This window comes from Schistocerca piceifrons, chromosome 7 (genome assembly GCF_021461385.2).
Source record: "Schistocerca piceifrons isolate TAMUIC-IGC-003096 chromosome 7, iqSchPice1.1, whole genome shotgun sequence".
NCBI lineage: Eukaryota > Metazoa > Arthropoda > Insecta > Orthoptera > Acrididae > Schistocerca > Schistocerca piceifrons.
In genome coordinates this window covers 274,438,568-274,510,656 of record NC_060144.1, presented here as the reverse complement: position 1 = coordinate 274,510,656, position 72,089 = coordinate 274,438,568, and the positions used below count along the sequence as shown (strand labels likewise).

Sequence of the window (72,089 nt, the reverse complement as noted above, 5' to 3'; positions counted from 1 at the left end):
TATGGAGTAACTTCCAATCTGTTAACAAAATTAGTCTTTCAGTGCACTATTGAGTGTCACACAGTGTGGTCGCTCATTCCGTATTAATTACGTGCTTACATACTGTAAATATATTGCATGCTTGAATGTCCAAAGTCTGGCGTACTTTCTTCTTTCTTTCAAGAGTTTCCTCCTACTCGTATGCTGGGCGTGTAATTCATTTTTATGCGTACTAGTGAACTGAACTCCACGTAAGTATTTTTATAGGCATCGAATGAGGAGGTGTGAAATCTTATGGGACTTAACTGTTAAGATCATCAGTCCCTAAGCTTACACACTACTTAACCTAGATTATCCTAAGGACAAACACACACACCCATACCCGAGGGAGGACTCGAACCTCCGCCGGGACCAGCCTCACAGTCCATGACTGCAACGCCTAGACCGTTCGGCTAATTCCCCGCGGCGGCATCGAATGAGAGCGGCAGTGCCCAAACAATGACACACAATGCAGGTGCACTTCAAAACAATATTCACAGTCAGGTAATGTTTCTGAACGAAAACAGGAAATGTGAGTCGCGCCACAAGCAGCTTTCTCAAACCACCTGGATGTGTTCTGGAGCGTATAGTCTTGCTGAAGGTACGCTTCACTTGAACAGTGCTGGAAACAAAGAGATTCACATGATCCGATCACTGATTACTTTAACATCTGCCACCGATGGGCTACGGCAGAGGTGACGAGACCCTTTATTATCCAATTTTAACATCCGACACAATTAAAGTTCTCTTTACATAATAAAAATATGACTGACGTACTCTGTTTTGAATAACAAGAACTGTGCAGAGCTATTAATAAATCGTAATAGAAAACTGAACTGTTGAAATGAGAAGGCCAGCGTTTAACACCTTGCCGTCCGCACGTCTCGTCCAAATGCATTCGCTTGGCGCCGGCATCGCTAGTTCGGATTACTTGGTTTGTCGCCGGCCGTTCTTGATATTATCGAGAGATTATAAATTATTAAGATTTACTAATCTCGTCGTTAGTTCTCATGAGTTCACAGTCCTGTTCCCCCACTTTCATAAAATGTCGGAGATATACATACGTACATAAAAACAAAATTTGTTTGTTTCATATATTTGCTAATTTGCATTGTCTTTGGTAAAGTACTTCTCTTTCGTATGATTTGCAGCAAAACAGTCTCCAAGACGTAACGCAACTCTACAAGACTTGCAGGTTAAGTTCGTTGTTCTCCTTTTTTTGTTTGTTTTTGGAACATACATGGCAGTTCCTTCGTTTTCGTTTATTCGTCTCGGAAATAAGTATTAGCTGGTGTTGCTTTATGTGACCGGAAAGTCTGTCAACCGGATCATGATGAGACGTACGCGATTTAGTGGCAACCCCAAGGTTTGCTCAGAAGCAGGTACCTGATCTTTTATCCACGAATCAGACACTTTCAATAAAAAATCGTGAAATCGGAGACTCTTGTTGTCTGTACAGAAATATTTCCATGTACGCAACGCATTAAGCAATGGGCAATTCGCCGGCCGCTGTGGCCGAGTAGTTCTACGAGCTTCAGTCCGGAACCGCGCTGCTGCTACGGTCGCAGGTTCGAATCCTGCCTCGGGCATGGATGTGTGTGATTTCCTTAGGTTAGTTAGGTTTAAATAGTTCCAAGTCTAGGGGACTGATGACCTCAGATATTAAGTCCCATAGTGCTTAGAGCCATTTGAACTATTTGAATTTGCAATTAAAGAGGTGCATGCAAACCTTTTTGACCATTTTATAGTTTTTCTGTATATAGGGTAATAACTCAAATAATGGTCTGCCCGATCCACTCCTTTCATGTATTTGTTGTAGTCTAATACACTTTCAGGTTTTTTTATTGTGTAATTGGTTTTCCTACATTTTCTATGAGTGTCAGTAAAAGTGACATTATATATTGTATAATCATTCCTATCGATTTAGTTTTCGAAGTTCTCCTTACCTATGCGAGTACTTCACCTTTCCGTTGATGACGAGCTTCAAACACATTAACTTTTGCGGGCTTTAATTTTTCCGGGAATTACATATTTTGCTGTATCGTTCCACAAACTCGAATTTTCTTTTCAAGTAACTTCTCTCCAAGTTCTACACTGTTATAATAATTATCCACGTAGAGGTGATGCCACTTTCCATAAGAAAGTGTCAATAGTTCCACCACTGTTTTTGCTAAATGCTGTCCAGCGCCGCTATATATCTTTGAATGAGGAAACGTATCCCGTACTCGAATCACACAGCATCCGAGTGAGCATGCCATATTTCGTAATTTTCGAAGGATTGTAAACTTTAAAATTTAACCGTCCACGCCACGCTATCATTCCTTCATCAGTTGATTAAAGGTTTCTTTAAACTTTTTGGAAAAATAATTGCACTTTGAAAAGCCGGTCGGCATTATCTGGTTTATTGTTGTTGTCGGAAAAGTGTAAAGATGATAATAGTTGTCTGAATCGGTTGCGGGACATCGTTTTGCGAAATATCGGTGTGTCTATTAACGGATTCGTTGACCAATAATCATCTATCCTTGTTCTTTTTACAATTTCCATAAGGATAGCAAGCACAAACCATTTTCTCGGGTCCCATAACGTCGACAAATTTGGCAATTTTTTTCATTCAGTTTCCTTCTATTGAAATTTTGACTGTAGTACTTGGTGGTTTCGTTGCTAATATATTCTAATAGATCGTTCCCAATATACAGTTCTACTATATCCTCGAAATTTGTTTGGACCGGGAGATCCTTCAAATTTATTATTGGTCGTCGGTAAATCAAAGTCTGACCACTGTGCACTGTCGTCTTCTTCTGATTCATCCGGATCAGTTGGCAACCGTAACGTTGGCTGAATTCTTCTTGGACGTATTTCAATATCTTCCGACGATTCTGCTTCACTTTCCTTTTTTTGATATTCAATGTCTTCTTGCCACTCGACCAAGTCGTCCGAAACGTCAGACAAGACGACTGAGCATTCATCGTAAATAATCGTATCGTCTGCCATGATGAAATGGCAAGTAATTGTTGAGGTGTGTAACTTATTGTTACCTAAACAAAACACCAACAGAGCGCAAAGGATACTAAAACGCTGTCGCCGGCCGCTTTGTGATACTATCTACACTCACGACACCACTGTGTTGACGTCGGCCACTGAATGATGCTGTGCACACGACACCACTGTAGTATCGCCGGCCTTGACCTAACTTATTGTTACCTAAACAAAACACCAACAGAGCGGACAAGATACTATAACGCTGTCGCCGGCCACTTTGTCATACTGTCTATACTCAAGACACCACTGTGTTGACGTCGGCCACTGAATGATGCTGTGCACACGACACCACTGTCACCACTGTAGTATCGCTGGCCTTAACCGGTAATTCGCGCTATGCTGTCGCCGGACAGCATAGTATTAATACTAGTAAAGTGAATAATCTGACTGCAAGAATTTTGAATAATATAAACTGCCTGAATAATGAACTTTGACATAAAACCTACGATAATTAGTTTGCAAAACTGATCCCAGAACTAAAACTGATACACAACACAGAAAAAAATCCAACTTCCTCTGAATGACATAAGTTGGCCCTAATAGAATAATAAAAAAAAAGAAACATCAAAATATTTAGTCCTTACCTCTATTTTGCGCAAATCTGGATAATGCGTCGGAGTACTGCTCTGTCTTGCGCGTCGCTATGCTAAAGCTGCAAATTACTATATCTACATAGAGACAATCGTGAGGTGCAATGAGTTCTCCGTTAGTTGCAAATCGTAGTATTTTCGGAACACACTTGGTTCCTTTTCTACTTTGGAAAAAACCACGATTAGTTAAGAATTGTAACATAAAGGTAGGTGAAAAATGGTGCTGCAATGATAAAAGAGTGACTTCAAAAAAATTACCTTCTAACTCCTCTTCAAGTAAATAAAAGATTCCATTACACTTCCTTCTTCTCAGATCAGTTACCATTACATAATCATCTTGATTAAACAGATCGATAAATTGAGACCACATTTGAAACATAACATTACAACTGCTTCCTAACTTTAACACAGCTAACTACTATCTGCTATGGCACCTATGCGCACACCAAAGATGATAACCTAACTCTGCGATACAGCATACAACGTCGCTGCTCGCTTACATGTAACAGCTTGAGAACAAAGATATGACATTATTGTACAATCGATTGATACTCGATACACCTGTTACAATGCGTTTAGATGCAGTCATGCCATGCGATCTGCAGGAATGTGGGATCCACACGATGCACATTTCTTTTCCTTCCCTTCATCTTCTGGAGGTACCGAACACTCTTTTGTTGCGAACTACGCAAGCACAATCGCTGCAGATTTAGATTAGAAATTGAAAAACACAGGCTATAATGTATTTCATCTACATCTCCATGTAAATAATCAGCCCTCATGGAACTATACATTGAGATGACAAAAGTCATGATATAGTGATATGCGCATACACAGATGGCGGTAATATCGCGTACACAACGTGTAAAAGGGCAGTGCATTGGCGGAGCTGTTATTTGTACTCAGGTGATCGTGTGAAAAGGAGTCCGACATGATATGGCAACACGACGTGATTTAACAGACTTAGAATGCGGAAGGTAGTTGGAGCTAGAAGTGGGGGCCATTCCATTTGGGAAATCGTTGGCAAATTCAATATTCCGATATCCACAGTGTCAAGAGAGTGCCGAAAATATCAAATTTCAGGCATTACCTTCACCACGAACAGTGTGGTGGCCGACGGCCTTCACTTAACAACCGAGTGCAGCGGCGTTTGCATAGAGTTGTCAGTGCTAACAGACAAGCAACAACGCGTGGAATAACCGCAGAAATCACTGTGGGACGTACGACTAACAACATATCCGTTAAGACAGTGCGGCGAAATTTAGCATTAATGGGTTGTGGCAGCAGATGACCGACGCTATTGCCTTTGCTCACAGTACGATATAGCTTACAGCACGTCTTCTGCGCTCGTGACCATACCGGTTGGACCCCAGATGACTGGAAAACCGTAGCCTGGTCAGATAATGCCCGATTTCAGCTGGTTAGAGCTGATGGTAGTGTTCGAGTATGGCGCAGATCCCACGAAGCCATGTATCCAAATCTTCAACAAGACACTGTGCAAGGTAGTGGTCGCTCCATAATGGTGTGCGCTGTGTTACGCGGAATGGTCTGGGTCCTCTGGTCCAACTGAACTGATCATTGATGGAGATAGTTACGCTCGGCTACTTGGAGTCCATTTGCTATCATTCATGGACTTAATGTTTCCAAACAAAGATGGGGTTTTTGTGGATAACGCAGCGCCATGTCACTGGGCCACAATTGTTCGAGATTGGTTTGAAGAACATTGTGTATAATTCGAGAGAACGATCTGGTCATCCAAGTTGCCTGATATGAATCCCATCCATCGACCGAGGGAAAAACGACTATCTTTATACCTCTGTAAGTGACACAATCTCTCTTATCTCATTCTGACGGCTTCTACGGTAGATATACGATTGCTTCAACCGAACCTCACACAATGCTCCTCGAATGCAAGTTCTGTAAATGTACCCGATAGTCTTTCGTAGGAATCATGTTGTCTTTTTTCCAATGATTGCCATTTAAGTACCCTGAGTATTTCTGCTACACTTTCACATGGGTTGTGCCCGTCTGATACGACCCTACCAAAGTGTCTAGGAATTCATTCGATACCTATTGTACAACTTTCTCTAACTGCATTTTCCCTGAACCCTTGCACCCTGAACACTTCTACTTGATTGTCCCACTTCATATCGCTTCTTTGAACTATCCTTAAATATTTATACGAAGTTCTCAAGAAGGACACCATAGTGTATACCATTGGGGTTCTTTCTCTTTGCTATAAGCATTTTAACCCATTTAACCAAATTTAAATTCACTACATTCAGCGAAAAATTGTGCAAGTCTTTCTACTTTTCCTGAGTATCGCCCAATGACGATAGTTCCCCGTCGACGAAAGCATATTCAGCGAAGAAACTTTTAGCCTATATTAACAACATTAAGAGCCCTTTACCGTTTTCTTGAAGCACACCTGATGTTAAAGCTTTGTCTCTGTCAAACAATCGCCGTCTGGATTTTATCAATGTAATATTCATCGAGCATGTTACATACATATGAAAATAACATGCATTTATTTTATATAAACGTACCCGTTTAAATAACCACCACTCTTGCAACGCTCCATACGTGAATGTAATGAGAAGAAGACCTAATGACTGGTACAACTGGAAATACCCGATGCGACGCACTTCACAGCAGTATGCAGAATATGGCTGTAGATGCAGAAGGTTTGCATCCGTTCATTGACTTTACATATTATAGAAAAAAATCTCTTTTTCCACACTCAATAGCAATATTTCGATAGAATGAGAGCATTAAACTTGTTACACCGATTCATATCCGTACTGGCAATACATTTTCTTAAAATGGCGGTACTGTTATTGAAGCAATAGACACCACATTTCTGGGTCTCTGAGGCTTGCAATATAATTGGGCTTTACGTCGTATGAAAGCTGTGAGTATCCTTGGAAAGGCATTCACCTAGCTGTGTATTAAATGATCAACTTATGAGATGAGACCTAGTCTTTGAAAGACATTTCTTTTATATAATTTACATAACTGCAAAGATACGCCCCTAGCGCGGACGCTAATACATCGATTGCTCAGTCAAAGAAACATTTTAACAGAAGCTGAACTGAGCGTTCCGCTGCGATCTAAATAAAAGATGACAGTAAAAATCTTTGTAGATTTCCAGATTTTATCGTACTTCTGCTTGTAATGTGAAAGTGTAAAGGTCGTTTTTAAGCCACAAAAGTGAGCGGTCTTGCCAGCGTGCAGACAATAGTTATTGAGTAATAAAATTCAAGTAATTTATGTTCGATGCTGTAAATCGCAAGTTATTGTTATGAAGGTGTTGAACGGTGCAAGAATTGTCTCGAAGGAAGGAGAAAAGTAATGACTGTAATTTGTGATAAAAGCGTGAACCAAGAAGCTAGCACAGGACAGGCTGAAATCTGATCGCACCATACAGTTAGAAAATTACTTATGTAAGTTATACTGTTTATAAATAAGCCCTAATTGCTTGTGAGAATTATTTGAATATATTTAGTGTTTACCAGATTTCTTATTCTATTCTTTCCTTTATTTTTTTTACCTCGTTGTCATATTATTTTTATAAATGTCAAACAGGCTTTACTAGAGCAGAGAATACTGCGGCATCCTGGTCGTAGACAGAAGGCCGCTCCTTGTATTCCATACAGCTCATAGCTGCCCCATTTATTAATGATTTCATTTGCAAATTCAATTTTTTTATTGTTCATTGTTAAGGGTTCCTTAGGTAATTATAAAATTCATACTGATTACGCAGAGAAATCCGGGTTGTTCTTTTCCAAATAGTAGAAGCCTTTGCGTAAGCAAAAACTAGCCTCCTTCTGACAACGATCAGGAGCCGACCAGAAGACGGACGTCTTCGACCGCTTTCGTGTTTCCTGTGGCAAAGCTGTGCCAAACTGGGAACACGACATTCTAGTATGAAACACAATATATAAATAATATAGATTTAACTATTTTTTTTTCTTTTATCATACTAGATGTGGCGCCCGAACAGGGACGTGATAAAAAAAATTTAATCTGTTCTGTTATTGTTTCATGACATCATCCGGTGGACATCGGGAAGCCGTAAAGGAAGTACTGAATAAAACCGTGGAAGTATTTTAAAAAATTCGAAAAATAACAGCAGTGCGCAAAACGACGGATGTAAGTAGCCTACGGTTTTCATTACGCATAGAATCTCGCGTCTTATATTAAAAAAAAACTGATTTACGGTATTTCTTTCCTTACTGCTTCATTTTATCCTATCGCTGTTGATTGCCTTGCAGAGTTGCTTATTTACGTAGTTACAATTCAGTTCTGATCATCTCTTAATGCAAACTAGACTTGGCCACTGTTTCTATGTTTCGATACAGTGTATCGATACATGGAACTGTTTCAGTGTTTCGGAACGGCTGTGGTTCACTGTTTCGAAACAGTGGTGTTTCATTCCGCCCCTGTCTCGGATAACCGGACCAGATTCGATCTCGAGCCAGACACAGAAACTGTATCGTTGTTTCAAAATAAGGCTGTTTCAGTCTACGTGTGCTTAGAACGGACTAATTGTATCGAAACAGTGATGTTTCATTCCGCTCTGTGTCGGACGAGATTCGGGCTCGGCACAGGTACTGAAACACAACATACCACTTCATGAAACACTTTCAAGAGTGTCGCAATTTTTTTGACAAGTAATAGCATGAAGCTTAAGATATCCGAAATTAAAGCTTCGTTTCTAGCTAACTGTCCTATTACGAAATGACGTAACACCTGCTTTATGAACACTAACCAAACAATAAAACAACGCATATTATTCACATTCAAAATAATAAATATGTGAAAATCATTCAGTTAAATTACCCTTTTTTTATAACATACGCTTCTCTGTTCATGTACAGTAATCATATTAAGAAACGCAAGTAAGCCTATAACATTTTGAATAAAAAAGGCGTAGAGTGACAATTATTAGACATATACATAAATTTGATGTAGGTATAATTGCAAGCAATCTGTTTGAAATATCACTGATAGAGCAATGGTGAACGGGAAGGGCTGGGAAGCATGGTGAATTTATAGCAACGGTTCGAAACACCTTCCAGGACAAAATTTTTTTCTGTTATATTTTGTTATTTATTCGAATTATTTGGCGTTATTTGTGAGTCTATAGTCACTGTGCCTATTATCCACAATGATTCCCTTTGTGTGCATGGAAATTAGCAGGATGGGTATATTACCCATACTAACGGAATGTGGGAATCCCAGTAGCATATCCGTTGTTTCTGCAGTTTGCTTCCATCTCCAGTTCCGTTCGTGGTGGTTCTTCTGTCTTCAGCTATGGCTGTCCTCAACCAATTGAAAATTCACACGACACGAAAGCAGCGCATTTGCTGCAGGAAATACGAAACTGCCAAGACGCCTAAGTGAGACTTTCATACTTTCTGCGATATGATTAGTGCTCTCGCACCTCATTTGTGTTTATATGGGCATACTTATACAGTAGACATTCAAGATGATAAAATGTGTAGGTTTATTAGATTACAAATCACAAACTGTTTCACTGTTTCGAAACAGCGTATCGAAACATTACATTGTACTGTTTCATTTGTTTCGAAACAGTTACGTGTTTCAGTTTGCCCATCTCTAATGCAAACTTTATTTGTTAGCATTATTAGCATGTTTATTGTTGCTACGGTTAAGAACACAAGATGGAAGCCATAATAGCAGGATTCAGTGTCTAGTAGGTGACTGTCACTTATTTTCAAAGCTAGGTGCCATCTTGTCTTCTACCCGGCATAGCTCTGCAACTGTCAGCCACCGCGGTGTGACGTTTGACTATCAGGAAGCGTCGCAGCGTGCGCATCTGAGAGTTGACGATCGGCGTGCCGCGAAAGATTTCTTTCAGCAGTTACGTCACAAACTTGAAAATAAACATGGCAGATGACAGAGGTAAGCCGACAAACAGTGTGGATGACGGTGATGACACAGTTGTCAAGTCATACCCACTACGTTCGCGAACGGGAACAGGCAGACCCGATTCGGGAATGGAAAGAACAGCAGACGATGATAGTGTGCGTGACGTATCGTCACAGCAATCATCGTCACAGCAAGCGGGAGGAAATTCGATGGTTGAAATGATGAGAATTTTTTTTTTCAAGAAAGAGAACAGGAGAAACTGGAAAGGGGTGCTTATAAATTACAAAAACAACGTGACAGACAAGAAAGGGAAGCGTATAATTTACAAAAACAACGTGATAGACAGGAAAGGGAACAAAAAGAAAGGGAATAGGAACAGGAGACAGAGGGAAAATGGTTTGATCTAACTACCACCATTGGTACAATGAAAACTCGGTTAGATAATATTGATGCCAACTTAGAGGCAAGAATAAGGACAGTCACGGTGGAATATATCGCGGAATTAAGTACTAAAGTTAATGAAAGGGTAGAAGGTATTCTGCAGAAGGTAGATGCATGTGAGAGCACAGCAGGTAACATGTACAAAGACTTCAAAGTACAAGTCGAAAGTTGCCAGGCAGTTACAACGGAAGTCTCAAAGAAGTCTGCTGAGGTCGGAATTAAAGTAAACAAGCTCGCAGACAACGTCATCACTATGCAAGGCCAGGCAATGACCTAACACAGGCGCTCTACGACATTAACATTGAAAAGAGAGTGAATGATGCTGCCGCAAACGTACGTTCCAACATAGTAAAAAAATTTGTAGAATGTGTCGAGACTAAAGAACAGTACGTAGAAAACAAGGTTCAACAGGACTTAAAAGAAGCTGTTAAGTCAGCCGTAGTTGAAGTTTTAGCTGTTCCAGGTACATCAGGAGATACGCTTCTCAGTGAATTAGGAGAGATTCGTAGAGTTTTTCACCGAGATCTTCCCGAGTGGAAATGACACCTCACTGAGGAAATCGAGTAGTTGAAACAACAAGTCAATGATTTTCCTAATGACAATAGAAGTGAGTATTCACACTTTGTTTCTTCAGAACACGAATACAATAATAATCTCGTGTCTCCTGTAAAATTCTCTGCACTTGTTCATGGTCACAGCAGTAAGAACCCGTTAATACGCAACGAGAATGCTCAAGTAACTCTTGTCGAGCTCATGAAAGAAGAAAGCGTTCTCAAGCACCGCGTGTTCCAGCCTTTTCTGCCAGAGAAACGCAACATCCACCCAATGGTTTTTCTGAAGTCATTTAATGGTGTTTTTCCTGAAAGCTGGGATGACAAGCAACTTATGCGCTTTATAGTAGGTTACATTCAAGGAGAGGGTTCTGTCTGGGGAACAGAAGTGATTGACAGATGTAATAATTACGCTGACTTCGGAAAACAGTTTCTGAAACAAATTCTGGAGTTCAGGCATACAACAACGCCTCAGAAAGGAAGTATATAATGCTGAACCGTTTAATACGAGAAGTGCTAGTCGCCATAGGTACTTTGAGAAATACCTGCGAAAAATACAATATTGGGACACGCCCATTTCCACTAAGGACCGGTATGAATTAGGGAGAAGTTAGTAAATGTCAGTGACGACGACACGGAGGCTTTTCTGTCAGTACTTGACAACCTTGACATGATTCAAGAAGACGTGTGTGCAAGTGCGCGGAGTAATTCTAATCTTGGCCCGCACACTACACAGACGAACGGCGTAGGCGCAGACTCAGGTATGTCATACCAACCCAACGACAGTAAAGGACACGACGTGCCGTGCGATAATAACTATTATCGCCGCAACGGGAAGCAGAAACATAAATTCGAGGATCAAAACAGGTACTACACCATATACCAGACAACACAACAGCAATACGGTAATTCATCGGTTAATTACAATGATCGCTATCACTACAATAACAATCGCCAAGGCAATAATAATTTCAGTGGAAAAGGACGTTGGATTAACACCAACAGTCAACAGCGGTATAGTAACCAGCCTAAATTCCAGCACTGTTCTCAAGGGAGAAATGCTCCAGATCCTTCCAAGCAATACAAACAACGGTATGCGCCAAACTTTAGGAATAGTCCGTCACCTTTTACTAACAATCAAGTTCAAAATCATGAACCTCAAAATTCTCGCATCTATTATGCCCGAGCAAACCAGCCAACACACACCATCTCGGCTGAAATTCCGGCAAGTAGCCCGCAACATAGGTGGAAAACGGAAGCAAACTTCGTTCCGAGCGTACCACGCGGTACTTCAAAGGTAATTGGGGGCGAAATTCAAGCTAATGAACATGCGGAAAACTGAAAGCAGCTCCTTTTTCTTACCTCCTTGGGGAAGCTACGGAACATGTTGGGGGCGATTTCATTAAAGGGCAAATCAACCTTATACGATATGACAATGACTGTGATTTACGGGATGACTTGTTGAAGGAGAACGACGTTTTGAATGGTGAGGATTTATGGGAAAACCAGGTTCAGGCATCCACTATGATTCATATTCATGATGTACCACTTGTCGCTATAATAGATACTGGTGCCAATATCAATGTTTTGTCTTTATGTGTATATAAGAAAGTGTGTTCTGTAGCAAAAGTTCTGTTATTGCTAGTACAAGGGTGCACTGTATCCGGAGCTGTAGGCGCTATAGTTCAAAACGTGACGCTACAAATTCATGTACCAGTGAGATTTGCATCGGACACCGTACCATGAACTTTTCTAGTTGTTAAAAATCTGTCAGTACCGTGCCTCCTAGGAATGAAATTTCTACGTAAGAATCGTGTCATCATAGATTTGTATGAAGGTACGTGTACTCTCAGATTCAGTGATAAGAGTATAGTGTTTCGACTTATGAGAACCAAAGTTAAGTTGTCCAGCCAAGAACATAAAGTAAAGCTCACATCTCGACAACAATATTTCGATTATTTAGACGAGTCGGGAGATCCGGACGAAGACTTTGACTTATTACCGACACATGAAGAATTACTGACGAAGGCTAATGAATCTGACGGATTAGGTGACCGACAAAGAAAGGAACTATACGACCTGCTGACACAATTTATCAATGTGTTTTCTAAGGAACCGGGAATCATAGCCAACTATGCATTCGACATGAAGGTTAAGCCCCACAGCACCTACTGTAAAACCACCTATGCAGTTCCGCAATCCCGCAAGGAAGCAGTACGACAGGAAATCCGCAAAATGTTAAACTGGAAAATAATTGAGCCCTCTGACTCTCCATATTCGAGCTCATTATTGTCTATATTTAAACAGGACGGAAGTGTTAGACTTGTTCTAGACGCTAGGAACGTCAACAAAATTATTGTTCCTGTGTGTACCCGACCGGAAGCATTGGAGGAGCAACTGCAAAGGTTTTATGGTATCAAATTTCTAACCTCCATCGACCTTCGAAGTAGCTATTGGCAGGTGAAGTTGTCGCCCTCTTCAAGGAAGTACACGGCGTTTATCTTTGCGGGTCGGTCATACCAATTTCGTGTCGTACCCTTTGGCTTGAATATTAGTTCAGGTGTCTTTATTGCCGCACTTGACCATGTCTTAGGTCATGATTTACTGGACAAAATAACTGTCTATATCGATGATATCTTAGTAGCCTCGACTTTATGGGAGGAACATCTTGACTTGATTCGGAAAATCTTCGAGAGGTTAGCTAACTTTGGCGTTACTGCCAATTTACAGAAATCAAAGTTTGTAAAAAAGGAAGTAAAATTCCTTGGTCATATTATCTCTTCTGAGGGAATCTCTCCCGATCCTAACAAACTGTCTGCAATAAGGAACTTCCCTGTGCCCTGCACCAAAAGACAATTAAAAGGGTTTCTAGGGTTAACGTCTTTCTTTCGTCGCTTTATACCAAATCAATCCATGAACAGTCCAGTGTTCCACAATCTATTAAAGAAAAACGTTCATTGGGTATGGACCTCTGAATGTCAGCAAGCCTTTGACAAAATCAAACAAGCTCTTCTGAATAGCAATATCCTCAGTCATCCGGATATGAACTCCGAATTCTGCATTTCTTGTGACGCCTCATTTCAAGGCTTGGGCGCTTGTTTGTTCCAGCTAAAGAAAACCGGAGATAAAGAAGAGATTAGGATAGTTAGTTTCGCCAGTCGTGGGCTGACGGAGTGCGAGAGATCGTACTCTGTTATAGAGTTAGAAGGATTGGCAGTTGTATGGGCGTTCCGCCGTTTTAACTATTACATTTATGGCCATCCGATCAAAGTGTATTCCGACCATCAAGCTCTTAGCTTTCTCCTTTCGTGTAAGCTCTCTATCATCCGAGGCTTACTCGCTGGTGCCTATTTCTACAGGAGTACAATTTCGAAATTGTTTACGTGAAAGGCAAGAACAACATCGTTGCAGATGCACTGTCACGCATGCCGGAAGGTATGCCGGAGCCTACGGAACTTGTAGAACAGATTTCCAATCACAAGATACTCCTTATGAAAGATCCCTTGAATCGTAGTTATTTTCTACGTCTTTGCCGACAGATGGGTAATCTGCAAGAAAATGACCGTAAATGGAAGAGAGTCAAACAGCTTCTACAAGACAACCCTAATCATCGTTTGTCGAAATTTTATAAATCACACAATGGTGTTTTATTTCATCGTACATCTATGTTGGCGGAGCAATGGCGTGTTTGTATTCCTGAGGAGTACGTTTAATATCTCATATGGTACACTCACCTATCCTCGGGACATTATGGCCCCGAGAAACGTAAAAGAAAGATTTCTGCCTATTGCTACGTACTCAATCTGCATAAGAGAATTCATAAACTGCCAAGCACTTGTTTAATCTGTCAGAAGGCAAAGCCCTTCAATCTTTCGAATGTCATACCTTTGAATCCTATCTACACTGAGCGTCCTAACCAAATAGTCAGTCTCGACTATGCGGGTCCACTTCCTAGAGGAAGTACCTTGCTGTTCTGCTAGACCTCTTCACTAAGCACGTGCGTTTATACGCGATGAAGTCTTCCAGTGCAAAATCTTTAATAAGACGAATAGAAAAGGATTATTTTCCTCGTTTTGGTAAGCCGGAAACAATGTTGTCTGATAATGCTTCAAACTTCGTTGGAAAAGAGTGGAGACAGTTTCTTGCCAATAATGGTAATAGACAGATTCTAATCTCAAGATTTAGACCTCAAAGTAACCCGACAGAACGAGTCTTCAAAGAATTTAATCGTTTTATTCGCACCTATGTACCGAACCAGCAAACACGGTGGGTCGATTTCGTTACTCCATTTGAAGAGATTGTAAATAATCTTCCGCACACTTCTCCGGGTTTCACACCTTCAGAATTAATCTCCAGGCAAAAGGAAAGCTAAGAATGGGCTGATCCTATCCCCAAGATACAAGGTCCAGAAGTCAACCTAGATAATAAGTTAAGACAAGCCCTGATCTCTCTCACAACTCATGCCAATTTAAGAAAAAAGGCATTTGACAAGCATGTCAATAAAGTTCTGTCGTATCGTTTGAACGAGCGTGTTCTTCTGAGGACACACTTCAAACCATCTCTCATCTTACGTAAAAATCGTAAGTGGCAACACCTATACGAAGGACCGTTTGTTATAGTCAGGAAGCCACATATTGGTTGCTACGTGTTGGCAGATCCAGTTAGTGGACGAATAAAAGGACTTTACCACCATGTAGACCTAAAGAAGTACCATGAAAAACATTTTAAAAAATATCATTTATTATGTTAAGCTGCAACCTGAAACAAGAGTGTGATCTGTTTAGAAAGTATGTGAGTCAACAGCATGTACATGTATTCTGCAGGTGACGTAATCATTTGAGTGACATGGACACAAAGTAATGATGGAGCTGGAAGGATATTAAGTGACTGAAGAAGGTACTCTGCGCATTTGGAAAATAAGATTTGCCTTAGTTTTAAGGTAGTTTTAAGTTTCTTGAGCAATAGAGGGCTGCAGTCGTTGAATTGAGTAAGGGATGTGCCAAAGTGCCACCTGCTGCTTTAGTTTTAAGTTTCGGCAAATCTCCTTTTTACCAAGTAGTAAAGGTTTTCTTTAAATCTCTCATTCAGACCCGAATGTCCGTATTGTGAAGTAATAACCTAAGTTAAGCTTTCAAAGGATAATATTTTAAGTCTCTAGAACCATGTACGATGGAAAACTGATACACAGTAATCTGTAGATTACACCGAGTATAAGCAGCAACATATATTTAATGTACAAAGAAATGAATAATGGTACTCGCAACTGGAGAGCAACTTTAATTTATTTATTACTATGAGTCATACATTTATAATGATAATTAGTTCATGTATTGGAGAAACTTAGAGAGACTATTCCTATGTCATGAGTATCATGCAGAAACCTTCGATACTAAGATACCTGGTTGAGGAGTGAGATAATCTGCTTATATTCTTCTGCTATGTCCGCATACCGTGATTTAGAGATGTATTTGAAGATGCTTTGGAAGCGGATTTGTGCGACATTTTAATATTGAAGTCAAGTTATGCCACGTGGATGACACTAAAAACGGTGGAGCCGAAGAATGAATTTGCTCAACTGATTATTTCACCTATTATCTACCTTCGTATCTTTCATTTCCTTGCACTATCCTATTGTAGTTTTCTTCTTTAGCATTCTTACCTTTCTACCCTACCCGGTAGGGGAAGAAATTTGGAAATTGGTTCAAAAGACTTGACGTGTGTATATTGTGTGTATTGACGATCGTGGCTCGTTGGTTAATGCGTATCTGCAGTTACTTATCGAAACGTGATGTAAATCTGATTTGCTATGAGCAAAAGCATCCTAGGAAATATGAATAATTTTCCAGATTTCTGTTAGATGAAGTTATGAACGTGAACTGTTCGGCACGCCAAAGTGGGTATATTTTACTGATTATTGATGTAACCGAGTGAATGAAAAAAAAGGAAACAAATAAAGGCTGTTATAGAACAACAAGAAAAGGAAAAGAATCAGATGTAAGATACATATAAAAGCTAACATGCTTCAGAAGGACCATTCAGAATAGCAAACACGTTTTTCGTTAGGTCTTGGACAGTAATAAAAAAACTATGTATATTTTGTAAATGATCCTTTCATGATAAGTAATTTTAGCATTACCTGTACTACTCTGTAGTATAAAGACACCTAAATGGACACGTATGGATTGATGCGTGTGACTCAGTGACAAAATGATGGACACGTGTGTAAAATCGTAATTTGACACATGTATGGACACGAAAAACTAGTTATCTCTTGTGTGAATCAAACTATAATAAACTTATGGACACGAGTGATGTTCCGCGTGTGAAGTAGCATTACAAGTATTCTCACGTTGCAACGACGATACAGTGACTATCAGTCAAAGGATAGACAAGCTATTGTACTCACTGCAATAGGTGACAATAGTCATTTTCATCGATGACTGTTCTTCGTCGCTGGTGCAGTCAATTTACCGTCCAGGTTGACCATGTCGCCTTGATGAGCTGCTCCAGTACCCACGATTCAACAAAATGCACAAGTTTTTTTTTTTCAAAAAAAAAAAAGAAAGGGTTGGTAGCCACTGAACTACCTGCCTCGTGCAGGACGCGGACTGCCAACGCTGTTAAACCTCCAGTTCGTTACCACGTGACTGTGAAGCACTGTGGCAACATTCAATGACTGCTCGCCGGCCCGCACTCAACAATAAGCAGTCCTCTCCATAACGGACGCGAGCGTGCTCCAGATTTGAGATTAAAATGGACATAAAAATAATAAAACGTTGATAAACTACGCACGATTTTACTACATTTACATTAAAAGGACAATAATGATGACTTTTCCTTAACTATGAAAATTGCTACGGCATTATTGCTAAATGCATTCCTTAAGAAAGACCTGTACAAGACAAAACGTGTTTTGCTAATATTTGCTAACGAAAGAAAATAAAACCTAGGCACAAAATATGAATAATATATAATGTATATGTACATAGTCTATGTAGTAATTTTTATTGTCTTAAATTCTTACTCTATATTCCCTTAGATTAAGATGCTAGTTAATGAGCAAGTCTTAATACAGATTTTTTTCTGTATTTTGATGTGCTGAAACATGAATTGGAATGAGATTAAGACAGCCACCAAACTGACTCATTCGTCATTGAACCAGTCATCAACTTTCCTGATTCCCGACATGACCTGATGGATTGTCGAGTCAAGAAATATCACTTCCCCCTTCACATTGTGAAATTCCCAGTGTTTTCCACCAGAATGTGAAAAGGTGATCCCCAGTTTTAGTGCAGTGAAAAGTGAAAGGTGATGAAAGAATTCCCCTGTGAAAATCATCCGAGTTCATGGGAAATACTCCCAACTACAAAGTGAAGAGTGATGTCGCTACGAGAAAGACTGGTAAAAGTTTTATGTTCTGCTCAAAATTGGCGGAAATGCATCAATACTGTAATAGAATTTTTTCTTCTTGTCAATATTTATGTATATACAGGGTGTTTCAAAAATGACCGGTATATTTGAAACGGCAATAAAAACTAAACGAGCAGCGATAGAAATACACCGTTTGTTGCAATATGCTTGGGACAACAGTACATTTTCAGGCAGACAAACTTTCGAAATTACAGTAGTTACAATTTTCAACAACAGATGGCGCTGCGGTCTGGGAAACTCTATAGTACGATATTTTCCACATATCCACCATGCGTATCAATAATATGGCGTAGTCTCTGAATGAAATTACCCGAAACCTTTGACAACGTGTCTGGCGGAATGGCTTCACATGCAGATGAGATGTACTGCTTCAGCTGTTCAATTGTTTCTGGATTCTGGCGGTACACCTGGTCTTTCAAGTGTCCCCACATAAAGAAGTCACAGGGGTTCATGTCTGGCGAGTAGGGAGGCCAATCCACGCCGCCTCCTGTATGTTTCGGATAGCCCAAAGCAATCACGCGATCATCGAAATATTCATTCAGGAAATTAAAGACGTCGGCCGTGCGATGTGGCCGGGCAGCATCTTGCATAAACCACGAGGTGTTTGCAGTGTCATCTAAGGCAGTTTGTACCGCCACAAATTCACGAAGAATGTCCAGATAGCGTGATGCAGTAATCGTTTCGGATCTGAAAAATGGGCCAATGATTCCTTTGGAAGAAATGGCGGCCCAGACCAGTACTTTTTGAGGATGCAGGGACGATGGGACTGCAACATGGGGCTTTTCGGTTCCCCATATGCGCCAGTTCTGTTTATTGACGAAGCCGCCCAGTTAAAAATAAGCTTCGTCAGTAAACCAAATGCTGCCCACATGCATATCGCCGTCATCAATCCTGTGCACTATATCGTTAGCGAATGTCTCTCGTGCAGCAATGGTAGCGGCGCTGAGGGGTTGCCGCGTTTGAATTTTGTATGGATAGAGGTGTAAACTCTGGGGCATGAGACGATACGTGGACGTTGGCGTCATTTGGACCGCAGCTGCAACACGGCGAACGGAAACCCGAGGCCGCTGTTGGATCACCTGCTGCACTAGCTGCGCGTTGCCCTCTGTGGTTGCCGTACGCGGTCGCCCTACCTTTCCAGCACGTTCATCCGTCACGTTCCCAGTCCGTTGAAATTTTTCAAACAGATCCTTTAATGTATCGCTTTTCGGTCCTTTGGTTACATTAAACCTCCGTTGAAAACTTCGTCTGGTTCAACAACACTGTGTTCTAGGCGGTGGAATTCCAACACCAGAAAAATCCTCTGTTCTAAGGAATAAACCATGTTGTCTAGAGCACACTTGCACGTTGTGAACAGCACACGCTTACAGCAGAAAGACGACGTACAGAATGACGCACCCACAGACTGCGTTGTCTTCTATATCTTTCACATCACTTGCAGCGCCATCTGTTGTTGAAAATTGTAACTACTGCAATTTCGAAAGTTTGTCTGCCTGAAAATGTACTGTTGTCCCAAACATATTGCAACAAACGGTGTATTTCTATCGCTGCTCGTTTAGTTTTTATTGCCGTTTCAAATATACCGGTCATTTTTGAAACACCCTGTATGTATCTGTATGTGTATTTGATTTGTACTTCTATCTATGTTAGTATTTCAATGTTTCAATTGATTGAATGAAAGTAATTCTTGAGAACACGCAAAAAAGGAACCTGTGTCAAATCCTTGAACACTTATGATGGCATCATGCCACAACCAAGTTTGTTAATGATCAAGCAACTGTGAGTAGCTTTGACGACTTAGTGTGAAACGTATATAATTCTATGTGCCTTATGTTATGTTTGCTTTGCTCCCTTTGCAAGGAGAGATCCTTAAATACTTCATTCACTAAGTACGTGAATCCAGTAATATTACGACTGCGCGTGAGTCGTAACGATCTTTCAAAATCATTACTCCTCACGCGGTAAGCGATGTAATATTATTGGGATTTCCGTAGTATGAAAGCTGTGAGTACCCTTGGAAAGGCATTCACCTATCTGTATATTAAATGATCAACGTATGAGATGAAACCTATTCTTTGAAAGACATTTGTTTTATATAATTTACGTAACTGTAAAGATGCGCATCTAGCGCGGACGCTAATACATCGATTGCGCAGACAAAGAAACATTTTAACAGAAGCTGAACTGACGTTCCGCTTCGATCTAAATAAAAGATGACAGTAAAAAAAAAACTTTTGTAGATCTTTAGATTTTAATGTACTACTTCTGCTTGTAATGTGAAAACGTAAAAGAAGGTCGACTTTAAGCTAGAAAAGTGAGCGGTCTTGCCAGCGTGCACACAACATCATTAATTAATAAAAATTCAAGTAATTTATGTTCGAAACTGTAAATTGGCAAGTTATTGTTATGAAGGTGTTGAACAGTGCAAGAATTGTCTTTAATGAAGGAGAAAAGTAATGACTGTAATTTGTGACAAAAACGTAAACCAAGGAGACAGCACAGAGCAGGCTGAAATCTGATCGCACCATACAGTTAGAAAAGTACTTGTGTAAGTTATATTGTTTATAAATAAGCCCTGATTTGCTAGTGAGAATTGTTTGAATATATTTAGTGTTTACCAGATTTCTTATTCTGTTCTTTTCCTTTATACTTTTTTAATCCCCATGCCATATTATTTCTATAAATGTCAAACATCCTTTACTACAGCAGAGAATACTGCGGCATCCTGGTCGTGTACAGAAGGCCGCCCCTTGTCTTCTATACAACTCATAGGTGCCCCATTTATTAATGATTTCAATTGCAAATGAATTTTTTTTTTTACTGTTCATTGTTAAAGGTCCCTTAGGTAATTATAAAATTCATACTAACTACGTAAAGAAATCCGGGTTGTTCTTTTCCAAATAATAGAAGTCTTTGCGTAATCAAAAACTAACCTCCTTCTGAGAACGATCAGGAGCCAACCAGAAGACGGACATCTTCGACTGATTTCGTGTCTTCTGTGGCAAAGCTGTGCCAAACTGGGAACACGACATTCTAGTATGAAACACAGATTTAAATTGAAAGAATCGAAATATATTTAACCTAATAATTTTTTTTATCATACTAGAAATTCCAGGCCGACCCTTGGAACTTCTGAGCGCCATTCCGTGTCTGTTACATAGTAACTTTCCTGTTTGAGTTTTAGTTATTTGGTTGATGTGTGGCCTTCAGCCGAGTTTTATATATCCTGAATTTATGTTCTTGTCTTGCCCTTAAGGCATGAGATTGTTGTTCTTATAGGGGCCTTCAGCCGAATCTTACATCAAATCTTTTAAGGCCTTAAGCCATTAAATTATTGTGTTGATGTGTGGCCATCAGCCGAGTTTTAATGTCTCTTAAATTAATGTTCTCGTCTTGCCCTTAAGGCATACGATTGTGATGTTTTGTATGGGGCCTTCAGCTAAATTTGCTTCAATTGTTTTAAGATAAAGCCTTCTGCCGTTGCATTGAAACACTTCTTATTACTTAATATGCGGCCCCCAGCCGTGTTCCATTAAAATTAAAGTGCTAAGGCCTTCAGCCTGTTTAGATTGAAGATTTACAAAATGTTTTTGGGTACACCTCCAGAAGAACCTTCTACGTCAATTTCTTACCTAGGCCTTTCGTCTTGGATTTTAAGTGTGGCCTTCAGTCGATCTAAAGTTAATCAAGGAGTTCGATTAAAGTTTTGAGTGTTTTGCATTCTTGTGTAATCTTGTGTGTGGGCAAATAAATTTTGTATGTTGAGTGCAATTGACAGCAACCTCATTTTGGCCCCTTTCCACAACTTAAGCCGCTCTAGCCTACTAGCCCAGACGTATCAGTAGTCCCTTCTCCAGACCTGATACCACACCGTCGCTCAGCTCCTTGTCAGCCAGATTGATGGCCGTCTTCATGGGACCTCCGGTGGTGGTTTGTCAGAGAGACGTGAGAGTTTTGAATTATAAAGTCCTGTGACATTCCTATGAGCGGAATCGGCTTCAACCCACGTAAAACTATCAATCCAGTCCCAGATCCAGTCGTAAATGTAGTCTAAATAGTCCTGGGAATTGTATTCAAGGCTGGTAAAGTCCACCCTCTCACGTACCAAGGCAGGCCCGCTTCTTAATTCTCCTGGCTGCTACAGAATCGATATGATACGTGACCTTATCAAAGATCGGTACGATGTGATGGACATGACATATCTTCAGAAATGCAAGAGCACTCAGCAAACGGCATCTTTGGTGGCACATCATGTGTAGTTTATTCACGCTGCGATACATCTCCTCCCAATAAAGGTACATTATGTGATGTACATGATGTGATTCTTCAGTTTCTCTTGGCGTATTTGTTGATCGAACAGTACACGGGTGTACTGCCGGTTCATAGTGCTCAACGAGTGCAATATTTCGGGGGTCAGACATATCGTCATCGTCAGGTGGACTGACGGACTGAGCTCATGAGGGCGCACCTGAAGCAGCTGAAGAAGTATGTCATTAAACCTGCCCTGGTCTGAAAAGAACTAAGCTTACGAAGTCGAACATAACTGGTAGGGAGAGGGCAGCTTTTCGGGACCTGAAAGAGCGCCTATCATTGTTGTATTATGAGCTGACAGTGCTAACGTTACTGCTGTTCTTTCTCACCAGAGCTACAGTGAGAAGATGACGACTCCACAGGAAGATCAACGCTGACTCTACAAGGAACCTGAAGAACAGGACTAGGGCATTCTGAACGACGCCAAAAAACTTTTATCTCAAGACTTTATGAAGCGCAGAGAGATAGGGTGTCGTTGTGGCCCATTGTCAGCAACATTAGGTGACCTATATATTTGTTGGCAAAATAAGCCCTCTTGCAGGTAAATACATTCATTATATCCGCAGTTCTGTGGATTCTGTAAATCGCCTCGACAATGTCAGGGTGAAGGACTTGTATATCCTGGTGAATTTTAACGTCGTTTCGTTATTCACCAGGGTGCCGTTTCGAGAGTCACTAGAGCTTATTGGTCAGAAATTCTACGAGATGACCACAGACCTTTTCAGGCATGTCCTGACCCCCACGTATTTTTTGTTTATGGGGAATACTATAAACAAACGGACGGAATCACAATGGGAGCGCACTCTCGCCTGTGGTCGCGAATTTGTAAATGGACTACTTCGAGGAGGAAGCACTAGCACCACCCAAATGGAAACAGACGTGTTTTTTCCGATGTGTGGATGACACGTTCGTCATCTGGCCACATGGAAAATATGAACTCCTTGACGTCCTTACACATTTGAACTTCATGCATCCCAACATCAAATTCACTGTGGAGACGTCATGGTAAAGAGAAGAGCTAATGGCACTCTAGGCCACGGTGTATACCGGAAGAAAACGGGTACCCCGAATTGCAGATTAGGCGCACACTCCGCCCCACCACAGAAGTACAACCTGTGGAGACCGCAGAAGTCGCGATGGAAGAGGCAGCCACCAACTTCATAACATAAACTGGCGCACTATTGGGGAACATCGAATGCATATCGAAGAAGCACCAAGTAAAAACTGTTCTTTAGCAGCCACATTATACGCGATAGTTATTGAGAAGCGTCAAAGCTTATCTCGGTTTGCGGAAGTTCGGCGTATACCAGATTCCATGTCAATGTGGTAAGGCACACACTGGGCAGACAGTTCGCACCATCAAAGATCGTTGCAGAGAACACCAGAGGTACATTCGACTGATGTATCCCAACAAGTCAACGGTCGCAGATCACTGTTTGTCCAAGAATCACGCGATGGAGTTCGAACGTACCAGAATCTTGGCACAGACTTCCAAATGCAGGGACAGAGTCGTTAAGAGGGGCCATAGAAATTCGCACTACGGACGATCTCATCAACCGAGATTGCGGCTGTAATCACAAAACGGCTTGGTAAGCAGCACTGAGTTTAGTTAAGAAGACTGCCAGAGGGATCTGGCGACCAGGGTGAACGGGGCACCTGCATTGACGGCACCACAGACGCCGATGCTAGCGTCTCTGCGACCGCCGACACGGGGCGCGGATCGCGGTGGCAACGGCGTAGTCAGGAGCTGAATTCGCCAGCGCACCTGATGTCTGATCGCCGAAAGATTGTGCCCGTTGGATACTACGAACTGGCAATACACCTGTGGAGTGTTCGACCAACAAATACTTGTACATCGGGAGAAATTGAAGAATCACAAATTGTTAGACTCTGTGATCCTGGATAGACGGAAATCTCCGTCTAACGTTGTCACAAGGCCGGAAATGTGCTGCAGTATTTTGAGGAGGATGACACTGAACTCAGCCTGATGTCTCGGCCAGTAGATTCGGCTGATCCGAGCCCGATGGAACTCTCTCGGACATTATTGACCTCTTTCTCTGCACCACAACTTACTGGCCCGTGATTCAAGGAGAAATGTGTGACTTGTGTGTACGCGCCTAGTGCCACATGGACCTACCTTTGTATATATACCAAGGACTTGCCGAATCTACGTCATGCTGAGTCTCTGCTGTATTGCGGCCAAACCCAACGTGCTAATAAGCAGATGGTAATACTGGTTTGGCTGATCAGTGTATGTAGATTTGACAGCTGTACGGCGCCATTGCTTCGTCTCTGGACTACCATGGTGCGAAGTTTAGTCAGACATGCAGAAGGAAACACCTCTCCATTAACATCACCAGTCCTCGAAAAGCCCCACATTCCACCTATGAACAATGTTACCACACATACGCGCAAATGTCACCCAAACTACGAATAAATATGACAAACACTGCAGCAACGCTTTGTAAAGGTGCCGGTGTCTTACATAGACGTAGTTGAGGGAGTATGCCAAGTGACTTGTAAAGAACCATTACAGTTCATACATACATACATACATACATACATACATACATTTAGACCTAGTGAACGACGTCGGAAACTCCTTGAGACTGTCCACGGAAGTTGCTGTTGTATACAGAGAGTCAACAGCGCTATAAATCTGCACGAAAGCGCAGGAAGACCTAGAAAGGATCAACACTAGATCCACAGCTTTCATGCTAACATGAACAGATGTAAAGTATTTAAAATAAGTGAGCATAAATACTCGTTTTTATTTGCTTACACGATTGATGAACAAAAGTTGAAAGCTTTTATTAAATAGCTGCGACTATGCGTACAGAGCTATTTAGAGTGCAACGTCCACTTAGAGCTAATCCTAAGAAAGGTACACACCAGATTGAGATTGTAAGAATCCGCAATTAGTGTAGTCCACCCACGATGGAGATAGCTTACAAAACCCCGCTCGACCAGTATTTGAGTATTAATTCACAGTCCGAAACTTTATGAGATAGGACTGATATAGGAAATCGATAAATCCAAAGAAGAGTAGCGCTTTTCGTCATGGGATCCTTTAGTACGTGATAGTGAAAGCGCCAAGAGGAAACTCGTGCAACCGCTGGGGCAGACACTACAAGAGAGTCGATATGCATCACACTGTGATTTACCGTTGAAAACCCGAGACCGCATTTTGCATGAAGAGTCAAGCAACACAATGCATCCTCCTTCATGCGTCTCACGGAAAAAAAATATGATGAAGGTAAAATAGAGAGAGTCGGGATCAGACGGAAGCTTATCAGAAGTTACTCTACCTATGCACCGTAGTAGGAAAGGAAGAAGTGATTGTGGTACACAAGTACTCTCCATCACAGATCGTAAGGCGACCAGCAGAACACAGATGTAGATCTAGAATGGCCATACAGGATGACGAAATTAAAACTGCTTGAAAAGTACTTTTAATCTGGGTAAGCCTGCCGAGTAAATGCATAGAAAACATGCTCCATAACGCGTCGTAAAAGCCATACATTTACGTTTAACAGCCGTCGCTTAGTGTTAAGTTTGGTGGTTGGTGCACAAAGTCAACATAAGTTTGGTAGTTGGTACACGAGGTCTGTTTTCTTCGTAACACAATTCCTATACCAAATTGTTAATCTTGTGTCGTAAATACTGACTCTGTTCACTTCACTTGGAGTTCAGATGTCACATGATGATCGATCTTATCGCTATTTGGAGCAATATGGATCAACTGAACTCACTACAAATGCTACCTTGTCCCATCTTTATAAGGTATTTGCGGGGAGATGACAGTCAGAAAAGGCAGTTATTTGGCTTATTAACCGCGGTAAGGAAAAGCTGTTCGCTACCCGCAGTGCTTCACAAGGAATGGCTCTGCTGTAGGTCGTACTAGCTCTACTTCCTGTGATCTTTGAAATGAGTTACCCAGCCCCAAGTGGACGGAGCAAGTTGGCAACTTTCACAGTAATAAATCGGACCACACGCCAGGCAAGCGATACGCTGCAGAAAAAATCCCAGTATTTGCCACGTAATTGGCAGAAAGAATCACTGAGTACATTACTATATATCTATAAAGTTTATTTATCACTATTCACATAAATTGTTTAATGGCTATACCGCTTTCAATTGACAAGTCGTTAATGATAACCATAAGCACTTCTCAGTCTATTACGTCATTCCATGCTACGACTCAAGATTTCCTGCTAGAGACTTCTAGAAATAGCCTCATTGTGGAAGAAGTGTTAATGGTCTATTGGAATTGACAAGTCAGTTGAAACCGTTTTAGCCATCAAATAATTTATGTGTGCATTGTCTGAAGTAAACTTTATATTTCGATTTTTAGTCTGGCAATTGCTCACTAACTCTCCAAAGCAGATGTTTAGTACGTGGGATAACTTAATGCGAATTATACCTCCAAACATTTTTACTTATTTTCTTCATCCTGTACGTAACGGATTTACCGGAACTAAAAATAATCAGATTTCTCGTGGACTACTCACGGCATTCGACGATTATTCTATTCAGTATGAATTTCACGGTAGTACAAGAACCACAATGATCAACGAAATGTGCAGAACTGCGTAATGACATAAAGTTTTTACACAAAATGAAAAATTAGCTAATCCGTCGTTTGCTCCAACTACACTCCACGTGTAAAAGCATACTGAACTGGATAACCGACAATTGAGGTACTGATGAGAACGCACAGAGACTAGCAATGACGATATAGAGTGACGAACTGACAGCAGCAGAACGGCGCAGCAGGATTGGCTGAGGAAAAGAACGCATGCCTGCCGACGTCTTTTATCGCCTCGTATGATCTCGGCTGCTACCTTCGCTCTGGCAGATTACTGCCTTTTAGCAAGAGATAATGGGCCGTAAGGCAAGTCCAGTGACTGTGCAAAATACCGCGCCTCACATAAACTGCCGGAAGAGGTAAACACAGACATCTTTAGAAATTACACGCTACATTTAGCGAACAAAGCAGCTCTTGTAGCCCTAACAAAAAGAGCTTTACTTACATTCGCATTAAATCTCGAGCTCATCAAACATGCATCTCGTGAGACAATGACGGACAGTAGATAAGACGATGCGCGGGTCACACCCACGCCCATCAGAACAATTGCCTTGACCCTTTAATTGACAATGTTCGCCAAAGTCTCACTCAAAAGGAAGCCTTGCGGTTAGATTAACCAGAGGTGCAGAGTATAAAACGGCAGACGCACAAACAGATGGGAACGCTAAACATGTGGTCATCTGTGTCCTTGCTCCTGCTTCTGGCAGCCAGTGTCCTGGGTCGCCCGGGAATATCTGGAGCTTCGGAACCTGCCAACAAATTCCCTGACGACTTCATCTTCGCAGCTGCCACCGCGTCTTACCAGGTGGAAGGGGCCTGGAATGAGGGCGGTGAGAATTCTTTTACTTCGAAATCTGAAAAATTACATACTGCCAGTGATTAACATTAAACTTTCTTTTACATATCAAATGATAGAAATGCATGGGAAGATCATTCTCCTCTGGGATTAGTGAGAGCAAAAGCAGTTCTTAGTCAAACCTTTTCATTGTCTGGACAATGCTAAATTCGTAAATAGGAAATATCGGTTTAGATTAATTTCTTCATGAGGAGAGCGGTGAATTCTACAACTGCAGATAACTGGTGAGAATACTAGGAACTCCAGTATAATATTTTTCATTTACAAAACTGTTGTTTTTGAGCTTGTACAACAATTGAGGTAATTTGCTGTTGATACATACATCAGATATTATTTTAAAATAGGCGTCTTTGAGGTTGAACCTGGGCGAAGCCGAAGTCTTCCACATCTACCGGGGGCAAATCTGTGATAACAAGATGGACATTGTAGTGTTACCAGTATGTGTTTTTCATTCCAAAAAAAAGGTTCAAATGGCTCTGAGCACTATGGGACTTAACATCTATGTTCATCAGTCCCCTAGAACTTAGAACTACTGAAACCTAACTATCCTAAGAACATCACACAACACCAAGTCATCACGAGGCAGAGAAAAATCCCTGACCCCGCCGGGAATCGGACCCGGGAACCCGGTCGCTGGAAGCGAGAACGCTACCGCACGACCACGAGCTGCGGACTTTTCATTCGAACGCGAGTGCGATATATAGTCAGTGAGTTATAAGCGTAGGCTGAGGCAGCCATTTTATGAGTCGGACGGAACGAAAAGAGTGGACTTACGTAGAATAAAAATCTATATTGAATTTAAGAATAATGAATAAAACCGACAAAACATGATAGATACAAACATAATTTACTTATGATATAAATAGCTGGAAGTAAAAATAGAGTTTAATATCCAGCACAAGTTCAGATTAGAAAGGATGACGAAGGAAATCGGTTGTACCATTTTCAAATGAACTATACAGGCATTCGCCTTGGTTGTTTTTGTGAAAATCAGGAAAAACTTAAATCGCAGTGCCTGAGCGGGGATTTGAATCGTCCGCCGGAAAACGAATCCAATGTGCTAACCATTGGGCCATGTCACTTGGTATACTTGTAATACAGGTGAAGAGGAAAACTACAGTCGATGTTCTGAAAGGCACTGACACTACCTGATCAAAATTGTGCGGACACCCCCATGTAGAGCGAAACTGACTACTAGATGTCACGAGAAGGGACCGGCCTGTATACAAGGAGGCGGTGCGTATCGTGTTGTCGGCAGAGAAGGAGTACCGACAGAATGTGTCGCTCAGTGGAATTTAGTGACTTCGGACATGGACTAGTCACGGGCTGTCACCTGACTGACAAATACATGAGCGACGTTTCGACCTTTCCAAAGATTCTTCAAGTGAGCTGTTGGTGATGGGATTGTGAAGTGGAAACGTGAAGGAACAATCACAGCCAAACCAGCACATGTAGACCCCATGTACTGACGTATAGGGACTGACGAGCACTGCGAAGCGTCTTTGTACCAAACTGCATTGTATCAGCGCAAGAAATCAGTCGTGAGATCCGAAGTGCTACTAACAATCGAGTCAGCACAATGACTGTGCGCAGGGAGTCGAAAACAATGGGGTGCAGTGTTTGAGGAACTCCTCACAAACCAAACATTTCTGTAGTGTGCTCTGCGACGTCTGAGGTAGTGTAATAAGCGATCTCACTGGGCCGTGGATGACTGGAAAGAAGTGGCTCGAGGGATGAATGACGCTGTACATTGCGGTAACCCAATGAAGGAATTTGGCTTTGGCAGAAGGTGAAGAAGAATTGAGAACACTCTTACTGAAGGTGTAAGACGAAAGTGAAAAGGCCGGTATTATGCTGAATGTGAAGAAAACGAAAATTATGGTAACTACACGTACCAATTCGTGGGATATAGCAGTAGAAACCATGTAGGTAGTGACCACATTCTGTTATCTCGGTTCCCAGATCTCTGCTGGTGGCCACTGCAGCCATGAAATCCGGAGACGCCTGTTGCTCGGTAGAAAGGCAATGTCGAACCTTGACAAGGTTATAAGGTCCAGAGATATAACACTAGCAACAAAGATCCGTATTGTGAGGGCTATGGTCTTTCCAGTTGTGATGTATGGATGTGAGACCTGGACCATTAGAAAGGCTGAACGGCGAAGAATTGACTCCTTCGAATTGTGGTGTTGGAGGAAACTTCTTAGAGTTCCATGGACTGCAAAGAGAACCAACAGATAAATATTGGAGCAAATAAAACCAGATTTCTCCCTGGAAGGTCTAATGTTAAAACAAAAGCTGACCTACTTTGGACACACAATGCGAAGGCATGCCTCGCTGGAAAAAACATTAATGCTGGGGAAGATTGAAGGAACTAGAAGAAGAGGACGTCAGAGGATGAGATGGATCGATGGCATCACAGAAGCAATGTGTTCCAACCTGGAAGGTCTACGGGAGAAAGTACAAGACAGGAAAAAGTGGCGTGATTTGGTTCATGGGGTCACGAAGAGTCGGAACCGACTAAACGAATAGAGAGAGAGAGAGAGAGAGAGAGAGAGAGAGAGATCTAGAGAATGTCACCTGCCGTCGTGTGTAGAAGTACGGATTAGGTCGTGTTGTGGTAACCGTTTTTTTTTTTCGTGGTTATAGTCTGGTCTTCTCATTGCGCTAAAAACCTTTAAATGCCGAGGGACATGAACAAATTTTACAGCATTGTGTTCTGCGCGCAATAGAGGAGTAATTCAGAGACGATGGCTCAATGAGCACGACAAAGCAGCTTCTCTGAAGCACTAGTTTGTGAACAATAACATTCATGAAAGGGATTGGCCTACCGAGTCCCGATCTGACCCCAATGAAATATCTTTAGGTTGAATTAAACCGCGGACTTTGCTCCACACCCCAGCTTCCAGCATCACTACCGTCTCTGATTACTGCTCTTGATCAAGAGTGAGCTGCCAGCCCTCCATAGAAATTCAGATACCTCACTGAATGTTTCTATATTCGAGTTCAAGTCGTGGTAAAGGGTGGACACATTCCATATTAACATTCGGATACTTTTGATCAAACAGTTAAGACCGGCAAATCTCTTGTGCTTTCTTTTTACTAATGTTAGACTTCATACATTCTTTGACTGTAACCCAACCCTCTCCATTTGATAGACCGTTCTGGACGATCATTTGCTAGTGTCCACACTGACGGATCTGATCAGCATTGAATATAAGACAATGGAATATTTTAATCCGACCATTGACAGCCAGTGCGCCGAAATTTTATCATTCTTGTATTTCGTGTGGTTGTGGTCCCGTTGCATCAAAGAGCCTACTGACGGTTTAGAACGAAGTGGAGCACGGGAAACTGTTTGACAGGTGTACAAGTGTAGACAAGTGACCAGAATAACCACGGTCGGGATGCACGGTGGCGTTTGTGTCCTTAGGCGAGTGTTTCGTTATCCGAGTGTGGTCTTGGGTGGAGAAGTAGAATAGAATACTTTTCTTAACTGAATGAAGCAGTGGAACTTAATTGGCATTTCATCATATATTAGTTGGTATTTCAAAAATATTCATCCTATTTCACATGTCTGTCTCTTCTGCATCAGTGAAGATAGAAACTTGGGGTGCACTTTAACTTTCACATAGAAACTAAAATTTTATATTGGCTGATTTCAAGGTGTGAGTTTGTTTTATTTTTTTTTTGGGGGGGGGGGAGGGGGGTTAGAAAGGCTCTATCTTTGTCCTCCCCTTGCAACACCGTTGGGTGAACTACGATACCACCCATCAACAGTAATGAATGCAGATAGACTGACTCGCTAAAGTAAGGTACGAGCCTGACAGTGACCTGGAAATTTCACGGGTTAACCGACAGTAGGAAACATGCCCTTCTAGAAGGAATTCGCGTCAGAATTAATGCTGAAAGAAGATCTTGACGGTAAGGAACAACCAGCACTTTTTCCAGCTTGGGTGCGAAACTCGTTCTCGGTCTGCGGCAGAAACTGCTACGTCAAGCCAGTGCTGGGCATTTTCAATCTCTTGCAAAAGAAGCATTTGCCGCAAAATTTGATCGTACCTGTAGTTTGACTTCTGCAGCACAGACGTTTGCTCTTTTCGCCACAAAACTCTCTAGTTACAAAGGCGCGGCGCCAACAATGACATCTGGAAGACTGGAAACGTCTCTTCTGAAAAGGTGAATACTGTTTCTGTCTGTATCTGAAGGACTCATGGCGTCTTGTTCACTGCAAATCCTAGAAAGCTTTCTAAGATGACTGCGTACTAACGCTGCAAGGTCAAAGAGGCGCTATTATTCTTTACCTCCCTAGATTCTCTGCCTCGGGCGACGAGTCTCCTGAAGGAGAACGGTTACGCGGGGCTGTATCGTTGTTTTTTTCCTTTTTTCCATTCAGTTTAAAGAGGATATCAGCATAACAGATCTGTAACCCAAGTTGCCGATTGTCGCATCTGTTGCGCTATGACACAGTTACTTTTTGTGAGCAATTTTCGGGAACATTCACGCAACAGAACCAGTACATCTAGTCTCCGGATTTTAAACCTTTTGAAAATGTTTAGAACGTTCTTTAAGAATATTTACGAGTACATAATATAACCTACCCGCTTGAGTTTTTCGTGTTGGTCTCTCTACATTCTAAACTACAGAGTCCATACCACAGCGAATCACAGGCCTTATCATGGCTCAGAGAAGTGTAAAATGTTATCAGCACAGAACAAAAATATCTATTTTCTTATTTGGTCAGCATACGTTTGATCCACTAACGCTCCTCCAACCGGAATTCGTTTAGTAAAACGAAATATTATTCTTATTCGAAGCACTTTATCACAGGGTTTTGTAACTCTGTCAGTATCTTAAATTCATGCTGTAGGAATCTATGCACTGTGGCGTGGTTTGATAAATGTGTGCACCTCGGAAACGAACAAAAGCTTCCCTTGTGCAACCATAGTCCAGTGTTCCGCTATGTCAAATGGTGTTCAATCTGTGTTACAGGCAAGGGTGAGGGCATTTACGACCGCATGTTCCACACGATTCCCAACATCACCACCGATGGCAGCAACGGCGACGTGGCGTGTGACTCCTACCACAAGTACGAGATAGACATACAGCTCGCCAAAGATATGAACGTGAGTGTTGTTTGTAGTGGTATTAACTTTAGGACATAAGCAGTGATTACAAAATCAAAATATATTTTAAAATTATATGTAATTTGATTTCTGATTCATTATTTACTAATATCCAAACCAAAGCGTCACATTTTCGAAGTTAGTAACAGCCTGTCAAGAGCCTATGCTTGTAGTGCACTCTTAAGGATTTCTGTCATTAACTTATATTTTGCAGATATGCTGAAAATTAGGAAAGTTATTCAGCTTATAGCTTCCGCTAACAGTGGATGGGCTAGTTATTTGTCACACTAACGGATTCCTGACTGCAAATGGAGGAAAAAAGGTCCTATGAACATGTGCCGGGAAATGGACAGTGTGCACGCAACGATAACATATCGTCCCGGAAGACAGTACAGAGCTGCATCACATCCGCTTCACAACAGATGTTCAAAATGGCTGCCATGGGATTGCAGGTGATAGGGATAGCAGCGGTTGTCATGCAGGATGCAAATAATCGCACTTTGGCTTACATCATGTTGGCTACTTGGCTGGAGCATGTACTAGGTTTCCTCTCAATATCTGCAAAACGTGGTCCTCCAAATCTGGTATACGCACAGTCTGCGCCTCCCTACACGTTCGTCTGTCTGAAACGACCTATTCTCACACAAACGTGCAAAAAAGGGCTTGAAATGTTTGACGTGGTTGGTGTCTGCGAGCGTACATGTATAGCCCTGCTGCCTCTCGGCTGTTTCCATCTGCTTGGCCGTACACAAAGAGCATCTTGGCTTGTTGCCGACATGAATTGCGGACCATTCTGCTGTTTACAGTACGCTGCGTCAATAACACATCCTGAAACACACAAGGAACACACGTGTCCGTAGTTGGTACGGAACGTTCACCCAATTGTTATATCTTAGCTCTACCGACGCTGACGAATAACAGAGTAACTGTCATTCGTCAGCGCCATCTACTCGTACAGTGGCAATGAAGTATTTCCAGACACGTGACCATAGAACCTTTTTTGCTCCATTTCCAGTCAAGAATCCGGCCCTGCAGTTTGTCGGTTTCTTTAATGTTCACCTGTATAAGCACTAATTAAGGAAATGAAAAGGATGTCAAACCCGCGTCGAGCGTCAAATCAATTTACGTACGGTATCACGAGTAATGTATGGAAGAGATTTCTACTAAAAACAATACAAACTTTCTGGAGACAGTATCCACGATGATGGTTCCTCGATTAATTATAATTTGACGAACGAATCATTCCGCTCTGATACTATTTGCAATATCGTAGCCGCTCTAGACTGCAGCAGCCGGCGCCTCGAAAATTCCTGCTGGCGCCGCAGCCAGCACTTTGAATATCAACGCCAATAAAGAAGCTCCAGGCCGCCGACAAATGAAGAAGGCCAGGACGGTGTTATAAGCGGCGGTCACCTACGTACCAGTCTTCCAGTCAAGATTAGCTTCTTGTCCCTAGTTGGTACCAAACGTGCACGCAAATGTTAATAGTTGGCCCTACCGACAAATATTCAGTATACCTAGATGCACGTCCGTGCGCGGCCTCTGCTTATAATTAGCCACGGCTGTCGCAAGTTGTTAACAATGTAGCAGTTCTTTCGCGCAAGTCGAGTAAATTATAGTTATCTAAAGTGCACATACGTCAATTAATCTTCTGTTTGCCTGTAAAGATTCCAACGGCAGAAGATCTTTGTCCCATTCCTCCCGTTTATCATTAGCAGCGAGGACGTAACATGTGGTTGCTCGGAACATAGCGGTTACCGACTCGCATCATAACACCATTCCTTAGCAGTAAATGTGTCATTCTGTACCATAGCCTTCCGGCCAGTAAACGCAGGGAGGTTAGCAGACAAGTCGCAGAACTACGAGATTAGTAATTATAGAGCAAGGCTTTGCGTCAGTTAAATAGGCTCCAACGGATAGTTCAGCTGGTGGAGCAGGGTCCGCACCAGGGACAAAGAGACAGGTTCCGTGTCAGTCCAGAGCAGTGATTAATCTTCGCGAAGATTCTTTTGATAGCGAAGATCTGTTAGAGTCCACGTTATACAGGGTCGTCTTAAACATTCCGAAATACGTCTAAGGGTGTTGCAGGATAGATTGTACTGAGAAATAATTGATCTGGAGAAAAAATCGATAGCTTGCATCGTCTCGGAGTTAATTAGCATTGATGTTAGCCAATCAGGCCGTTGCACAAGCAAAGTAAGGCGGCTCACCGGAGACGGTATCGCGTTCTTCGTTTGGTTTCCTAAAACTGAACAAGACAGTATACAAAAATTGGTCATGGGACGGTGGTAAGAGTCGATCCGAGTCTAAGGCTGAGCAATCCCGCGCGCTATTCATCTATGCTACGACAATAACTGACACTAGTTGCGTCTAGTTTCCGTATGTCCATCCTTGTGATTGGAGCCTGAGGGACTACGGCCATTCGCTATTGTAAAAAAATGGAACACCTACATCCGCCTTTATGATGTCACTTATTGTACATATACCAATTTCGACGCTTCAGTGAACCATCTCCAGACCTTAGCTGATGCTGAAGGAGATAACACCATCTGTACACACGATGCATCAGTGACTGACTGGTATAACTGGTTTGTAATGTTGTCTCATCAACCATCAACTGTCAACTGAGTTACATCACAGTCACAGGCAGTCTGCGTAAACCAGTAAACTGTGATGCTGTCTCTACAACCATCAACTGTCAACTCAATTGGCAGAGTTGATGGTTGGAGAGACAATATCACAGTTACAGGTAGTCTCCATAAACCAGTCGTGTAAACTGAGTTGTCAGTTGATGGTTGGAGAGACATCATCACAGTTACATATAGTCTGCATAAACTAGTAAACTGTGATTTTGTCTCTACAACCACCAACTGTCAATTGACAATTGGCATTTGATGGTTGGAGAGACAACATCACAGTTACAGGTAATTTGCGTAAACCAGTTGTGTTGGCCCCTGATACACCGTGTGTACAGATGGTGTTAACCCCGTCAGCATCAGCTAAGGCCTGAAGAAGGTGTACTGAAGCGCCGAAACTGATAGCTGTACAATAAATGACGTCATAAGGGCGGCAGTAGGTGTTTAATTTTATTATTAATTGCGTCTGGCTGACCGCTTCAACCTGCGCGCCCAACGGCGTGGTTGGCTAAGTTCAATTCTAATGAACTCCGAAACGGCGCAACGTATTGAATTTTCTTCTTAATAATTATTTCCTGCACAACCAACCCGGCAACAACCTTACAAGCTTTTCACACTGTTTCTGGGGACTCTGTATATTACTAAAAAAGTAACCCGGGGCACGGGGACAGCAACTGGTAGTCTACCTTACAGCCTCCAAAACAACAAAATTTTGACTTTCAATATTTCATAAATCACTGACCGAATATAAACATTTTAAGTATTCTCATAATCTACTCATTAATAGACACGGCGCGCAATTATCCAGACTTCATTCATCTACTATCTGACAACGAGAACACTTAGTGCAAACGTAACATATATTTTCAAAACTTTACCAAACTTTTTCTCAGACACCCCCCACGAAATGATGAAATGGAAAAAGTTTATCGATTACTATATTTTCACTGTTCATGCAATAAAACCGCCACATCAGGCATAACGCTTTAGTTTATTATTTCTTAACTACTGGCTCTGTTTGTACACAGTATCCACATATACCACTGAATGTACTTGGAAATTACGCCATTGTACGGCACATGCTTCAGGACATATGACATCACAAACACTGAAATACGTGCAAAACTTGCCTTTGCTTAAATAGGAGCTCAAATTTACCTAGACTATACCCATCCAGTGTTTGATAACGAAGGAGCTTTGCGACCTCCAACAAACTTCAAACATAATTTTAATGCTTCCCTACACTTTTGACGCTTACACGCTTAAAGTCAGATATTTAAAAGATTAATTAACTTGTACAGTAATCAGAAGTTTGAAGAAGATTCTTTAAAGAATCGAGGTATTTGTGCCGCTTACTAACAGAAAAGCAGACACTTTACTGATATTTTGGAAATATTATGTATTTAATCACTAACTGTTATTCTGCATCGCATGCCATCACCTGGTGACAACTGAATATCACAAATAATAAAATGGGATGTGACAGTTGTCACCTGACATCCAAAATGAGGTTAGTGATCAAATAAAGACGAGTAACAGATGCAAAAATCCAGACTGAGATTTTCACTCTGCAGCGGAGTGTGCGCTGATATGAAACTTCCTGGCAGATTAAAACTGTGTGCCCGACTGAGACTCGAACTCGGGACCTTTGCCTTTCGCGGGCAAGTGCTCTACCATCTGAGCTACCGAAGCACGAATCAGGCCCAGTACTCACAGCTTTACTTCTGCCAGTACCTCGTCTCCTACCTTCCAAACTTTACAGAAGCTCTCCTGCGAACCTGCAGAACTAGCACTCCTGAAAGAAAGGATACTGCCGAGACATGGCTTAGCCACAGCCTGGGGGATGTTTCCAGAATGAGATTTTCACTCTGCAGCGGAGTGTGCGCTGATATGAAACTTCCTGGCAGATTAAAACTGTGTGCCCGACTGAGACTCGAACTCGGGACCTTTGCCTTTCGCGGGCAAGTGCTCTACCATCTGAGCTACCGAAGCACGAATCAGGCCCGGTACTCACAGCTTTACTTCTGCCAGTACCTCGTCTCCTACCTTCCAAACTTTACAGAAGCTCTCCTGCGAACCTGCAGAACTAGCACTCCTGAAAGAAAGGATACTGCCGAGACATGGCTTAGCCACAGCCTGGGGGATGTTTCCAGAATGAGATTTTCACTCTGCAGCGGAGTGTGCGCTGATATGAAACTTCCTGGCAGATTAAACAGCTGTCGGGCTGGGCTGGCACTCGGATGGGTGACCATCCAGGCTGCCGAGCTCTGTTGGCAAGCTGGGTGTACTCAGCCCCTGTGAGGCAAACGAGCTACTTGATCGAGAAGTAGCTGCTCCGTTCTCGTAGACTGACATACGGCTGGGAGAGCAATGTTCTGCTCACATGCCCCTCTACATCGGCATCCAGTGACGCCTGTGGGCTGAGGATACCACGGCTGCCGGTCGGTTGGACTTTCATGGCCTGTTCAGGCGGAGTTTAGTTTTTGTAAGACGGAGCTGAATCAATAACGTGCGTCACAGAATTGTACATAATATTATATTGGTGGAGAAAAAGGCTGCTTGGATATATCAGAGAGAATCCTCGTTAGCGATAGGAAGATAAAAGAAAGTAAAGCTGCCATCATCCATTTTTTGTTGGGTCATAGTCTTCTGACTGGTTTGATGTGGCCCACCATGAATTCCTCTCCTGTGCCAACCTCTTTATCTCAGAGTAGCACTTGCAACGTATGTCGTCAGTTATTTGCTGTATGTATTCCAATTCTGTCTTCCTCTACAGTTTTTGCCCTTTGCAGCTCCCTCTAGTACCATGGAAGCCATTCAGTGATGTCTTAACAGATCTCCTACCATCCTGTCCCTTCTCCTTACCAGTGTTTTCAAAAATGGTTCAAATGGCTCTAAGCACTATGGGACTTAACATCTGAGATCAACAGTCCCATAGACTTAGAACTACTTAAACCTAACTAACCTGAGGACATCACACACATCCATGCCCGAGGCAGGACTCGAACCTGCGACCGTAGCAGCAGCGCGGTTCTAGACTGAAGCGCCTAGAACCGCACGGCCACAGCGGCCGTCTTCAGTGTTTTCCACATAGTTCTTTCCTCTCCGATTCTGCGCAGATCCTCCTCATTCCTTACCTAATCAGTCCCCCTAATTTCCAAAATTCGCGTAAAACACCACATCTTAAATGCTTCGATTCTCTTTCGTTTCGGTTTCCCACAGTTCATGTTGCACTACCATTCAATGCTGTGCTCCAGAAGCACATTCTCAGAAATTTCTTCCTCACATTAAGGTCTATGTTTGATACTAGTAGATTTCTCTTGGCCAGGAATGCCCTTTTTGTCAAGGCTTGTCTGCTTTTGATGTCCTCCTTGCTCCGTCCGTCATCAGTTATTTTGCTGCCTAGGTAGCAACATTCCTTAACTTCATCTATTTCGTGACCACCAATCCTGATGCTAAGTTTCTGCTATTTCTCATTACTTTCGTTTTTCTTCGATATACTCTCAATCCATATTCTGTACTCAATAAATTGTTTATTCCATTCAGCATATCATGTAACTCTTCTTCACTTTCACTCTGAATAGCAATATCAGCAGCGAATCGTATCGTTGATATCCTTTCACTTTGAATTTTAATTCCACTCCTGAAATTCCTTTTATTTCCATCAATGCGTCTTCGATGTACAAATTGAATAGTAGGGGCGAAAGACTACATCCCTGTCTTACATCATTTTTAATATGAGCACCTCGTTCTTGGTCGTCCACTCTTATTATTTCCTCTTGGCTCTTGTACGTATTGTATATTAGCGGTACCTCCCTATAGCTTACTCCAATTTTTCTCGGAATTTCGAATATCTTGCACCATTTTACATTATCGAACGCTTTTTAGCGGTGGACAGATCCTACGAACGTGTTTTGATTGTTCTTTAGTCTTGCTTCCATTATCAGCCGCAACGTCAGAATTGCCTCTCTGGTGCCTTTACCTTTTCTAAAGCCAAACTGATCGTCATCTAGCACATTCTCAATTTTTTTCATTCTTCTGTATATTATTCTTGTCATCAACTTCGATGCATGAACTGTTAAGCTTATTGTACGATAATTCCCGCATTTGTTAGCTCTTGCAGTCTTCTAAATTGTGTGGATGATATTTTTCCGAAAGTCAGATGGTATGTTGCCAGACTCATACATTCTCCACACCAATGTGAATAGCTGTGTTGTTGCTTTTTCTCCTAATGATTTTAGAAATTCTGGTAGTATGTTACAGTATCTATCCCTTCTGCCTTATTAGGCTTCCAAAGCTCTCTTAAATTTTGATTCTAATACTGGATCCCTTATCTCTTCTAAATCGGCTCCTGTTTCTTCTTCCATCACATCAGACAAATTTTCCCCCTTATAGTGGCCTTCAGCGTACTCTTTCCACCTATCCGCTCTCTCCCCTTCATTTAACAGTGGAATTCCCGTTGCACTCTTAATGTTACCACCCTTGCTTTTAATTTCACAGAAGGTTTTTTGATTTTCCTGTGTGCTGACCAGATCTTCAGTCAATAATTTCTTTTTCGACTTCACATTTTTCATGGAGCCATTTCTTCTCAGCTTCTCTTCGTTTCCTATTTATTTCATTCCTCAGCGACTTGAATTTATGTATTCCTGAATTACTCTGAACATTTTTGTTCATCATCACCCATAAGATTCGTTTGAACACCAAAGGGCATCACCAGGCGTCGTCTTATTGAAGGTGATGTGCCGTTGCCTTTCTCTGGCCTTCGGACTGACTTACGTAGCCAGGTAACAATACATAAAAATTGAAATCTTATATTCATTGCAGTGTGGTTTTGAGTTGTATCTAGCTTATTGATCGGCTTGTTCTAGAAATGTAATGAAGATGAGTTGGAGAGTATTATTAAGTTATAATTTTATAGTGGCAAAATTTGATTTCCGGAAAGTATTGCTGCAGCTGAAGTTCGTGGAAGTTGTGTAGGGACAATATCAACGGGAGCTGGTGTTTTAATTGACGCTGATATTATTTTTGTGCGGCAGGTGGACGCATACCGCTTCTCCGTATCTTGGCCCAGGGTTCTCCCCACTGGAGACGTCAACAACATCAATCCGGAGGGAATCGACTACTACAACAAGCTCATCGACGGTCTCATTGCCAACGGCATCACTCCAGTGGTAAGAGCAACCTCGGTGATCCGGCTTCTGTTCCTTGACATTAGATCAAAATAAAAAGTGACGTCACACGGTGTTGCATATGTTTGTTGCAGGTGACGATGTTCCACTGGGACCTGCCACAGACACTGCAGGACATCGGGGGCTGGCCCAACCCCAGACTGGCGGACTACTTTGTCGAGTACGCGAGAGTACTGTACGACAACTACGGCGACAGGGTATGTTGGTAGAGTGTACTGAAGTAAAGTAATACTGGACTTTGATATTCATAGTCAATATTATGCTGGAGCTAATAACCGGACAGTAGGGCAAAAGTTAATATTATTTAATTTCTGTTCTACCTTTTCTATTGTTTTTTCTTGGGTGGTTACTAGATGGAGACTGTAAGTAAGTTCTCAATCGAGCCTTAGGCGTTTTGGTGGTCTACTAGTTGCACATGGATGCACAGCTAGGGAGAGTAGCATCTCAGCTAACATTTACTATACCTGTTTGATATTTTAGAACTTAGGTAGGAATCCCACTGGTTACAATAGGGTGGAATTGTAGATACAGAAGTGAAAGTAAGACTGGTACCTCAGCTAACTGTTGGAGATAAATGAGAGGTGATAGACCGGATCACTGAAATACACCAGTAGTTTGTTGCTAACTGCTCGAGTAGATGTTGTTACTTTCAGTTCAACTCCTGTCCGGCCAACCAATTTTAAGTTATCCATGGTTTACCCTTAACTGACTAAGGCGGGAGCGCGGATGGTTACTTTGAAGTCACACGGCCGATTTCCTTCCGCAGTTCGAGCCTGCGCTTCGTCTTGAATCACATCGTTATTTTAGAGATGTTCAAACCTAATCCTCTTCGTTTTTATTGCGCTGCATGTGGTATATCCCACTTATTGCAGAGCCCAACGGTGCCATACCTTGACAGATGCCCTCCTCCTCTACTTAGTTAAGCCCTCACTAATTCCTACACATGACCTCATCTCAAACTCTGTCCATATTACCGTATCTGTGTTGATGTCACTCAAGTTTCTTTATTTTGACAATATCAAATATTTATCAGTCTAATATACGACTCGAGTAAGTAGATACGTATTGAAGTAAATTATAGAAACAAAGGATATACCAACCGCATGTTGTGCGTGCAGGTGAAGTGGTGGCAGACGTTCAACGAGCCGGCCAGTTTCGTCTCGGGCTACTCTGGAGGCTTCACGTTCGCTCCGGGCATCAACTCGTCAGGTGTGGGAGACTACATGGCGGCCTACACCGTGCTCATGGCACACGCCGGCGCCTACCGCCTCTACGACGAGAAGTACCGAGAGACCCAGAAAGGTAAACACTCATTGTCCATCATCACGGCAGGTGCTACGGTTGGCGAGGTGTGGAGAAAACGTGAGCCGAATGATACCCAAACTTGACTAAGGGTCGTTGGAGAAACGACAAATGAAGACGTGAAATCATCTTAAGGAGTCGTGTTTACTGGAAGCATAAGTACCATTTCACGAAAGCCATGAGCCAGGGGATCTCGAATGTTGAGGCAAATAACTTTTGACTGGTTGAGCACGGCCCATTTATTTTACAATATCCATAGCCCTGAATGTGCTTTTAGCAATCACTTCACAACCACAGTACATTGCTTGTATGTCACTCACTCTACAACTAGATATGTGTACGCAGATGATTATACAAACCATAGCCCTTAAATATTAGTCTATTCCTACTCTGTCCCGTTTACATAAGGAACTAGACAAAAACAACTGCCCCCATAAGCTTCCTAACCTTCCTCTCACTATCGCTACGCACTATACTCCAGCATTTTTGCACAGCCCACCTCGATATCTCATGTTACAGAATGTAGCAGAATGTAGTACGGATTAATAAGCTTATCTCCTAGTACCAAACAAATTTTGTGTAATTTGTTTTCAATTCCTCCATTTTTCTCACTGAATCACAACAGTGCCTTTATGAAAGAGATATTCTGCGGAACATAATCCGATAACCACTGATCTGGACGGCCAAATAATATATATATATATATATATATATATATATATATATATATATATGGTTCAAATGGCTCTGAGCACTATGGGACTTAACATCTGAGGTCATCAGTCCCCTAGAACTTACAACTACTTAAACCTAACTAACCTAAAGACATCACACACATCTATGTCGCGCTGTTCCAGACTGCAGCGCCTAGAACCGCTCCGCCACTCCAGCCGGCACTGCCAGATCACTAATTACACTGTCTGATCAATAGTATATGGACACCTTTTAATGCACAGTAATATGGGCTGCGTCCACCCTTCATCTTTATGGCGGCTTGATTCTGCTAATGATACTATCAATGCAGTGTCTCAATGTCTATGGAAGAACGGTATCTCATTCAAGACCGAAACCACATGTGGTAGAGAGTTTGACTCTGGGTTCTCAAGCAACGTCGGTGTCCTAACTCATTCCAAATGTGTTCCAGAGTATTCAGATCAGAACTCTGGGCAGGCCAATCCATTTCAGGAATGTGGCTATCCACATATCTTTGCCGCAGACATGCAGATTTATGACATGACGGATTGTCATGCTGATACATCGTCTTCGAACTGTCCCTTTACTTTACGCCGTACAAAAAGCTCCAAAATGTGTTCAGATCCTTCCGCATTTAGCATTTTCTTAAGCGCAATAACGGGACCACAGTCTAACCCCGAACAACAACCAATACCATAACACCACTTCCTTGTACTTCAGTGTTGGCACTACACTTGTTGGCAGGTAACGTTGCCAGGCATTCGCCAAACCCAAACCGTTCTATAGGATTTCCACAGTGAACAGTGTGATGCATCACTCAAAATAACTCATTTCCAGTCATTCGCTGTACATTGGCGCTGTTCCTTTCGCAAACTCAAACGTAGCTTACCATTAACTAACGAAATATGTGATTCATGACGAGTTGCCAGACCACTATACTTCATTTTTTAAACTCCCTATGCACAGTCATTGTGCTAGCTGGACTGATGGTAGTACTCTGTAGTTCACGAGCGACTCCTTCAGCTGGTTTCATGCGATTTGTTACGACAACCTTGGAATGACAGACTCCCTGTAGGTCAGAGTATGATCTCTGCCTCGTCTTGGTTTGCTTTGTTTGTTTCTTCACGTATCCACTTCACAGTCACAACCCCGACAGCAAACTTTGGCGGTTTCAGAGCGTTTGAAATGTCCTTGATGGATTTGTTACTCAGGTGACATCCAATGACTAGTCTACGTCTGAAATCAAAGAGCTCCCATGTTCTACCTATTCTGTTGTTAATGCTTCTCTACCGGAAGCATAGTTCTTTTTTTGTGGCATTTTGTGTCCAGAGAGTTATCGCCTTTGGCGATTTTTTTCTGGAGTGGCAAGGTGTGATAAATAGTTTCACTTTATCGTGTATTCGATTGCAAAGGGACTTGGGCTCTCTGTGGGTCCTTGAGTCCATTGAAGGTGTTGGTTGGGTCGGAAGCACAGTATTCCCCGCTTCCTTTTATACTGAAGGGTCCATCTCTCACGACATCTAGCAGTCAGTTCGGCATTACATAGGAATGGCTGGACACTTTTGATCAGAAAGTGTATGATCGAGTTTAGACGCCAGCACAGTTGCCAACAGTGTTAACGTACGTATTGCACTATTCATAAAGAATGAAGCAAATTTGCTAAAAGCATAATTAGAAACCTGTCGTATTAGTTTGAAGGTTGTACGTAGATTGTGCCAGACTCCGAACCTATAAAATAACGGCGCAATTTCTCCCCGTAAACATTGTTCCAGTGCCATTTTATTGTGCCGTTGCGAGTGGTCATACCCGTTTTCATGGAGTTGTTTACACGTGCATTCTTATGTCAGAAAGGGGTGGCGTGCCGATTACTTGCGACTAGAGACATTAAGGTTAACGTCTGCAATATGGTAATAGTACACAAATAATAAATAATGAAGTGGTGAACAGAAAACAAGTATTTGCAATGTGGCCGGTAATTACTTGTTTGTCGATGATTAGAATAATTTTTCCTGAGCATCGGCTACTCAAATAAAATATTATGTTGTCATAACAACAAAAAGAAAGTTAGAAATGGATTTAACCAAGGTAATTGAGAGTGCCCTAGTATTATTATCATATTGGCACTTCCTCATTTGACTTCGCAAATATGCAAGATTTACATGTATTTTCTTACATACTTACCGACTTCCCTTTTACCTGACAGATCATATGAGTGCATTTCAAAAAATTCTGTTCCGAGCGCCAAGCTATTGAACTACTCTTCAATTTAGTAATATACGTACTGAGTCTAGCCCACAACTGAGAATAAAGTTCTGTGACGAAAGGTCGCAAGATGCTTCGCAGAACAGTCACATCACAATTAGTTTTAAAGATGGTACTATCTGTTATTTGGTATGCACTCACAAAATCCACAAATATTTGGTCCGGATAACTTGTTTAACTAAGCACGAATGTTACACAATAGACCCCAACACAGTGTACAATCACTACATTTCACCTATGGTAAATGCCCTCAGTGATGTATCAAGTAAAGACGCTCTCGACTTTTACGCGAAGTTTCTGTATAACTTTGAATCGTCTTCGACTTCCTCTGCATTAAATTTGGGAATATGTTATTCATTTGTCTCAGGTTTGCTATCCTATGTCTGTCTAATGAATACAGACAAATTTCCAACCCTCGAAACTGTCAGGGATGTTATAATGCTATCTATTTACATTACTTTGCTTAATTGTTGTCTGTTTATTAGCACCTCATGTATCATTACTCTTAGCTATAGTACAGAATGTATGACTCACATGCGTCTCTCTTGTCACAGGGAAGGTCGGCATCACAATTAACAACATGTGGTACGAACCTGCTACCGACTCTCCGGCAGATATTGAGGCGGCAGAACGCAAGATGCAATTCTATGTAAGTACCAGGAACTCTTACAACTTTTCTTCCCAATAGCATTGCAGTACCGTATTACAAGAAAAATGTGTATTTCTCTCAGAGTGTGGTAGAAGACTCTGGTTAACATGATTACCATAACATCAAGTAAATATTGAGACATTCAACGTTGATTCGTAGCTAAATCTGAAGAAATGTTACTTAAGCCTGTATTTCATTCATTATGGGACAATGTTTTTAGAAATACTCAAGTGTCTTATTTTTCTAATAGTGATAAGAAAACATTTTTCATCGGGACCGACACGGACCAAATACAACCCACTAAATGATTTTGTCAGTAAAGTTTACAGGACTTATACGCGTAACTCAATACGCATAAGAACGAAAAATATGTCTTTTGGCTACTTTTGTGAACATTTGTATCTGTTTAACAAAGCTAGGTTCTACAAATGCTAGAATATATGGCGATTTTTGCCTTCATTTAAAAAGTTACACCGAAATTTTTGTAGCATGATTCACTATCTTGGACACAAAACAATAGTTCCGTCGAACTTAATTCAGTTACCTATCGGCATTGTCGCTTCTTACACATTCAGACGACATGAACGTTAAGGATTGCGAATTTGTAAAATAACTTATAGCTGTTGCGAGGATGCGAAAATGGAATCTAAAGAAAGAAAATAGTCGGGTTTAACGTCCCATCGATTCATTACAGTCGAAGCCTAAGTCCAGAAAGTATAGGAAATCTAAGGGCCGTTTTCAATGGATCTGACCTAGCATTTACCTTAATCAGTTTAGGTAAATCATGGAAAACCTGTATCTGGATGGAAAATATAATTTGGGTATATAAAGGTAATTTGAACCAACATCCCGTCGAATTCGAGTACAGGGTCTTCACCGCATTACCACCACCACAGATTTTCTGAATGTATCTTGCTATTTTAGAAATTGATAAAGACAAGTGCCTCATATTCTATGCAAATTTTTTCTACAGTGGCTTCAAATCGGAAATAGGAATGTCTAAACGAACAATGAAGCTCAACTCAGATGTTGTCATAATGTCGTGCATTAAATATGGCGCAAATGTTGCCAAAGATTAAGGTACTCCTCAGGCTATACTAGAAATCAATCTCTTACCACAACATTTATCTCGTATTCACTTGTGTTGCCTTCGCCTACTGACAGCAAAATTGTCGACTTCAAGCCTCGCTTAGGTATCTGCTAAGATGAGTCAGTCAACATGACCATGTACCTCTTTTTATTTCATGTCCTGTTCATACTATATGAAAGTGTCCGCCCCTGGTAGCTAAGGGGTCAGCGCGACAGAATGGCAATCCTAAGGGCCCGGGTTCGATTTCCGGCTGGGTCGGAGATTTTCTCCGCTCAGGGACTGGGTGTTGTGTTGTCCCAATCATCATCATTTCATCCCCATAGACCCGCAAGTCGCCGAAGTGGCGTCAAATCGAAAGACCTGCACCGGGCGAACGGTCTACCCGACGGGAGGCCCTAGTCAAACCACTACATGAAAGTCACACACAACATAAAAACACAAAGCGTAGTTAAAATATCAGAGGCCAAACAAAAGTCTGTACCATCCATTTCCAACTCAGAAGCAATTCTGTTGTCAGAATGTGTCACCAGCACCATCACTGAGAATTCCAGCAAAATCTAGTGGTCAAATTTGTGCAGCACAAAAGCTGTTACATGACTCAAATTGGTAAGTAGTGTAGGTGCACAGCTTGTTAGAAAATGCCGAAAACAAGCGACCGTGGACTCAGCTGCAGTCGCCGTAAGTTTCAGCAAGTCACTAATGAGCAAGTACATGTAGTCAAGCACGACTCACCTGATAACGGATACATTTCCACAATGGGATACGCCACCTCCAAGTGGGTTAATGCCCACACCTGCATGAACGTGTCTTAAGATCCACATCTATAGCGGTATCAGACACTTAACTACTTCCAACATTCTCTCCAAGAATAACACAAATATGATACATATTGCCATAATCATTTTTGATGTTCCACACCAGTGCACATTTTGCAGGTTTGAGACAGTATGGGCGGAAGAATGATTGGCTTAAGATTCTGTACTTGGCAACTGCCTTTACCTAATGAATTTCTCTTTCAGTCTGGCCTGTACAACCACCCAATTTTCACGGCCGAGGGAGATTGGCCTGAGGTGGTGAAGCAGAGGATTGCGGCAAACAGTAAGGCTGCGGGCTACCCCAGGTCCCGACTAGTGGAGCTCACGCCAGAGGAGGTGGAATACATCAGGGGTGAGTAAACGATACTACCCACAGCATCTCTCTACTGGCCTAATGGGCTTGAATACCAGCCGTTGTAAAGATTATTATTAGGTATTGGCTTCACATGAACGCTGTGCAAAAGCTAAAAGACATACAGAAAAAATAACAATAGGGACGTCCACGAATTGGCCAAATGTGAATCAGTATTGATGGTTCAGCGACAATTAGGAACCAAATATCAAGTAAAAGCTACAACGGACAAACGAATCCATGGGTGGTACCACACATTTCGTGACACTATCAGCTTATATGGTCTGAAGAAAATAAGCTGGCTGGGATCGTCAGCTGATGAAGTGGACTGTGAAAGGGAGTCAGGAAGCCGAAGAAATCGACGACACACACGAACAAAGAACTCAATAAACCATCTCAATGTACGCAAATGTCTGCATGTAAAACCAGTACTGGCTATGGTTGTTCATGCGTTGACTGCTTAGGAAAATGAGCTTCGTTCTGAATGTTGCATCGACTCAGAGTGGCTACTGCAGGATCATGGGTTTTCACTGAATTTGGTATTCAGTGAAAAAGTCACGGTCCATGTGTCCAGAAAGGTGAATTGTCATAAGGTGTGAGTTTTTGGCACAAACCATCCACAAGCTTGTGGAAAACATTTGTGGTTCACAAAAAGTTAACTTATTTTGTGCCATGTCCTTTTAAAATTTTGTGGATCGTTTTTCTTTATGAAGAAAACCGTGACAGGTTTCATGTACTTGTACACGCTATAGCAATGGATAGTGGCATAATTGCTGCAAGACAGGGGAGACTTCGTTTTGCAACAAGATGGTGCTCCACCACACGTTATTTCGACATACGTATTACCTTAATGTCAAATTACCACACTGTTAGATTTACTGTGCGTCCCACCATGACAGTTCTATTCTTCAGTGGCCTGCACGGTCGCCTGACTTGATCCATTCGATGTCTTCTGATCTGGTTATCTAAGAGATCGTGGGTTCCTGGCTCCACTGCACTTAATTTGGAAGAGTTGCAAGGAGGATTAATTATGACAGACACTTATTTTGACAATGACGTATTCAGATATGTATAGCAAGAGTGAGCATTTTAGTGATTTTCACATCTCATTTAGCACTTCTATGTAAGTTAAAAACTTGGAGGGATGCTGTACCCACTGATATTCGTTTATTTTCGGTACCTCTTCCAGCTTTCTCGCAGCCGTCTTCTGAAGCTTCAGAGGTACTTATGAATAATCTTGTAATAAAGCCATGCACAAATAACATCCACACAGCTAGGATCTTGTGCGTCTCCCGTAATAGAGAACCATCACAGTTACACTCGAGGAATACTTAATTCTCTTTATTCCTTGCACTTTTGCTTCAGACAGAAAAGTCATTCAGGATGGAACAGAACAGTGTTTTTAAGAGACACTCAAAATGGGATGTTCTGTCTCGATATTTCCTCGTGTATACTTTGAACACATGGTAACCTTTTCTGTATTTTGGTTAGTGCATTCCACTATATAAACTGCATCCTAGGACCAGACTTCCCACAGACATTAGGGTTATAAATTAGGTATTGCTATCTGACGAAACCAGCCTAACGTCATACTATTCTTCACAAAATATCAAACTCCAAACTAGGCCAAAGTGCTGCGAAATGTACAGTTTCTGACCACATGAAGCAACGCAAAGTAGTATTCGTTAGCTACGCTGTTAATGAGTCACGACTAGACCCTCATACAAATTCCAGGGGTGACAACGTGGGGAAATAACTCACTGGACAAATAAATTACTCACCCCTACATAGGTCATTACTAGCATCATTTAACATCATGTGATTCCCTCCCTGGACTTGATAACTAACGAAGTTTGGTTAAGAAATGAGCCCTCAAGTCTGTGCAAGCCATTCGCTGAGGATCTGACTGCGCAATTCCACCAAATTGCAGGATGCTGATGCCAGTGTCTTTTCCGCTGTTCCAACATGTCCCGCAGATTTTCTCTGGAGTTCAAGTCGGGTGATTTCTCAGGACAGTCGAGTTGTAATATGGTGGGCGAGCGTCCAGAAATCTAGTCACATATTCTTCCAGCACCATGATCCTTGCTGTTCTATTTATGTGCCTGTATGATCAATGGTTCAAATGGCTCTGAGCACTATGGGACTTAACAGCTATGGTCATCAGTCCCCTAGAACTTAGAACTACTTAAACCTAACTAACCTAAGGACATCACAGAACACCCAGTCATCACGAGGCAGAGAAAATCCCTGACCCCGCCGGGAATCGAACCCGGGAACACGGGCGCGGGAAGCGAGAACGCTACCGCACGACCACGAGCTGCGGACTATGATCGATGGTCTCTTGCGAGGTGACGGACGCGAAATGTTCACTGCGTCCAATTCCCTTACAGTGTTCTCTTGCTAATACTTGTGAATGGACCTTCATTCACTGTCGCTGGCAATTGGAAGCGATTTTGATTCACAGGGCGTCAAAAGACTAAGTCGTTCTTCTCGTCTACCTCTTACTCCGCATGCCACCTAATGCTGGCGGACGGTGCTTATGGTGCTACTGACTCACCCTCCCTTCCCTGTTCCACTCGCCAATGTCGCGTAGAAAGAATGATTGTCAGTAGGCCTCTGTGTTAGCTCTAGTTTCTAGAATTTTCTCGTCGTCGTCATTTCGTGAGATGTTTGTGGGAGGAAGAAATATGTTATCCGACTCTTTTCGAAAACTGCTCACTTGAAATGTCAATAGTAAACCACTTCATGATGCACAACACCTCTCTTGTAACGTCTATTACTGGATTTGTTGAGCATCTTTGTAACGAACCCATGACGAAGCGAGCGACTCTTCGTTGAATCGTCTGCATTTGTTTATCAGTTCTACCTGGTAAGGGACCGTATTTGATGTAAAATACTCAGGAATCGGTCGAACAAGCGTCTTCTAAGCCACTTCCTTCGTGGATGGGTTATATTTCCTTAAGATTCTTCCTATGAATTACATTTGGCGTCTGCATTTCCTTCTTTTTTTGTGAGTGTTCATTCCACGTTAGATGCTCTGAGTAGTTATTCGAAAATATTTTACGGTCGATACTGTTTCCAGCAATTGTCACGAATAGTGTAGTTGCACGGTAGGGGATTTCTTTTTCTATGTGTTCGTAGCACGTTCAGGGTCATCTCTAATGTGATTATTACTGATTTGTCGCCCCCATAGCCTCCCGCTGTTGGTATCTGCTACAGGTCCAACTTAAAGATGCCGCATCTTCCTCTCCAAAAGCCCATCTCCAGTGCAAGCAACTTGTTTCTCTGACGCTTATTTATTATCCACATTTCTGCTCCGTACGCAGTGATGTTTACAACAAATGAACGTTATATCAACTGTTTGGTCCTTTAAAAAGGGCTGAGTTCAGCTGTCATCGGGCCCTCCTACACCGCCAATTTTGTTATTTAAGTCTTCTTCGCTTCTTCCGTTTGATGACATCGTAATCCCCAGACTCTTAAGGGAGTTACATCCCCTGATCTTACTGGCTCTAGCCTCCAGAATCTCTATGGCATTGCTGCCAGTTTTCAGATATTCCATTTTTCTCATGCTTATTGTCAGGCCCCATCTTTCATACTCCTCTTTTAACTTCCGTAGCATGTACTCAGCACCATCCTGGTCACCCACTACGATAACCTCGTCAACAGCAAAGGGAAGTGTAAATTAGATTTCATCCCCACAGGGACTCTCATGTATTTCCATATGTTCCTCCAGTGCTTCTTCCACATGTTGGCGTAGACCTTCTGCAACTGAAAAATCTGGCGACACTGAATTTCCTGTTTTGAAAGCGTTGCCGTTATCCATATACAATCGTTTAACTTCTCTTATGTAAATAGTTGACATGACACTGTTCTACGTACTTACCTAAGGACTGTTTTGTGGTAGCGTATCATACACTTGAAAATGAATTCACATCAGAAACAGCACGGAAATAAAGCAATAATAATAATTAAAAATATGGACTATTGTAACCAATTTAATATCAACTGGAGGGGAACACACTTTTCTCTCGGACATTTTGCGGTGGCAGTTCACGCTGATGCTACTCAATGTTACGCTTTTCCATCTATACGAAAAAAAATCTGTCACTTTTGCGACACATGCTATGGTCTGTATTTTCTATCGTTAAAGAAACGAGGTTCTACATTTATAAAATAGCTGTACCTAGTGTAGAAATATGTGTGACAGCGGACTAACCTGTTTCAGGCACGTCTGACTTCTACGGACTGAACCACTACACGGCCAACCCAGTATCAGACGGCTCCAGCGGCTACGACCCCTCCATGGAATTTGACGCGGGCGTCGTTATCGGGGAATACACGGACGCACCGCAGGCGGCATCCACCTGGCTCAGGGTTCGTAGTCTCTATGTTCACTGAATCACTCATACTTATCCGTCTTCTGTACTGCGTATGTGTTCTATGAGACATTTGGTGAAAGTGAATGAGAGCGCTGGAAGGGAGTCGGCTTAGAACAGCGAAGTGCTGTCGTCGGATAACACAATTCCCACAAATTTATTCCTCAACTGAGGCCATGTTTGATAGCGAGACTTCTATTACGAAGAAACTCACTCTTTACATTTGCTCGTCTGCTTACTATATCCTACTTGCTTCGTTCATCATGCGGTATTAGTCTTACAAGGTAGCAAAATTCCTTCGATTCGTCTACTACGTATCACAAAAAAATTGACGTTAAGTTTAATTCAAGTTTCGTTTCTGTCACCTGTATTTATGCTATAAGATGTATTTTTTCTTGCTTTTTGCAATCCTCGGTGATACTCGAAATGACACAGTTCCTAAATTGTGCTGAAAAACGCGTAAATTCTTCACCAGTTTTTCACACTTACGTTGTACTGTTCACAGTCTGTCCGATAATACCTTTATCGTTTGTTATAAATGAGTGCTAATTCTCTACAACGTTCACTAAACATTTTGGTTCCTGTGCTACAGTCCCGTCATTAATAGGTGATCGACTTGTACGGCAAATAATAGCATGATCATTTCAAACTGTAATAACTATGGAGTGAACCCTAGCAATACCAAATAATTTTCCATAAGGTGCGTTTCAACAGAGAGAGGCGATATTTATGCCCACGCCCAAAAAAAGTTTAAAAGAACAAAATTCATAAAATGTTGATGGATTAGATTAACAACATACTTTTAAAGAGATACTGATGTGTGCGTAAAGTCCTGAACCTGCAGATACTGAAATGGCGTTCAATGTGGAAAATGACTGCTACTTAAGACTTAAATTCCTGGGATAAGTTTACCTAAAAATTAAAACATTTGGGGAATCTGGTAGGAGAATTCATTAAAAACAAAAATATTTTTCTGTATATTAAGTAGGTGACTAGATTACAATATTTGCAAAGGGTGAGCATAAAGCAACCCCGCCCCCTCTTAATATTGCGAGGGTTAATACTTCTGCAGAGTTGTTTCAAATACTTGAGCAACAGTCTGTGGCTCCACGAGTCGCTATTACACACTTTGTTCCACGAGGTTAAATGTTAGATGAATTCCACAATTCTTTGATCTTTTAATGTCTGCTGATAAACATTCGCTTTTGTACTACACAATGTTCTGGGGGAGAGACATTTTTCTGCTGAAAATTCCAGTCTCATAACACAAATCCGTGATGATTCTCCGTGAGCTTCAGTTTTTACTTCTTCAGAGACAATCCGAACTGAAACATCTGTACATGTATTTTTGCGTCGTTGCCCTTAATATCAATGAATTTGGTAACCAATCTAATTGCCACGTTATCCTTGCAGAGCACTCCTTGGGCCTTCCGCAAGCTGTTCAACTGGCTCGCGCAGCACTACCCTGGCTACCCAATCTTCGTCATGGAGAACGGCTGGTCGGACACTGGAGAGCTCGAGGACCAGGGCCGAATAGACTACTACGCTGTGAGTGTTCTGTCCAATTCTTTCGATTCGATCAACATTATCATAAACTTCTCTGGTACATCTTCTAAGACAAAGAAAAGATGCACCACGAAAGAATTTCCAGAATGGGACATAAACTGATAGATGGGACTCACACCTACAGACAAACGATTACAATTTCAGGAAAATTAGAATATTTGTTCATGAGAACAATCTTCACAAATTGAGCAAGACAATAACGAAATGGTCCACCTCTGGTTCTTTTCTTGGCAGTTTTTCGGTTTGGCATTGACTGACAGAGTTGTAGGATGTTCTCTTGACAGATATTGTGCCAATTCTGGCAAGGTGCCATGTTAGATCCTCAATATTACGCTCTGGTATGAGGACCGCACCCATAATGCTCCAAAATTTCTCAACTGGGTAGAGATCCGGCGACTTTGCTGGCCAAGGTAGGGTTTGACAAGAATGAAGACAAGCAACATAAACTCTCGCCATGTGACGGCTGGCATAATCTTGCTGAAACGTCAGGTCAGGATGGCTTTCCAATGAAAGGCATCAAAATGGGGCATAGGATGTTGTCAAAATACTGTTGTGCTGTAAGGTGCAGCGGATGACAACCAAAGGGTTCCTCCTATGAAAAGAAATGGAGCACCAAACCACCACTCCTGGTTATCGGCCTGTACGGTGGGGGAGAGTCAGGTTAGTATTCCATCAATTTCCGGGGAGTCTTTGGCCTGGAATCTCACGGAATGCAGTAGAATTGTCTTCAGTGATGACTCTTGCTTCAAACTGAGCCCTGATGACTAGTGAATAAGCTTCTGGAGGCGCCCTGAACAGCAGTGGGATACCAGTCTGACTGTTTACGAAACTGTTACACAGCATTACATTATTCTGTCAGTGGTTTCGTCATCCTTATGATTAAGGTAATGTCATAGGGTCTCTTTCTGAAAATAAAGTTTTTTTCTGTTCACAGTCCTACTTGTCTGCTATGCTCAAGGCTATTAATGAAGATGGTGTTGACGTTATCGGCTACACAGCTTGGAGTCTCCTGGATAACTTCGAGTGGGGCACAGGATTCACGTAAGTAAAGCCAGATGATTGCATTCTATTGTCATCAAACATTATGGACAGTTCTTCAGACCACCTGACCTCTTAGTATCACAATCAGATGGCTCAGTAACATTTGGTATATGCAAGATGTCCATTATGTGTACGAACGTGTTACATGCATTTCTGTTATTATACCAAAACATTTCTCCCGGCTTCAGCACTTACCTGTAATCTATTGCCACCCATCATCATAAATTAATAGATCATATGTATTTTTGTGGGGCACTTAACTTGATAATTACAAACACAGTGTAGTTAGATCCATAAAAATGCCTCCACTTCATATACAGATCGTTCAGATATTGTACTTCTCGGTTGTTTCAGGACCAGATTTGGACTTCACCATGTGGATTTCAACGATCCAGATCGCACAAGGACACCCAAGGCGTCCAGCAAATTTCTTGGACAAATCTTCAAAACGAAAACCCTTCCTGCTGAGTACCTAAACTAATTTACAAGAAGTATTGGGCAGTCGAAACAATAAAAATTTGTATAAATAAAGCACTTAATGTTTGTTTCGTGATCTCCATTGCATCCCTATTCCATGCCAGACATACCTGAAGTGAGTCTTCGGTATGTGACTTAAGTGCTGTGATCTCCCTTCATCTGTCTTCAACTGCCTGGAAAACAATGAAATATGTGTGCAGATTTTCCCATTTTAAGATGCCATGTACAAGTTGCTCTATCGCTCAGCTGTATTTAAAAATTTAGGGAGAATCATAAATTTCATCAAAAGAAAATTTTCACCGTCTGCTTTGTATTCTGGTGGATGACTGAAGCACACTTCTTCTAGGAGGATTTCCACCACAATCCTTGTCTTTAACTACACAATTTATACGTGTACAACATCCAACCATAGTAAAACTTCCTGGCAGATTAAAACTGTGTGCCGGACCGAGACTCGAACTCGGGACCTTTGCCCTTCGCGGGCAAGTGAAGCTGTGAGGACGGGGCGTGAGTCGTGCTTGGGTAGCTCAGATGGTAGAGCACTTGCCCGCGAAAGGCAAAGGTTCCGAGTTCGAGTCTCGGTCCGGCACACAGTTTTAACCTGCCAGGAAGTTTCATATCAGCGCACACTCCGCTGTAGAGTGAAAATCTCATCCAACCATAGTGTCTTGTATCCATTTACAACATCATTAAAGATAGAGCACAAGTTCGAATTCAGTGAGAATGAGTATTGAAACTGGATTATCTTTCTCAAAGGAGCCATCCTGGAATTCTCCTTAAGCCATATAGGGTAACCAAGAAAAACATAAATCTGAATGCTAGTACGGAGTTTCGATCCCAGGTCAAATCCAAACAAACCCTTCTACCGACAAACCATTTTGCAGTTACCAAATGAACCTCAAGATTTTCACTTTTGTACGCACCAAAGGAACCTTCTTCCATTCATGTAACTATATATTTTGCAGTCAGAGGTAAACCCTCACTGACTAGCTTGGTTTGAGTTTGATCCACGACAGGATTCCATTCACTGTGCCCTTCTGGTATGTACAAGCATTTTGATTCTGTGAGACACAAATTTAGTGCACTAAAGTGAGTGAGTGAATGATATACAAAACCTTTAGTGCAATAAAGTTGATACTTATAGTAACATTTATACAATGCACATTTGTGCCTTGTTATTTGACTGCACAGGTTATAGTTCAGTCCACATTTTCTATATTATAGAACACAGATGAACTGCTAACTGAAATTCGACTGTATTCACACCAGTGTCGACCTCAGTTGGTTATACAATCTGACTATAATCCCATAAGACAATATCCATATCGATGCTGTTTACGGTGCTTAACATCACCTAAACACATTAAGATTATAGCAACTGAGTGTGGTTTGAGGAAGCTTCTTGTGATTGAGGATTGGTAACACTGCACCGTTAACATTCTGTAGCTGAAAGCTTACACATGTATATGTTAAATATCGTTTTGCATCCTGTCATTTAGGAGAGGGACAGAAGTAATCAAAGCATGTGGATAGCTCAATCAACAACTAGTTTGACCTCTACTCCGTCATCGTCAACAGAATATAGAGGAAACAGAAAGTTCGTTCTTATATGGTTGCTCATAACGCACAGGTAGCTTTTAACACGTTTATTCTCTGCATCTCATTACAAAGGTAGCACTAGTGGTGCACACGGCTATGGACTGAGTTACCACAACACCCCAACGTTATGGGCACTTTCAATGAAGATTACAATAAAGTTTGATATTTGGAAGTGTTATACAAAACCAGCTCTTAATCTTCAGGAACCAAATTAACATAAGTAAAAGATAATGGCTTAAATCAAGAAATCATTCAGTTGGGTTTCTGAATACAATATATGTGGCCGAAGCTTAGGCAAAACATCGTAAAATTGGAGTATCTTACCACGCGAGGAATTAGATTTCTTCCAGAAAAATGTGGCTTGTAAAGATTCTGATTACCTGTTATTTGAAAAGGAGTTCAATTAGCTACCATCACAACCCCGAATGGATTGATTCTACGCATCGCCCATGTGCATGACCTAATTACGTCAAACAATGAAATTAAAGTACCAGAATCACAACCAAAGTCTCAATAAACATAAAACATAGCTCTGTATTACTGCATACATGAAAACCATTGACCCTCCTTTCCAATGAGAACAAATAAAAACTCCAACATTGTACTGCTAACCTAAACACAAAGCTGTGGAGGAATCTCACCAAACTCTGCAACTTGATTTGCCGGAATCTTCCTAATGAGTATCCTTACCGCCACACCACATCGTTTAGTCAACGTCAAACATATGACTGCGAGGTCCGCAAAGATACTACTATCCTACAAAGATCAACTATCAACCACCTCCTTGGTAGCACAAAAGGTAGTTGCACATATTCAATATTTATTGATAATACTAGTTTCTCAAACATTTGATATATTCTTGCGACCCTCACATCAGCAGTATTATTGTCAGTATTGTCATTTGGCAATCGATTTTACAAGGTTGTCATGTCACACACCCTAAAGAAAGCGTGTGCCGCAGTCATATCGGCTGTAACAACAGGAAACAATGAAAAAGAGGAAATGGGTCAGAGAATGGCTGAGAAAGTAGAGCTACTTGTCGCATTTTAATTTGCTGACTGAAATCAGAATGTCCCTAAAAGGATTCATAAATTATTTTTAGATCAGTCTTGCACTGAACGAGACATTATTAGTGTTGATACAGCATAATATAGGGAAGAAAATGTATCAATAAGGGAACAATCACCGTTGTAGAGAAATTAGGAGTAACTTCATTATTTTCTGGCGACAGGAAGGTCATTCGAATTCTCGAAGTTAGTTCTGTAACATCAGCAAACACAACTAGTAAAGCAATTATATCTGCCCTGCAACGATATTTTTAGGTAACTAACATAAACTTTCTTTTTTTCGATTTGTGATAATGTGGTGAGACTGGCATTGATCAGGTCTCTTTACTAGTCATTGCAGATACATGACACATTTTTCAAAGTAGATTCGTGTTTCCAAACTGCTGTTTTATTCACCATGCTATACCATATTTTCCTAAGTAATAAAGTAAGCAATGTCACAAAGAATCCTCCAGTGGCGATCCTAAAGCGGTATTCTTGAACTAACACGCTCAGTACGAACTTACAATACTGAGAATGTTTTTGGAACCATCAATATCATTCGTCAGTATCTCTACTATTGACAATACGTAACGTGCCTTCAGTAGGTCAATACATTGTTTGACAATATTACTGGACGTGAAAGAGCCCAAGTCACTTCAGCTTGCTTGGCGAACACCCATGGATGATGGAATGATGCATGCTGAAACAGCACACATATTCATTGTAATGTTTAATATAATATGAAGGAAAGCAGGTGGATGATACAACTATAAATATCGGAAATCTACGAACCTGCGACGTAGATTGCTAGCTTAGTTTTAAGTGAAGAAAACATGTTCCTTTTTTCACGTACATCAAATTATATTTCAATTATACTTATAAGTGAGACCTGATCGAACAGCATAACATGCAGTCCGCTAGCTTGCGAGTCAGGGAGGTGAGTGAGAGCGACACCAAATCGACATGGTGGATTTACAACCGTGTGCTGGTACACCGGCCGTCTGGGTGTAGTTTTTAGGCGGTTTCCAACACTCGTTTAGACAATCACTGGGTTGCTTCCCAGATCCCATTTCGCGGTACACAATACGCAAACAGTTAAAATACGATAATACACAGAGCATTGTTTATACGTATTACAGACAGACGGTGCAAACAACTTCCCTGTTTTAGGTTCCTTGGTGACTGTGGCATCATACACAGCATTCGGCCACGAACTAATATGTTAAATAAAACTTGCCAAATCCTGGTTGAAGTGGACCCCTTAGTAGATGGGACAAACATTAAGGAAAAGACGAAGGCGGAGGAGGAGGAGGAGGAGAAGGAGGAGGGTGGGAAGAAGTTATGTTTATGTGAGAAAACCATGTTTTGGTAGTTTAATTAACTTTAATATTAATTTTAAATGTTATTATTTGGTCTGTACATTTTCTTAAAAAAGTAGTGCTTACCTTTGTAAGAATTCTCTCTCTGTATCAGCTGCACATCATTTTGTCTGTCGTTGCGAAATTCAATTGTCACCTAATGATGAACCAGGAAGCCGAAAACTGGTTTGGGAATAATTAAATAGTAGTTCCATAACACCAACGAAATATTTCATCTTTCGTTATTATTGTTGCGATCTTCCAATTACCGACAGTGAATTCGTTTGATACTATGAACTCAAAATGGCCTTTCATGAAAATGAACAATAGTCTATGACTTCTCGTTATCTTTACTCTAAAACCCTGCACGGACATCACGTTATGTGAGATTGTGGGTAAATGAATTAATAATATGAGAGGAAACAGATAGGTGTCTGACATATGGAAGTTTGAAATGAAATGTATCCTCAGTGGCGAATCTGTACCACCTCCTGTTGTATAATGGTATGACGACTGTGAAAATTTGTGCCAGACAGGGACTCCTCTGTACGGAAATAACATTAATAGGATGTACGAGAACTATATGACACATGGACGTCGACACACAGAAGTTCGAGTCTGGCCGTGAGTCATATTCGGAGAGCCAAAGTGGTTAAGGTGGCCACATGCTTAAGCGGAAAATCCACTTTAATTTTCATAGTCGACACTCAACTATACAGCTGGAGGTGGTTCATATTCGCAACTGCGAATGCATTTCATGTTTTTCATAGCAGCTGGAATCGCTATAGTGCCTCTTCCTTCAGACATGCATGCATGTCCGAGGAAACATTGCTTCGAACTTCTTCAGAGCACAGGAACTGCAGTACCGTATTTCATGAATTGTGTTGGTGTGGGGAGCATGCCCGGGTAGCCTAAATGTTAAAGCAACCACTCGTAATAGGCGAGAAATCCGGGTTCGAGTCCTGGTCTGGCACAAACGCTCATACGTCGCTTTAGATAGTATAAACGTGTATACGTATTACAGTTAACTTCAATTTCAGGAATAAATTTCAATCTTTGACACTGTGGTACACATACTGATGCTCTTCACTGCTTGTTAAGTTACATGTTGTTCCCAAGTCTTAGTCCACCAAGTGTTTGGCACAAAACACTGAGGTAGGCCACTTGCATCAGTGACTGAAACGTTGGGTAATATCAGGCACTGGCAATGCGATTAGACTTACTGAAGAATTTTATTGACAATGACAGTGACCGCGGAAGCCTTACCTTACACGTATGGCGTCAAGTTCATCGTTGGTGTGTACTTCCCGGTTGATTACATGTTGTCACACCCTTCACCTCCAATGACAAATCGTGGCTGTGTACATTCTTCCCAATTACTGGCCACCTCTGACTAGTATATTTTTGTTCTTTGATGTTCCTCTTTTCCCTCAGCTTCTTGCAACTTGTCGTCATCGCTGTCATGAACTACTTTTCTGGGGTTCTGGGCTGGATTTCACAAAACTCAATTGAAAAGGTTTTCAGATGAAGCAGCTGATTAGGAACATGTTGCGCACTAATTGGAGGCTGCAGATTTTCCAGCGCTTCTTTGTTTAACACGTGAGCTGTTTAAATGTTGGGTGACATCCTGCGCTGTTTGTATGTGTTACACACATATAATGTCCGTGACTTGTTTCGAACATCAGTTGCATTTAATCCATCTCCTGGGGCAGGTGTCTGCATATCAAATTCAACTTTAAAAATATATTCTCAAGTAACAAAATGGCCTAAGGCTGACACGATTCATTTTGTGGTGTCACCGCCAGACACCACACTTGCTAGGTGGTAGTTTTAAATCGGCCGCGGTCCATTAGTACATGTCGGACCCGCGTGTCGCCACTGTGTGATCGCAGACCGAGCGCCACCACAAGGCAGCTCTCGAGATACGGACTAGCACTCGCCCCAGTTGTACGGACGACTTTGCTAGCGACTACACTGACGAAGCCTCGCTCATTTGCAGAGCAAATAGTTAGAATAGCCTTCAGCTAAGTCCATGGCTACGACCTAGCAAGGCGCCATTAGTAACATTGCATGTATCTAAAGAGTCTCACTTGTATCGCCACAATCTCCAGATGTACCAAAAGGATGGATTAAAGTTAAGTATTCCAGAAGCTACGTACTTTTCTTTATAGCATTCATTGCGTATCCTGTTTCAGACCTCATGCACCCTGCTTTGGCTTAGCGCGTGCCTTTCGGCTTCCTCTCATTGTGTCTAGGCTGCCTTGTCTAGACACAACAATTTTTGGCGACGAGGATGGGATTGACGTGGTGTTTTGTTGTTGCGTTCTGATAATGATCAGTCCAGAGTCGTGGTCCCACGTTCGTTACAGTCCTCTGTTTTACGGCTTCTCCACCAAGGACATTGGGGTATAGTGCGAACGAAACAACTTGCTCGTCAGCACTGTACTTGGTTCGGAATCGATGCTGCGATTACGAATATGTGTTCTTCTTGCATGGCGTGTGCCGAACAACAATCCGCACCGCCGCGGAAAGTCTTTGCATGGCCAAAAGCCACTTCCCCTTGGCAACGCTTGCACATCAATTTTGCTGGTCCATTCTGGAATGCTAGATGGTTGGTTGTGGTAGATGTCTTCAGTAATTTTCCTTTTGTTGTCCGGATGCCTTCCACGACGTCATCTGCCACCATCCAAACGTTGTCTGCTATCTTTTGCATTGAAGGTCTTCCGCAGACTATTGTTTCCGACAATGGCCCACAATTCATGTCCGCAGAATTTCAGTCATTCTGCCAGGCCAATGGTATTCAACATCTGACATCCGCGCCGTTTTCGCCTCAGTCAAACGGTGCCGCTGAACGATTGGTCCGGACTTTCAAGTCACAGATGTTGAAGTTGAAAGAGTCGCATTCTCGGGAGGACGCGTTGTTGCTCTTTTTGTCATCGTATCGCTCTCAGCCCCGAGATGGTCGCTCGCCGGCTGAGTTGCTCCACGGTCGTCCTCATCGAACCTTGATGTCTTTGCTGCACCCGCCGCATCAGGTTCCTGCGCAGCGTCAGACTTTTGCTTTTGCTCCAGGCGACGTTGTATTCTATCGCAACTATCGAGGTTCACGGCGTTGGCTCGCAGGGCGCATTCTTCGCTGCCTCGGCCGCGCGATGTATTTGGTTTTGGGGGCCTCTGGTGAGGTGCGTCGGCATCTCAATCAGCTGCGCCTCTGTCGTCGCCTGGGTTCTGCCGCTCCCCGTCTGCTTTCAGCGACGGTGCCGTCCGGTCAGTGCCCTGGGGACCCACCTACTGGCTCGCCTCATCCCCAGGTGTTACCGACGATGCCTTCCATTTTGCCCCATGGCGACGCGCCGCCGCCGCCTCCGCCGCCGCCGCCTGTCCTCCCGCCGCCGCCGCCCGCAGTGGACGCTTCGCTGCAACCGCCTGGCGTCTCCCTGGGTCACGCGCCGCCGATCGCTTCCCGTGACCAGCTGTCCTCCGCCATGGACCTCTTGCCGGCTCCGGACCACATGGCGTCTTCGCGCGTCGGATACCCCGACGCCATGGAGGCCGACCCTTCGGCCCCTCCTGTCTCTTTACGGGCGCATACACCGCATGTTGACGTGCACCCTGGACTAGGTTTTCAGGCGTTTCCTAGCTCCCCTCGGACCGAATGGCCGGGTGCGGGTGGCACAGCCTCGCCTGTTGTTAGGCTCCCCACCTCATCGCATACGTCAACATGGCGGGCGGAGGCCTTATAACACGACCGTTCGCCGATTTGCGGGGGAGGAATGTGGTGTCACCGCCAGACACCACACTTGCTAGGTGGTAGTTTTAAATCGGCCGCGGTCCATTAGTACATGTCGGACCCGCGTGTCGCCACTGTGTGATCACAGACCGAGCGCCACCACAAGGCAGGTCTCGAGATACGGACTAGCACTCGCCCCAGTTGTACGGACGACTTTGCTAGCGACTACACTGACGAAGCCTCGCTCATTTGCAGAGCAAATAGTTAGAATAGCCTTCAGCTAAGTCCATGGCTACGACCTAGCAAGGCGCCATTAGTAACATTGCATGTATCTAAAGAGTCTCACTTGTATCGCCACAATCTCCAGATGTACCAAAAGGATGGATTAAAGTTAAGTATTCCAGAAGCTACGTACTTTTCTTTATAGCATTCATTGCGTATCCTGTTTCAGACCTCACGCACCCTACTTTGGCTTAGCGCGTGCCTTTCGGCTTCCTCTCATTGTGTCTAGGCTGTCTTGTCTAGACACAACACATTTCATCGTCTCTTGTGGCATTGGTAGCATTTGTGCAACACAGTTTATCTTTGACGTTATGTAGGCACTGTCAAAGGCTACTTTTTGGATTTCGTCAAGCTCCCTAATATACAATGAGGCGCCAAAGAAACTGATATAGGCATGAGTATTCAAATACAGAAATATGTAAACAGGCAGAATACGGTGCTGCGGTCGGCAACGCCTATATAAAACGACAAGTGTCTGGCGCAGTTGTTAGATCGATTACTGCTGCTTCGATGGCAGGTAAGTGAGTTTGAACGTGGTGTTACGGTCGGCATATCCGAGGTAGTGATGAAGTGGGGATTTCGCGTAAAACTATTTCACGAGTGTACCATGAATATCAGGAAGCAGGAAAATATCAAATCTCCGACATCGCTGCGGTCGGAAGATGATCCTGCAAGAACGGAACCAAAGACTACTGAACAGAATCGTTCAACGTGACGGAAGTGCAACCCTTCCTCACATTGCTGCAGATTTCAATGCAGGGCCATCAACAACTGTCAGCGTACGAGCCATTCAACGAAACATCATCGATATGGGCTTTCGGAGCTGAAGGCGCAGTCGTGTACCCTTGATGACTGCACGAAACAAAGCTTTACGGTTCACTTGGGCTCGTCAACACCGGCGTTGGACTGTTGATGACCGGAAACATGTTGCCTGGTCGGCGAGTCTCGTTTCAAATTGTATCGAGTGGATGGAAGTGTAAGGGTATGGAGATTATCTCACGAACCCATGGATCCTGCATGTCAGCAGGAAACTGTTCAAGCTGGTGGAGGCTCTGTAAAGGTGTGGGGCGTGTGCAGTTGGAGTTATATGGGACCCTTGATACGTCTAGATACTACTATAACAGGTGGCGCGTACTTAGGCATCCTGTCTGATCACCTGCAACGATTCATGTCCATTGTGCATTCCGATGGACTTGGGCAGTTCTAGCAGGACAATGCGACACCCCACATCTCGAGAATTGCTACAGAGTGGCTCCAGGAACACTCTTCTGAGTTTCAACACTTCCGCTAGCCACTAAACGCCCGAGACATGAACATTATTGAGCATATCTGGGATGCCTTGCAACGTGCTGTTCAGAAGAGATCTCCACCCCCTCGTACTATTACGGATTTATGAACAGTCCTGCAGGATTCATGGTGTCAATTCCGTCCAGCACTACTTCAGACATTAGTCGAGTGCGTGCCACGGCGTGTTGCGGCACTTCTGCAAGCTCGCGGGGGCCCAATACGATATTAGGCAGTTTGTTTGGCTCTTCAGCGTAGTTGAACCGTTTCACATGGTCGATATTTTTTTATCATCTGTTAGGCGATTGTATGGTGTTCCCAAAGAAATTCACTGTGGTGTGTGAGAGATGTGGTAGTTAATCGCTGGATGAGGCATTGAACGGAGACGCAGGTCAGCCATCATTGCTTGCAGAGTAGCCTGTGTTCAGCGAAGGTGAGTTTCTCATCACGCACAACGAGTGAGGTATGTGGAATGGGCCTGAAGACGAGTCAGAGGAGATGAGACAGTGTTTGTACTGCGTGCATGTGCCGACAGCGGATCCAGGTCAATTCAAGGAAGGCACATGGATTGAGGGTCACCATCTTGTATGAAGGAGATCGGAAGTGGTTGTCGACCATGTTGGACGGATACACAGTATATCAACCTTTGGACGTTTTGAGGCATTGTTACCACTCAAACAGAGGGATCCTCATTTCAGTCCCACCGAAGGAAGTTATCATATTTAATAGCACGGTATAACTGTGTTGCGAACGTGTTTCTATTAGAAGTGTGATAGGATATTGTGAATGCCATTGACCAAAAGACTCATTCAAAAACGGTTTTCAGGAACTAGTGTGTTCATTTGGATGTATTTCAGTTTGCTGTCACTTTGAGGAACAGTGAACTGACTTGTATCTTGCGGTGTATTATTGATATTATGGCCACACAGAGTTGGTATGAGTAATTTTGGAAAGCTTACTGGTCAAAGGGGTGGGCAAGTGGTTAATCATTATTTGTCTGTTGCCAGTAGAATATGATAAAAGTTGTGGCAAATGTAAAAGGAAAATATAGCAAGTTCTGTAAGTAGTTCTAAATTTGTTCAATGTGTAAAAATTGTAACACTCTAAGAGCACACTCTCAGGTCAAGAATAGCTGCCCTCTCTCTGCTGGTAATGTTCGACTTCGTAGGCTTAGTTCTCGTCAAAGCGCAGCACGTTCCACGACATACCTCTTCAGCTGCTTCAAGCGGTAGTCGCACTTCAACCTGTTCAACTGCGCTGGCGATGTCCGCGACGACCAGACTGAACTCAGGGGTGGGAACAAAATTATGTCCCTTCTACAGACTGAAACCGCATCGTCACTCAGCTCCATGTCAGTCATATTGATGACCGTCTTGCACGGAATCTCCATTGGTGGTTTGTCAGAGGGACGTGACAATTACGATATTTGCCTTCATGTGGCCTTCCTATGCGCGGAATCGGCTGCCACCCAGACAACATCATCATTCCAGTCCCAGGTCCGGAATTAAAATGATATGTCGGCTGTAAATGTAGTCTAAATAGTTTCTGGGAGTTGTACTCAACGGTCTGACGGGTAAAGTGAACCATCTCTCGTACGAAGGCAAGGCTGGCCCGCTTTTTAATTCTCCTGGCTGCTTCAGAAACGATGTGATGCGTAACCTTAGCAAGGTTCGGCAAAACAGGCTGGGCGCGACATCTCTTCCGAAACGCAAGAGCACTCAGCAAACGGCATCTTCGGTGGCGCATCTTATCAAATTTCTTCATGCTATGATACCTCTCCTCCCCATAAAGGTGCATGATGTGATTTTTCTGTTTCTCCTGGCGTATTTGAGATCGAAGAGTTCGTGAGTGTAGTGCCGATTCATAGTGTCCAACGACCACAATATTTCAGCGATCAGACATGTCGCCACCGTCAGATCCGCTGACGAACTGAGTTCCTGAGGGTACGCCTGAAGCAGCTGAAGAAGTACGTCGTGGCACCTGCCGTGGTCTGACTACAAATAACCCTGCGAAGTCGAACATTACCAGCAGAGAGAATGCCCTGAAATTGTTGTCTTATCTGCTGAGTGTGGCAACGCTACTGCTGTTCTTTCCCACCAGGACGACATTGAGAAGATGAAGAGCCTACTAGATGACGAATCCTACAGGAAGATCAACGCTGACCTCACAAAGAACGTGGAGAGCAAGACTAGGGCTGGGGGGTCGTCAAGAAACTGTTACCTCAAGAATCTGTACCGCCAAGGCTTTATGGACTCCCCGTAGTCCACAAGGATGGGTTGCCGTTGCGCCCCATTGTCGACATTAGGGCACCTAGGTGTTTCCTGGCAAAATACTTGACGGAACTACTAAGCCCCCAGGTGTGTAAATCCACTCTTCTTAGGTGCAATTCTGTGGGTTTTGTAAAACTCCTTGACAACTTCAAGGTGAAAGGCTCAGATATCCTGGTGCGTTTTGACGTCGTTTCGTTATTAACCAGGGTACCTCTTCACTAGAGGTGAGAGGAGACGACCGACCTTTTCGGGCGTGTCCTGATCTCCACGTATTTTCTGTTTAATGCAGAATACTACGAACAACGGGCGGAGACGCAATGACAGCCCCCTTCCGTTCGTGGTCGTGAATTTATATATGGATTACTTCAAGGGGGAAGCCCTGGCGTCATCCAAATGGAAACTCACATGCTTTTTAATACGTTATGTGAATGACACGTTCGTCATATGGCCCCGTGGAAGGGACTAACTCCTTGACTTCCTTACACATTTGAACTCCTTATATCCCAACATGCAATCCACTATGAAGACCAAAGCAGAAGGAAGGCTATCCATCCTGGACGTCATGGTCAAGAGAAGAGCTATGGCACCCTGGGCCACGATGTGTACCGGAAGAATACGCACACTGACCTATATTTGCATGCAGAGAGCTGCCATCGCTTCGCAGAGGTGTACTAAAAATAATAGTACACAGGGTACACACCATTTCAGATGCTGAGAGTCTACCGCAAGAGCTGGAACACCTCAGAACTGTATTCCGAAAAGACGGGTATCAAGAATGCCAGATTAGGCGCGCTCTCCGCCCCACCACAACAATACAAGCGTTGGAGGCGAAAGAAGTCGCAGAGGAAGAGGCAGCCACTGCCTTTATTCCGTACACTGGCGCACTGTCGGGGAAAACCGGACGCATGTTAAAGCAATGAATAAAACTTGCCTGGTCAATTATTGGGAAGCGTCAGGAAGACGGCGTGTACCAGATTTCATGTCAATGTGGAAATACATTATTGGACAGACAGTGCGCACCGTCGAAGATTATTACCCACAACACCAGAGGCACAATCGATTGATGTATCCCAACAACTCAGCCGTTGTAGAGCACCGTTTGCCCGCGAGAATCACACGATGGAGTACGAATGTACCACGACCGTGGCACAGCCTTCAAATGTTGTGACAGCGTCGTTAGAGAGATCTTGAGAATTTGCACCATAGACGTTCTCATCAACTGAGATCGCGGCTGTAAGGAACCAGCACTGACTTCAATCAAGAAGACTCTCCGCAAACAGAATGGTTCGGCAACCAGGACGAAGAGTGCACCTACACCGATACTACACAGACACAGACGGTAACGTCTTCGGACTGCCGACGCGCGGTCGTAAGCGCGGACTGCGGAAAAAGCGGCCCACGGGGGAGGGGATATTAGTTGGCCGCGTGCCCTCAGGAGCTCAGGCTGCTCTCCGACCTGAGATGCCGTACTGAGCGGACCGCTGTGTAGAACCGAAGGAGATGGCGGATCGCCGTCCTGCAGAGGTTGCTCTGTCAGTGGCTCCAACTGGTCACACAACGATAGCGAAACAGTAGAACGAGACGGATAGCGATATGGGCCAGCGGAGTCGTTATGCGACCTCAGCCCTGGCTGAGGAGGATAGCTGTTTGGTGTGACTTGACTCGCAGGAGGCCTCACCCTGCCAGCCACCTACGACTGACCAGTCCAAGAAGACGAGCGCTACGCAGAAGAGTAGGCGGGCACTTTCAGTGCATGGGGGCATGCCTATAAACGCTGTAGCCTGTGTACTCGACGTAGGTGGCCCACCGGCATCCTCCTGCGCCTCCAAAGGCGTTGCGCAGCCTAGCATCAGCTTCACGTCCACCAGAATCGGCTGATCGACAGTCGCGAACCGAAACGAAACCGCCGGCTGCCGCATTAGACGATATCTCTTCGCAGGGTGCTCCACCTGCAACAGATGTGGCAGAGAGACTCAAGAAGCAGAAAAGTAGGTCGCCGTCCTGGTGGGCCTCATCCCAGGGGCAAAACCGGCGGCTGAAACGATGGAGGTGGAGAAGCACTCACGTAAGCACCCAGCTGCCGCGAGTTCAACGACCAACTCCAAGAGGTAGGCCGCTAGCTCGACTAGTAGTGCACCAACGGTATGCATACAGTCGAAGAGTCGAGGAAGGCGTCCAGTATCCATCCACCGACTATCGATGACTAGCGCTTCATGCAGCTAAACCACAAGCACACACCCAGGGCTGTGGTACTTGCACAGCAAGTGGATGTCATTACAGACAACTGTTCTCTGATCTCAGTAACAACACAGGCGAGGCCATGGAGAACCAAAATCAGGGAAGGTCGTCTCCATCCACTCCTGTAATCATCAAGTGGACAGGCGGCCTCAGGGAGTTCCGAGGGAACGTTAAAGCTCGGGTCAAGGTCAACATTACAATTCATGTAGCAGGGCGCGACTTGCATTATGTTGTCATGAAGACCACAGAAGATTACTGTGGCGTCATCTCGCAGAAAAGGAGGGACTTCACAGGGTACCGGCAGGAGCTGCTCGAGGAAATGGGCTTCTCAATACATGACACAGTGTACGAAGTCACCCAGGAACAACTCAGACATGCCACTGTTCATGACTGTTCTCGAGAACCGCAAAATCTTCCTTCTCACCCACGTGGCGGACGTCGGAGTCGCTGTGGAAAAACTCCACAAGAGAACAGGACTGCCCAGATGGAGCTTCGCTTCTGCTGCTGTTGATACAGCACCCACCAAATCAGCTGAGCAGCACCCTACTGCCAGAACACACGTCGAGGGGCATGGCAGAAGGACGCTACATACACCAGCAACAGTATGCATTCGCCGATGGAACGCCCTGCGCCAGCCAGCACAGTCCACCTCCGTGGATGCGGGAGGGAGCGCCCACCATGCGAGACTGCCGCCCTACAGTTCGCTGTGACTCACGTAGGTGGAATGGTAGTTTATGTGAAGACGTCACTGCTCCAGCACAGGTGAAGCTTACTGAGATGGCCACACTGGAAATCACTGGCGTCATGATCAGCACCTCAGCTGGCAAAATGACATTCGTGGTGGCCTACCAACAGCCGATAGGATACTTGCAACCCAGAAACTTTGAGACACTGCTTTCGATGACTGGAAATCTGTTCGCCAGCGGAGATCTCAACGCCAAACACCAAGAGTGGAACTGCCAAGTCACCAACAACAGTGGGATAAGGCTGCTATACGTGGTTACCGACTATGACGCTATAGTACTGGGTCACTTTGATCCCAAGCACTACCCAAAGTACAGTGACCAGACGGTCACACTGACGGGGTGAGCCACCGGAACATCATTGATAATCGTTATAACACAAACTGGGAGCACTTCCAGTAGCACCTGACATAGACTGCCGCCGCCACACCCGGCCAGAGGGGGAGGGGTGAATTCCACGCTAGCCCCCTTCACCCCATTATACATTTGCAGCGACAGATTCAGCAGCGCCGAAGTGTCCGAGAAAGCCAAAGAACAACTCCAGATACCTTCCCCCATACTTCCTGGAGGCCATCAGCGCGAGAAATAGGGTTTTCCGCGAGTGGCAGATTACCCGAAACCTCGCTACCAAGAGGCTGCTCAACCAACGGCGCCACGAGATATCGGCGGCCGTACGTCGCCACCGAAATCGAGGCTGAGCTAGCAAGACAGCCACGCTCGGGATCGATGACGGCAGCTCCTGGGCGATGACCACGAACTTCCTGAGGAGGGGCCAGCGCATCCCGCTGCTGCAAGTTGGTCGTGACCTCGCTGCAGAAAAGACGACAAGACCACTTGCTAGCGGACACCTTCGCAGTAAACTTCACGCTGGTGGGAGACGTTGCCGATGAAGACACGATTCAGGAGGCGGCTGAGCATCTCCCAATGCATATGAATCCCCAGGACGAGGACGACATCATCAGCGCCACCACTAAGGATGAAGTCCAAAGCCACCTCACATTCCTGCAGCCCAGGAAAGCAGAAGGGTGTTGACAAGATGGAAAATGCACTGCTGATGAAGCTGCCGCCGGAAGCAGTGCACATGGTCACTGCGATATTCGACATCATTGCATGGAAACTGTCGTCTACCCCACTGACTAGAAACACGCCGAGGTTGTCGCCATTCCGAAGTGTGGAAACACCCCAGATTGGCTCAAAACTATCGCTCGATAAGCCTCCTGTCTCGCCTCTCTAAAATCTTCAAGAGTATATACGTCAAAAGGCTGCAGCGTCGTATCAGTGAAGAGGGCCTGCTTTCTGACAAACAGTTTGGCTTCCGACGCTGTCACTCGACCCAACACCAACTTCTGCGACTGGTGTACAGGCGATGGGGTCTCTGGAACGTCGCTAGTACCTTGGGGCGGTACTCCTTGACGTCCGTCTCAAAAACCTTTGACAGCGTATGGCACGAAGGCCTCCTGTACAAGCTGCTGCTACTGGAAGTAACTGTGTTGCACGCCCGCTTGCTTCAGTCAGCATGCCGCGCCTTTTGATTTGAATTGCTCTGCGGAGCTTCTTTAGAGTTGCACAGTAGGCATCTGAGTTGATTGTCGTTCCTCGTGGCATAAAGTCCACTAGCAAAACACCGCGCCGGTCCCAGAACACAGTTGCCATAATCTTGCGCTTTGACAGCGTCTGTTTGGCTTTGACCTTGACGGGTGAGGTTGTGTGTCGCCATTCCATCGATTGTCGCTTGCTTTCGGGAGTGATATGGGATGCCCATGTTTCATCTCCAGTGACAATTTGACTCAACATGTCATCCCCTTATTCCTCGTAACGAATGAAAAAGTCCAATGAAGTGGCAAATCTCTTCCCTTTGTGGTCCTCTGTGAGGAGTCTGGGTACCCACCGAGAACACAGTTTCTTAAAGTTTAGGTTTTCAGACACAATTTTTGCACAAAACCGATCTTGAAATTTGTGGAAATTCCAAAGAAAGAGTGGAAATTGTGAATATTCTGTCCTCACGAATCTTTGTTTCGACTGCAGCCACCAAATCATCAGTGATCACAGAGGGCCGGCCTGAGTGTTCTTCGTCATGGACGTTTTGACAGCCATTTTTAAACTCTCTAACCCATTGACGCACTTTACCTTCACTCATTGCATTCAAGCCAGAAACTTCTGTTAACTGACGATGAATTTCTGCAGCTGATAGGCTTCTCGCGGTCAAAAAACGTATCACTGACCGTATCTCACACGCGGCGGGCGA

The 72,089-nt window shown here is 43.1% G+C and overlaps 1 protein-coding gene across 1 annotated transcript; it reads left to right on the top strand.

Moving 5' to 3' along the window:
* Window positions 1-27,534: 27,534 nt before the first annotated feature.
* LOC124805619 (myrosinase 1-like) lies at window positions 27,535-55,295 on the top strand. Its single transcript, XM_047266186.1, has 11 exons — window positions 27,535-27,694; window positions 32,710-32,843; window positions 40,516-40,650; window positions 40,743-40,865; window positions 41,787-41,970; window positions 45,480-45,574; window positions 47,684-47,831; window positions 52,057-52,205; window positions 53,621-53,755; window positions 54,708-54,814; window positions 55,169-55,295. The coding sequence occupies exons 1-11, from the start codon at window positions 27,535-27,537 to the stop codon at window positions 55,293-55,295; spliced, it is 1,497 nt and encodes a 498-aa protein (XP_047122142.1).
* Window positions 55,296-72,089: the final 16,794 nt, after the last annotated feature.

Bases quoted from the DNA above. Each gene is read 5' to 3' on its own strand.
- LOC124805619 (XM_047266186.1), top strand. From the start codon at position 27,535: ATGTGGTCATCTGTGTCCTTGCTCCTGCTTCTGGCAGCCAGTGTCCTG. The intron at 45,575-47,683 runs GTAAGTACCAGG...TTTCTCTTTCAG, and splicing joins AACGCAAGATGCAATTCTAT to TCTGGCCTGTACAACCACCC. The intron at 53,756-54,707 runs GTGAGTGTTCTG...TTCTGTTCACAG, and splicing joins GCCGAATAGACTACTACGCT to TCCTACTTGTCTGCTATGCT.